This window comes from Hyperoodon ampullatus, assembly GCF_949752795.1.
Source record: "Hyperoodon ampullatus genome assembly, chromosome: 18".
NCBI lineage: Eukaryota > Metazoa > Chordata > Mammalia > Artiodactyla > Ziphiidae > Hyperoodon > Hyperoodon ampullatus.
The window spans coordinates 46,617,146-46,678,093 of NC_136931.1; the positions used below are offsets into that span (position 1 = coordinate 46,617,146).

At 51.7% G+C, this 60,948-nt stretch overlaps 2 protein-coding genes across 4 annotated transcripts; both read left to right on the plus strand.

Annotated features, from left to right (window-relative positions):
* Positions 1-22,726: 22,726 nt before the first annotated feature.
* On the plus strand, positions 22,727-45,943 carry GRAMD1A (GRAM domain containing 1A; the record flags this gene model as incomplete). Of its 3 annotated transcripts, XM_079723818.1 has the most annotated exons (20): positions 22,727-22,998; positions 31,483-31,693; positions 31,788-31,808; positions 32,286-32,370; positions 32,500-32,603; positions 32,685-32,780; positions 33,534-33,614; positions 36,924-37,036; positions 37,209-37,359; positions 37,889-38,087; positions 39,099-39,242; positions 40,814-40,932; positions 41,025-41,167; positions 41,730-41,833; positions 41,921-42,094; positions 42,198-42,285; positions 43,157-43,168; positions 43,499-43,606; positions 43,690-43,810; positions 45,487-45,943. In XM_079723818.1, the coding sequence occupies 20 exons, from the start codon at positions 22,727-22,729 to the stop codon at positions 45,577-45,579; spliced, it is 2,439 nt and encodes an 812-aa protein (XP_079579944.1). In that variant the 3' UTR covers positions 45,580-45,943. The 3 variants fall into 3 exon arrangements, with proteins under 3 accessions (XP_079579944.1, XP_079579942.1, XP_079579943.1); XM_079723816.1 differs by lacking the exon at positions 43,157-43,168 and having other exon boundaries at positions 39,069-39,242; XM_079723817.1 differs by lacking the exon at positions 43,157-43,168.
* Positions 45,944-49,293: 3,350 nt separating this feature from the next.
* On the plus strand, positions 49,294-59,015 carry SCN1B (sodium voltage-gated channel beta subunit 1). The gene is made up of 6 exons (XM_079724305.1): positions 49,294-49,393; positions 51,040-51,206; positions 51,869-52,109; positions 57,500-57,641; positions 58,220-58,291; positions 58,379-59,015. Exons 1-5 carry the CDS (start codon positions 49,354-49,356, stop codon positions 58,284-58,286), a joined length of 657 nt encoding a protein of 218 aa, XP_079580431.1. The 5' UTR covers positions 49,294-49,353; the 3' UTR covers positions 58,287-58,291; positions 58,379-59,015.
* Positions 59,016-60,948: the final 1,933 nt, after the last annotated feature.

The window sequence follows — 60,948 nt, forward strand, 5'->3', positions numbered from 1 at the left end:
GAATATAACCAGTTTCAAGAACAATTTGTTAACCCATTTACTACTGCTACCCAGTCAATACTCTCAGCCTCTCTTTTATATGACAACCCAAACCCCATCTAGTCACTGGTTCAATCTCAGTCTTAATATTTACGCTTCCAACCTAACCTAAGACCAGGAGATTATAAACAAAATAAGTTATCGTAATCTCTCATTCCCAGTACATAGCTGTGTATTCCCAATACATACATTCCTTCCCCTGAAGGAATTACTACTCTGGTGCTCCAAGGACAAGGGACGACCCTGCCTGAAAAAGTGTCAGCGTTACACCCCCTACCGGACTCTTACTCGCCCTCCCCACCATGTTGCGGTGGTTACGAAATTCCTGAGCCCACCTGGGCGACGCCCACCTGGGCAGCAGGACCTGTCCCAAATAAGGAAAGGCATCTGCCCTGTCCCACTCCCACCCTATAGAAGGAAGGTATAATGTGCCTCGGCCAATCAGCAAACAAAATTTTCACCTCAGACCATTCCTTTGTTTTCTGGCTATAAAAACTGATCAATAGCACGTGTTTGGGCTCGACTCTCCCAGACTATTAGGAAGTCGGCCTGTTGTTCTGGCAGCGACCCTTCCCTCTAATAAATTCTGTCTTCTTTACATTCTGCCTTATGTCTGGAAATTCTTTTCCAACCCGTGTTCAGACCACAACAACTACCAACCTAGATTTCTATGCAGAGTAAAAGCATCTTTCAAGAATTTTCCATTTTTATGAAATAAGATTATTTTAATCCAAAAAAAAAGGAAAATTAATCTGCAGAAAATGCAATTCTAAAGATTGTATTTAAGAACAACGAAAAGTGATTCCAGGTGAAAGCTCTGTATTTCTAGGAATGAGGATCTGAGAGAGGAGTGTATCTGATTAATACAACTATTCATTATCTGTATGAAACAGGAATAATATTTCCTTGTGGAGATAGAATGATGGGATTACCATGTGTCAGGGAGGAAGAAATTTATCTTTACTCTTTTAGGTTCTTCTGACTCATCTAAGAATTAAATTGACATGAGACGGATTAGCAGGAGAAAATCAAACAAGGCTTAATATCATGTATACGTGGGAGAGACCCAGAAAAATTGAGTAACTCACCAAAATGGCTGAAACCCTCACCTTAAATAACATCTTCAGCTAAAGACAAAAGAGGAGGGCTTCCCTGGTGGTGCAGAGGTTAAGAATCTGCCTGCCAATGCAGGGGACATGGGTTTGAGCCCTGGTCTAGGAAGATCCCACATGCTACGGAGCAACTAAGCCCGTGTGCCACAACTACTAAGCCTGCGCTCTAGAGCTTACGAGCCACAACTACTGAGCCCACGTGACACAACTACTAAAGCCCACATGCCTAAAGCCTGAGCTCCGCAACAAGAGAAGCCACTGCAATGAGAAGCCCGCCCACCACAACGAAGAGTAGCCCCCACTTTCTGCAGCTAGAGGAAGCCTGTGCACAGCAACAAAGACCAAATGCAGCCAAAAATAAATAAATTTAAGAAAAATCCCATAAAAAAAAAAAAAAGACCAAAGAGGATGTTGAGCGTAGGAAGAGTCAGTTATGGGAGGTTACCAGGAATAGCAAAGTAAACAAGGGTGATTGTGATACACATTTAAATCTCCACCCAATAAGAGTTTCTAGAGATTTGCTCATCCTTCTCTTCCAGGGAGACACAAATGGAGATTTCCCTTACAAATGGAAATGTTTGTTACACGAAGGCAACTCCTACTTTGTCTTCAGAGCCCTTCTCCTGTCTGTTTCTCAGAAAATAACCATCTTAAAACAATATGCTGGGACTTCCCTGGCGGTCCAGTGGCTAAGACTCCATGCTTCCACAGGTTTGATCCCTGGCAGGGGAACTAGAATCCTGAGTGAACTAGAATCGAACTAGCATGCTGGCCCAGCCCGGCTAAAAAAAAAGTGCCAAAGAGTCATAATTTAGGGTGGCAAATCCTGCTCCCCTACACATGCATACCAGAAAAGTCATAAAAATTGAAATGAGACAAAGTGATTAATATTCCAAGTCCCTTATATTGTCCAGGAGGAAGGTAAAGGTATTTATAACTGTAACAGGGAAGAGCCAAATCTGACTCCATGTTGGATCTGTTTCTTTTACTTTAACCTTTGCTTTCCACTGCTTTTGTTCACTAAAAGGATACTGTCTGTACATAATGGCCTGCCTCAGGGAGCCCTGCCCCTCTGCCTGAATGTTAAACCAAAGTGCCTTTGTTCAGGGAAACATCCGGACCTTGTCCACCTGTGGATGGCTGCAAGAAAGAAGAAATTAACACATCCCCTCCCTGAGGCTGGCCATTCCAGGTGATATTTGCAAAACTTATGGCCTTTTTACTTTACTTCCTCATCTCCTCCCCCTCTCTGTGCTATAAAAAAACCTGGCATCCAAACTCTGATAAGATGGTTATTTTGAAACGTTAGTCTGCCATCTTCTCAGTCTGCCGGCTTTCCGAATAAAGTCATACTCCTTGCCTCAGCACCTCGTCTCTGATTTATTGGCCTGTCATGCGGCAAGCTTAGCAAGCTTGGACTCTGTAATTTTAATAAAGTTCTATTTATCAATTTTTTTCTTTCACTGATTGTGCCTTTGGTGTTGTATATAAAAAGTCATAGCCAGGGCTTCCCTGGTGGCGCAGTGGTTGAGAGTCCGCCTGCCGATGCAGGGGACACGGGTTCGTGCCCCGGTCCGGGAAGATCCCACATGCCGCGGAGCAGCTAGATCCGTGAGCCATGGCCGCTGGGCCTGTGCATCCAGAGCCTGTGCTCCGCAACAGGAGAGACCACAACAGTGAGAGGCCCACGTACAGCAAAAAAAAAAAATAAAAAAAATAAAAAAAAAATAAAATAAAATAAAAAGTCATAGCCAAACATAAGGTCATTTAAATTTCCTATGCTATCTTCTAGGAATTTTTTAGTTTTGCATTTTTAATTTATATCTGGATCCATTTTGAGTAACTTCTGCGGATGGTGTGAAGACCTTACTTCTTTTTTTTTTTTGTATGTGGATGCCCAGTTGTTCAAGCACCCATTTGTTGAAAAGATTATCCTTGCTCTATTGAATTGTCTTTGCTCATTTGTCAAAGACAAGTTGACTAAATTTGTATGAGTCCATTTCTGAGCTCTCTATTCTGTTCCATGACCTATTTGTCTATTCTTTTGCCACACTGCCTTGATTACTGTAACTTTATAGTAAGTCTTGAAACCAAATAGTGTTAGTCTTCCAATTTATTTTTCTCCTTCAATATTAGGTTGGTTATTCTGGGTCTTTTGCCTCTCCATATAAATGTTAGAATCAGTTTGTTGATATTTACAAAATAACTTCCTGGGATTTTTAAAATTTTTTATTGGAATTGCCTTGAATCTGAAACAGGAGGGAAAGGAGCATGGTACAAACTCTAAAAGTATGACATAGCCCTTGAGGGTACGACATAAACTGGTTAGAACCCACCAGGTCCAAGATGGATGAAGATTCGACTTCTAGTGGACGTTGAGCCTAATTATATGCTCATTATAATACATTAACATGATAAATGACACACCCACCAGCACCTTGACAATTTCGAGGCTGACCATAAAAGGTCAAAAAGTGGGTGGTGGCCCAATTCCTGGAAATCCCTGCCCCTTCTCCCAGAGAATAATCCTCCCACTCATTAGCCTATGAAATTACCCAGCCCATAAAAACTAACCACCCCCATATTTCAGGGCCTCTCACCTAAGATGGCCCACCCTGTCTGTGGAGTATGTTCCTCCCAAAGCCATTCTCGCCTTTTGAGATGGACCATATTCTGTCTCTGGAATATATATCTCTCTAAATAAATCCACTTCTTACCTATCACTTTGTCTGTCACTGAATTCTTTCTGTGATGAGACATAAAGAACCTGAGCTTCATTAAGTCCTGAGACCAGGTGCAATCTCAATTAAAAGACAGTGGATTCAAGCCCCAATCTGAGTTGTGCAGTTTCAAATCTATATATCATGTTGGGAAGAATTGAAATCTTGACAAAATTGAGTCTTCCCATCCATGAACATGGAATATCTCTGCATTTGTTTATTTCTTCAATTTCTCTCATTAGAGTTTCATAATTTTCCTCATATAGATTTTGTACATATTTTGTTGATTTATATTTTAATATATTTCATTTTCTTGGTGCTAATGTAAATGGTATTGTATTTTAATTTCAAACTCCACTTGTTCATTTCTAGTATATAGGAAAGCAACTGATTTTTGTATATTTTGTGTATTAACCATGTGCCTTGCTATATTGCTTATTAGATCCAGGAGGTTTTTTGTTTGTTTGTTTTGAGAGGGTTTTGGGGTCAGTTCTTTAGGATTTCTACATAAACAAACATGTAATCTGCGAACAAAGTGTTATTTCTTCCCTCTTAATCTGTATACCTTTTATTTCCTTTTCATATCTTACTGCATTATCTAGGACATCCAGTATGATGTTAAATAGGCATGATGTGAGGGGACATCCTTGTCTTGTTCCTGTCTTAGTGGGAAAGAATCTAGTTTCTCACTATTAGTAAGATGTTAGCTATAGGTTTTTAAAATGTTATTTATCAAATTGAGGTAGTTCCCCTCTATTCCTAGATTGCTGAGATTTTTTATCATGAATGGATGTTAGATTTTTATCAAATGCATTTTTTTGCATCTATTGATATGATCATGTGATTTTTCTTCTTTAACCTGTCTATGAGATTGATTACCTTCATTAATCTTCCAGTGGTGAACCAGCAATGTATGACTCACTTGACCATAGTGTATAATTCTTTTTATATATTGTTACATTCCATTTAATAATGTTTTGTTGAGAAATTTTATATCTGTGTTCATAGTAAGTATTGGTCTATAACTGGTCTTGTAATGTCTTTGGTTTTGACATTAAGGTAATGCTAGCCTCTTAGAATGGGTTAGGAGATATTCCCTCTACCTCTGTCTAATGGAATAAATTTTAGAGAATTGGTATAATTTCTTCCTTAAATGTTTGGTAGAATTCACCAGTGAACCCATCTGGACCTGGTTTTTATTATTGTTGTTTTTTCTCTTTTGAAAAGTCATTAATTATTGATTCAATTTCTTTAATAGATATAGATCTAATTGAGTTATCTAATTTACATGTGTGAGTTTTGGAAGATTATGTCTTTCAAGAAATTGGCCCATTTCATCTAGGTTATCAAATTTATGATAGAGTTGTTCATCATATTCCTTTATTATTCTTTTAATGGCCATGAGATCAGTAGTGAATAGTCTCTCCTTTATTTCTGATACTAGTAATTTGTGTCTTTCTCTTTTTTAGTCTGTTAATTTTGATGGGCTGAATTGTGGCCCCTTGCACACAAAATTCATATGTTGAAGCTCTAGACCCCAAAGCGGCTGTATTGAGAGATAGGGCCCTTAGGAAGGTAATTAAGGTTAAATGAGGTAATAAGGGTGGAGCCCTAACCTGATAGGATCAGTGTTCTTATTAGAAGAGAAAGAGACACCAGAGATAACTTTCTTTCCACACGCACACGGAAGAAATACCATGTGAGAAAACAGCAAGATGGAAGCCATCTACAAGCCAGGAAGAGAGGTCTCACCAGAAATCAACTCTGATAGCACCTTGATCTTGGACTTCTAACCTCCAGAGCTGTGAGAAAATAAATTTCTGTTGTTTAGGTCACCTACTCTGTTCTTTTGGTATGGCAACATGAGCAGACTAATACAGTTTGCCTGGCTAGAATTTTATCAATTTTATTAATCTTTTTAAAGAGTAAGCTTTTAGTTTTGTTGATTTTGTCTACTAATTTTCTGTTTTCAGTTTTACTGATTTCTGCTCTAATTTTTTTTTCTTCTGCTTACTTTGATTTGATTTGTTCTTTTTTCCCCCTAAGGTGGAAGCTATACTGACTTTTAAATATTTCTTTTTGTCTAATGTATAAATTCAATGCTATAAATTTTTAACAACTGCTTTTAAGCACTGCTTTCAAGGCATCCCACAAATTTTGATAAGCTGTATTTTTGTTTTCATTTAGTTCAAAATATATTTTAGTTTCTCTTGAGATATCCTTGCCATCTACATGTTATGTAAAACTACATTGTTTAATCTCTAATTATTTGAGAATTTTCCAACTATGTTTCTGTTGTTGGCTTCTAGTTTAATTCTATTGTGGTCTGAGGGCATACATTGTATGATTTCTGTTCTTTTAAATTTTTAAGCTCTGTTTTATGGCCCAGGATGTGGTCTATCTTGGTTGTATGTGAGCTTGAAAAGAATGTGTATTCTAGTCATGATTTATTTTTTTAGGATTATCATGATTTGTTTCATTATCAGTCTTATAAGTTGCTGAGGTTGGGCAAAGCCAGGATAGTTGATAGTGTGTACCTCCAATTCTGATGTGTGTTTTCCAACACCACCAAGCAATTCACCAGTTCTCAGCAGACTCTGATTTGATGCCCTACAAATTTAACTCGATTCTGACACTATCTACCTGGAGATAGCATCAGATCCCACAGGTTAAGGGTTCAGACCCACAAGACTGCCCCCACTTCAGGCACCAGTGTGCATGTCCAAATTGTCCCCTGTGCTTCTGACCAACTGACTATAAATCAGAAGTTACTACAACCCCCTACTTGGATTTGATCCTCTGTTAGACTGGCTCACAGAGCTCAAGGAGACATTTACTTATGTGTACCAGTTTATTACAAAGGCTATTAGGATACGGATGAAAAGCCAGTTGAAGAGATACATAGGGTGAGGTTTGGAAGGTTACCAAGTGCAGGAGCTTCTGTCCCCATGCTATTCTGTCCCCATGGATGAGGTCACCAAATTCAACCTAGAATTTCATTATATCTTGTTGTTCAAGAGTTTTTATAGAGTTTAATCTGTACCCCCCCAACCACTACCACTTTCCCTTCCCAGAGGCTGATGGAGCTGAAAGTTCCAACCTTAAATCACTTGGTCTTTTTTGGTGATTGTTCCATCCTAAGCCTATCTAGGGACCTTACCCTAAGTCACCTCATTAACATAAACTCAGGTGTGTTCAAAAGGGTCTCTATGAATAACAAAGACATTTCTATTACTCAGGAAATACCAAGGGCTTTGGGAGATTTTTTCAGGAACCAGAGACAAAGACCAAATATATTTCTTGTTATACCATAGTACATTTGATATGATGTGGGGAAAATGACATTTTACCTCAATTCTCTTTTTCCCCAAATCCCATTAACCCAGTCTAATCATGAGAAAATCATGAGATAAATTCTCATAGAGGCACATCCTACAATATACTTGACCACTACTACTCAAAACTGTCAAGGTCATCAAAAACAAGGAAAGCGAGACACTGTCATGGCTAAGAAGAGCTTAGGGAGACATGACAACTAAATGTAATATGGCATCCTGGATGGGAGTCTGATACATAAGAAGTGCATTAGACTAAAAACTCAGGAGATCTGAGTAAACTATGAGCTTCAGTTAACAATAATGTATCAATATTGGCTCATTCATTGTAACAAACGTACCATATAATGTAAGATGTTATGTGTGTAGGCAAGAAGTATAGAGGAAACTTCTGTACTATCTGCTCATTTTTTTTTTTTCTGTAAATCTAAAATTATTCTAGGGACGTCCCTGGTGGCATAGTGGTTGAGACTCCATGCTACCAATGCAGGGGGCCTTGGTTTGATCCCTGGTCAGGGAACTAGATCCCACATCATGCTGCAACTAAGAGTTCACATGCCACAACTAAGGAGCCAGTGAGCTATAACTAAGGAGCCTGCCTGCTGCAAATAAGACCCGGCACAACCAAATAAATAAATGTTAAAAATAAAATAAAATAATTCTAAAAAACATAAAGCCTATTATTAATAAAAAATAAATCAGGGCTCTCTTAGAGTTTCCAAGAGTGCTGTGGACAGAGGATGTTCCAAGAAAAGTGTAGGAGTGGAGGATCTGATCCACAGTACTGTTGTTTGCGGCGGGGGAGGAGTTAGGAGTTGCAGATATGAACCCTTTCAATGAGGTTCAAGGTTAATCTTTGATAATGCCATTTCCAGAGAACCAAATCTCCAATTTCTATATGTGGAGTAGTTTCAATGGGAGGACAGGAGGAAAAACAACATTAATCTGGTGATAAGTATGGGTAAATTGATAAGTGATAAATATGGGTAAATTGATAAGTTAATGAGTTCATTTTAATAGTAGAGAATGTCTGAACAGACCAAACTGGAATCTTCTATAGCCCATGACATGTATGGAATTCTCATGGGTCTTCCAGTAATTATCTCATAGAGGAAGAGGTGATATGGCCTTGTTGGTGAAGATAGAGAATTATCGAAGCCAGGTAAAACCTTGGACCATGGAAGCCAGGTTCCTCTGAGAGTTTTGCAGCTTTAGATGTCTTTTTTCCAGTTAAAAATTTTTTTTCCTTAAAATATGCAATTTTAGATTTAATAGTCCACTTGCACACTCAACAGACAGGGCAAGAGGAATTCCCAGGTGGAGAAAAATCATTGTAACAGAAATTCATCAACAGTAGTAATGTTGGTCCTTTTACACGGGAAAGCTTTGATCCAATGAGAGACATGTGAATAATGATAAGGATATATTTATAACCATAAGATATAGGGAGTTAATAAAATCTAATTGCCAATGGAGAAAGAGTCCTGCCCAAGGTGGCTCTCTTCCTTGCCCACCTTTACCATCTGTTTTTGGCAGATGAAGCAAAAGGATACCATTTGTTCCACGGAAGGAGTAAAAATTGCTTACTGATGCAAATTGAGGAGCTGATCAATTTATTTTTTCTCTTTTTGTGAAAGCTATAGACTAAATTTCAGGCAAGGAATTGAGGAGAGACCAAACGGCCATCTGGGTGACTCCAAAGTTTATCTGGGTGAATAAAACATCCAGGTGTTTCCAATTAGCCTTTTAATCTTAGGAGCTTTGAACCGGGAGACTTTCTTTTTTTTCTTTTTTTAAAATTTATTTTATTGAAATATCATTGATTTACATTGTTTTGTTAATTTCTACTGTACTGGAAAGTGGTCCAGACATATATACATATACATATATATGTATTCTTTTTCATATTCTTTTCCATCATGGTTTATCACAAGATATTGAATATAGTTCCCTGTGCTATACAGTAAGACACTGTTGTTTATCCAGTCTATATATAATAGTTTGCATCTGCTAATCCCAAACTTCCAACCCTCCCCTGCCCCACCCCACCGTACCCCTTGGCAACCACAAGTCTGTTCTCTGTGTCTGAGAGTCTGTTTCTGTTTCATAAATAAGTTTATTTGTGTCGTATTTTAGATTTCACATGTAAGTGATATCATGGTATTTGTCTTTCTCTGTCTGATTTACTTCACTTAATCTGATAATCTCTAGGTCCATCCATGTTGCTGCAAATGGCATTATTTCATTCCTTTAAAAAATGTGAACATTAAAAATTTTTATGACATCATACATAGAGAGACCACTCCAAATCTGAGATTAATTTAAAAAAATACTCTTCCATACTTACAGTATTTCATGGCTTCTGTGCCTTATGGTTAGGTCTTTGCATCGTTTGGAATGGATCCTGATTTGCAATAATGGCTCTATATGTCTTATCTTCTTCCGCAGCATCACTTCCTAAGACAGTGCCTGCAACATAGTAGATACCCAATAAATTTTTGTTGAAATGGATCAAAAAATGAACACTCAGGTACACCAACACATCCTCCCCTGAAACCATTATTTTCTGTTGCCTGTGGTGTTTTATTGCATCTCAGGGACCTACGTACTGCATGCCCTCCCTTATTTCTCACGGGGAAACTCACTCAGAGTATTTCCTTGTAGCAACAAGCACTGACACTTCTCAGAGGATGAGGAAACTGCCAGCACTCTCTCTCTTCTGGCAGGAGCCTCTAGTAGAGAAGACCACCCTGGCTCTGATTGTAGCTGTCTGCAATATGGGTATCTGTGTGGTGCTTACCTAACCAGTCTTGCTGAATCCTTTTTCATAACGTGGAACGGTAACTAGGTGGTAACTACAGTATTCCTAGCTCCAGAATATAGAAAACATCCTCTTCTGTTTCTGGTCCTGAAAACCATTGTAGATGTAAACCCAAAAGTCCTGGGAAAATGCTCTTTCCTCTAGTATTTGAGAACCAAAGTAGATCGGCTTTTCTTTCTTGGTCTGCAGTGCTTGGTTCTGATTTACAGAATGTAAATTGAAAATGTAATGTGTGAAGACAAAAGGAAAGATTGGGGGTATGAAGGTAGGGAAAATAATTTATGTTGTCACATGATATAAGTAGCTAGATGTGGGACCAGAGTCTACGGAGAAATACCCAGGTGGCCCCAGCTTTCCCTGTTTTTCTTCAATTGTTCTTCTTCCAATAAAGCTCAGCCCAGAAATCCACCTCTGCTCCTCCTGCCCTCTGGCCCGCTCCAGTCAAGAATTCCTCAATCAGGGATTTCCCTGGCGGTCCAGTGGTTAAGACTCTGCGCTTTTCCACTGCAGGGGGCACGGGTTCTATCCCTGGTCAGGGAACTAAGATCTCTCATGCCGCATGGCCAAAAAAAATCCTCAATCTGGGGGAGGGATAAATTAGGAGGTTGTGATTAACATATACCCACTACTATATATAAGATAGATAATCAACAAGGACCTACTATATCACACAGAGAACTCTACTCAATATTCTGTAATAACCTATATGGGAAAAGAATCTGAAAAAGAATGGTTATATATACGTACATGTATAACTGAATCACTTTGCTGTACACCTGAAACTAACACAACATTGTAAATCAGCTATACTCCAATATAAAATAAAAATTAAATTAAAAAAAAAAGAATTCCTCAATCAGTTGTACGGGGTAAGGGCTTCCCTGATGGTGTAGTGGTTAAGAGTCCGCCTGCCAATGCAGGGGACACCGGTTCAAGCCCTGGTCCGGGAAGATCCCACATGCCACGGAGCAACTAAGCCTGCGCACCACAACTACTGAGCCTGAGCTCTAGAGCCCATGTGCCACAACTACTGAAGTCCGCGCGCCTAGAGCCCGTGCTCCACAACAAGAGAAGCCACCACAATGAGAAACCCACACACCCCAACAAAGAGTAGCCCCTGCTCGCTGCAACCAGAGAAAGCCCGCACGCAGCAATGAAGACCCAACGCAGCGAAAAATTTAAAAATAAAAATAATAAAAATAATAATTGTACTGGGTAAGACCTCTCCTCAGATTCCAACATTGGGAGGCAAAAAACGGCTTCTGGCCTGGGGATCCCAGTTCAGAACGGCCAGAGAACAAGAGGCAGGAACTCAAATGAGAGAAAGTTCATGACTTGGAGGAAATGGTTCTTCCCGCTACAGGAAGAGCCAGTATATCCTGAGGAAACCACAGGTTTTGCAGAGCCTGAGCTCAGCCTGGCCCAGAGGGAGAAGATGCGAATTTGCAGTATTCAGGGGGCGGAGCGTGTATCTGAGGCTTTACCTGATTCAGACAGAATCTGACCCAGGCTCCGGGGAGGAGATGTGTAGGGATGATGCATGGGGTCAAGAGTTCCAAGTTAGGCTCAGCAAACACAGGTACAGACAGCAGGAAAGCAGCCAGGGGCCAGTGCGGAACTAAAATACTGCCTTCACGTGGACACAGGCTGGCACCCCGGGGTGAGAACCCTGGTGTGTGGAGGGGGGCGGGAGGGGGGAGTATGGGCACACGTTCAACCTGTGCGTGACTGGGGATCCTGAGAAAGAAATGACACACGAGCAGCTATTCGTTTTCTGTTGCTGCATAACAAGTTATCCTTAAACTTAGCGGCTTAGAGCAACACACATTTATTATGTCCCAGTTTCTGTGGATCAGGCATCCAGGTACAGCTTAGCTGGGTCCCCTGCTCAGGGTCTCTCCCCAGGCTGCAATCAAGGTGTCAGCCAGGACTGCTGTCTCATCTCATGGCTCAAGTGGGAAGGAGACACTTCCAAGTTCATGTCTTCCCTCACAGGCTGTTGGACTGACAGCCTCAGTTCCTTACTGGCTCTTGGCCAGAGGCTGCCTTTGGGTCCTCCTCTTCCTCTCCCTGGCCTCCCTTCCCCCGGCAGCTTGCGTCATCAATGTGTGCAAGTCAAGGGGGCCACTGGGAAAGTCGGCTAGCAAGTCAGAAGTCACAATCTTTTGTAATCCAACCATTCCTTCACCTTTGCCATACTCTACTGGTAAGCAAGTCATGAAATCTGGCCCAAACTCAAAGAAGGAGATTACACAAGGTAACAAATAACAGGAGGTGAGGGTCACTGGAGGCCCTCGTAGAAGTCTGCTTCCCACAGGTGAGGAAGTACCTGCAGAAAAATACCTAAAACTATACTTCCCTCTGGGTCTAGACTGTTCTTGAGAAGTACTCAAGGAGACAGCCTTTTAAATGAATTAAATGGCAAAGAAGAAAAGTCATAAAAATGCCAACATTTCTAAAAAAAAAATAAGGGCTGATTTCCTAATAGTTTATAAGCACTGAACTTAATTTCTAATGAGACTACCTTTTAAATATAGTAACTAGGGGGGACTTCCCTGATAGCACAGTGGTTAAAAATCCACCTGCCAACGCAGGGGACATAAGTTCGGGCCTGGTCTGGGAAGATCCCACATGCCGCGGAGCAACTAAACCTGTGCACCACAACTACTGAGCCTTCGTTCTAGAGCCCACGAGCCACAACTACTGAGCCCTCATGCCACAACTACTGAAGCCCGCGCGCCTAGAGCCTGTGCTCTGCACTGAGAGAAGCCATCACAATGAGAAGCCCACACACTGCAATGAAGAGTAGCCCCCGCTCACCACAACTAGAGAAAGCCCGCGCACAGCAGCGAAGACGCAATGCAGCCAAATAAATAAATTTATAAATAGTAACTAATGGAAAATAGGTAACTCACCTGTAATTAATCAAAACCAGAGGTTCCTCATCCCCTACCTGACCCCCAGTCAGATTCAATGTATTGTCCTCAGGAGAGAGTCTGAGGGTGTTTCAGTCACCCATTGCCGAATAACAATAAGCTAAAGTTTAGTGGTTTAAAACAACATTTATTTTGCTCCCAGACCTGCAATTTGGACAGGGCTCAGTGGGAGCAGCTCATGTCTGGAGCAATTTGAAGACGGGGAGCTGGAATCTTCTGAAGGCTATCTTTTTTTTTTTTTTTTTGTGGTACGCGGGCCTCTCACTGCTGTGGCCTCTCCCGTTGCAGAGCACAGGCTCCGGATGCGCAGGCTCAGTGACCATAGCTCATGGGCCCAGGCGCTCTGCGGCATGTAGGATCTTCCCGGACCGGGGCACGAACCCGCGTCCCCTGCATCGGCAGACGGACTCTCAACCACTGAGCCACCAGGGAAGCCCTGAAGGCTATCTTACATGTCTGCAATAGATGCTGGCTCTCAGCTGGGGTGGTGGCCAGTACACCTACAGGGGGCCCTTCCAGGTGGCTGCTTGGGCTTCCTCACAGCATCTGCCTGGGTTCCAAGGATGAGCATACTGAGAGAACAAGCCAGGCAGGTATATCTCCTTTTATGACTTAGCCTCGAAATCCACCTAGTGTCACTCCCACTGTAGTCTCAGGCCTGCTAGATTCAAGGGGAGGGAACTTAGATCCCATATCTTGATGGAGGAACCTCAAGACCTTATCATAAGAAGGGCACATGGGATGGGAGTCATCTTTGGAAAAATGCAATCTGCCACAGAGAGCAAACTAGTCCCCTATCCCGTCCTTGAGATTTCATGAGTGTCAGTGACAACACACATCATAAGGTGAAAAGAAGTGTGCAGTCTGGAAGAAATAAGACAGCAGGTATAAGCTTGATAGATGAGAACTACAATCCTTTCTGCCTCTTCTGCCATTAAATTGGAGGCTAGGAACGGATCCGTCTGCCTGCACTAGAAAAGAAACATTGTGAAGAACTGCTGGGCCAACACTGTGAGTTTGGGATTTTCATTTGGCCTGTTATTGTAAAGCCTATAAAACTCTCTGTATTAGTTTTGTATTGCTGCTAACATATTACCACAAATTCAGCAGCTTAAACAATACACATTTATTACTTCACAGTTTTGTAAGTCAGGAGTCCAGGGTGAGTAGTGTAGGCAGGTTTGTATTCAAGTTACTAAAAGGCTGAAATGAAGATGTCAGTGGTCGGGCTCTGGGGAAGAATCTGAAAAACTCCAGAAATTGTATCTATTAGGCAGGTTTCCACCATCAGTTCTTCTCTGCTGGGTGCTGCTAGGGAGTTTCTGACCACCAGAGGGCGCTAGAACCACAATCCCTGTGGCAGGGGAGAGACTCCCGAGTTCCAGCTCCTTTCTGCCACCTTGATACAGTTACCAGTAGCATCTGCATCACCTGGGAACTTAGAAAAGCAGACTCTCAGGCCCCAAACTCAGACCACTGAATCAAAATCTTCATTCTGTCAGACCTCCAGGCAATTTGTGTTCACATTGACGTCTGAAGGGCACTCTAGCACAGTGCTTCTCAACCTTGGCTGTGTGTTAGAATCACCCAGGAGCTTTAAAAATCGCTTGATGCGAGGGGACCACTCCCCAGGAATTCTGATTATAACGGTCCTGAGGTCTGGACTGTTAAAAGCTCCCCTGAGGATTTTTTTTTTTTTTGTGGTACGCGGACCTCTCACTGTTGTGGCCTCTCCCGTTGAGGAGCACAGGCTCCGTACAGGCTCAGCGGCCATGGCTCACGGGCCCAGCCGCTCTGCGGCATGTGGGATCTTCCCGGACCAGGGCACGAACCCGTGTCCCCTGCATCGGCAGGTGGACTCTCAACCACTGCGCCACCAGGGAAGCCCGCTCCTGAGGATTTTAATGTGCAGCCAAGGTTGAGAATTGCTGTGAGTGTAGCTCATCCCACACTGTAAGAACCCTGTGCATAAGCTATAGTTCGTCCACCTGGGTGTAGACACCGAGAAGGACATAAAGCCCCACCCCTGGACATAAAGCCTCAGACCTCAGGGGCCTCCAAGTTCTAGTGAAGTCAGGGCAACATGAAAATGTGAAACACTGAGGCAGTGTTATCTTGTTTTCAAAGTGCTTCAAAGACCTAGGTCAAACACCGGCTCCTCAGACAGAAATTCTACCCCACCCCCCAACATGCTTGGCGATGATACTCCCTGATAGGTGCTCCCTGACCCGTGATGGTGCCTCCTGATCTCCACCGGGGACCCCTGGAGGGCAAGAAATGTGCTGATTCGTTCCTGCAGAGTGTTTGCTCAATGAAGCACCCTCCACAATTACTACAGTAACCTGGGCAGACTCCCCGGCTGGTGGTGGAACCCGTGGGCTGAACTTCAAGGAGGTAGGTACCTGGAGGATAGAGGAACTTGGCAGCGTTAGGACGGACTTTTAAAAATCCTTGTTCTTCCCTATGTATATAGCGCTTTACAATCCAATGCACTTTTATGTACATTCTTTCGTTTTCACAGTACCCATCTGTGTTAAGTTACAGTAGGTTAACCCTTCAGTAGTGGAAAACTGAGTGACAGAGAGGTGACCAGACATGATGAAATTTGCAGGATGAGTCAGGAAGAATTAGAACAAGAAATTGCTTTCCTAAATTTTCTGATTTTCTAAGTGCTATTTCCAGGATGTGGCAATATCCAACTTCTGACCTCTCTTTCCTCACTGTTTGGGAGCATTTCTGGAAACTTTGTTTTTCCTTCTTCATTCTCCTCCCCCAAGTGGAGGGTTTGTTTTGTCATTCTGGAATTTTTGGTTTATCTCCTACCTAATCTCCACGAAGTTATATGACTTCTCTTTTTCGATAGAAGATTCACCAGGTGTGGAGTAAATTCTCAGGATGTGCTAGCAATAATGATAATGATTTCATTGTATGATTCTTCAATGCAAAGAACTTATGTCTCATTGTGCCTCTAGCACTTTAACAAAATATTTGTGGAATGAGTGAATCACAAATGAAGTGAGAAGATTTGCGAAGTTAAATCTGAGAAACGAAGAAGAAGATGCAGAAGATAAATCCAGCCATGAGTCTGAGGTGGGGTGGTGGGGTGTGGTTCTAACCTCTGGACCAAGAGCTGTGAAGGATGATCTATGTAGAAATACTGCCGGCACCAAAGGAGGGAGCTGGTTTTATCTTCTCAAATAATGGCCAACTCTCTTATCAGTGCTCTCTATGGTACAGGAAAAAGATGTTAACGTCTGGACGTATTTCCCACTCAAATGAAATGCTGTAAATTTCTTTGAAGAATTCAATGAGCCTCCAGATACTGACCCTTTCAATAAAGGCCTTCCTGCTCCCCTTCCTTCTGCCAAGTGTCCTTTCTCCTCTGGGGTAGAAACACTTCTCCCTCCTGGGTCCCCAAACAACCCTCCTCCTGCAAACATTTGAAGTGTAGGAAGGATGTGAAAGGTTGTGCTCTGGCTTCATCCCGTGTTTCTGCCCCATCAGGATTCTCTGAGGCCCCACAGCCCAGGCCCACCCCTCCCTGATAAGCTACCCTCGACTTTCTCCCCTTGCTCTCCTTCCACCATCTCCCACTTTCTTCCTAGAGACCTGGCCATCCAAGGGCTGCAGTGTCTGTCCAGGGTGGTGCTGTGGCCAAGACATGGGTCCTGCTCAGCCCCACTCTGCCCTTGGCACCAAGAATCAGTGTTGGTGTCGTAGGCCTTCTGTTCACTCCTGGTCCCGTACTTAGGGGCTCATGAGGGCCAGGTGATGGTGGGAGAGAGGCTACTGCTGGTGGACACTCAGGACTGGCAGCTTCGCTGCTGCGCGTGCGCTTTCTCTAGCTATGGTGAGCGGGGGTTACTCTTCATTGCAATGTGCGGGCTTCCCATTGTGGTGGCTTCTCTTGTTGAGGAGCACGGGCTCTAGGCGTGCGGGCTTCAGTAGTTGTGGCACGCAGGCTCAGTAGTTGTGGCTCACGGGCTCTAGAGCGCAGGCTCAGTAGTTGTGGCGCAGGGGCTTAGTTGCTCCGTGGCATGTGGGATCTTCCCAGACCAGGGCTCGAACCCGTGTCCCCTGCATTGGCAGGCGGATTCTTAACCACTGTGCTACCAGGGAAGTCCCCAAACAGGGATCGAACCCGTGTCCCCTGCATTGGAAAGCGGATTTTTAACCACTGGACCACCAGGGAAGTCCCAGTAGGTCCTTGTCATTTATCTATTTTATATACAGTAGTGTGTATATGTTAATCCCAAATTCCTAATATATCCCTTCTTTCCCCTTTGGTAACCATTAGTTTGATTTCTATGTCCAAAACAGTTATTTTCTACAGAAAATCTTGTATTTGGTCCTGAGAAATCCTTGTAGAAATGAACCCAAATGGGGAAAAAATGCAGTTAGGTTTTAGAACAGGCCATCCTTTCTTAGACTATGTCTCGGGTCCCTCCTTCTAGTTTTTAGGGTGAGAATAAAGTTTATAAAATTAGAAGACAGAACAGAAAAATAGGTGCTAGGAAGGAAGCTGGGGAGATGAAAGAAACCCTTGGGAGACCCAGTCCTTAATGCTCTAGTTGACAAAATGTAAAAAATCTATCTTCATCCCTCCTTCCTTGTCCTTGTCAAGGTGCTGATTCCTTGGGAACTCAAGGTACACTACGCCTCCTCCCCAGATAGTCCCAAGTTTAAGGTCAGGAAATGGTCTTGGACTGGGTGCCTTTGCTCTGAGAGCAGCAGCAACAACAATTCAACCCGAGATGGTGAAGAGACAAAGCAGAAGTTCAAGAGAAACAGATGCCCCAATGATACGGTATGGGAGGTCAAGGCAGAGGGTGGCTGGGAGGCACTGTCCAGCTTGCCCCACAGACAGCCAGTTAGCACCTGTTTTGTAGAAATGGAGCTCAGTCTAGCCCAAAGGCAGAACTCTCAATATGCAAACAAAGAATTGAAGGGGAAGACACCAGGCAATTTGGGACTTTCCAGGGTGGAGGGTGTGGGAAGGGATTTGCTAAAATCAGACACACTTGGGGGAAGAAATCTTGCATCTACAGAGAGTGTGGGTGAGATTAGGTAAGAAGTCAAAACTTACCAGACCACGTGAATACACTCAGAGAAGAAGCCAGAAGGCACAGTTCATCGGAAACAGATAGATTAACAGTCGGGAAATCTTGAAGTATCTGGGGAGCGCAAATATCTCATTATTGCTTATTATTTGTCAGAAATACACAAGCCCACGCTCTCTTGAGCACCCACACAGGAAATGGAGGATGGAAGTAGCACTGACTCTCTCTGTGCATCAACTCTTCATGTGGAAGAATGCTTCAGAAATGGCACACAATCAGGACCCCCTCAACTCACCACCCTACCCCAGCTGGGAGGAGACTCCAGTGGGAGTTTCATGACCCTGCTCCTCTCCTGAATGAGGAAAAGGCAGAAATAATGGAATTAGAGGCAGGAGGTTTTCAACCCACAGAGCTTTTCCAGTGGGGGAACATGGGAACCTTCATGTGGGAGCCTCACGTGCGGTGTTCTTAGGTAGCCCTGCTCTGTTTGAGATTTCATTACCGCACACCAGCCCTTCCTGTGTTTCCAAGGACATTAAGTGCTAAAGAGTTTCCTTCTCTCCACAGTCCTGAGGCCAGCCATGAACTTCCCTCAGAGATCTGCCTGCAAAAGCCGAGATCAGAAAAGGTAAAGATGACACTGGCTGTAAGCCCAGGTCCCCCACATCACTCAGCCCCTAAGAGAGAATCTGAGTCAAGCTCGATGTTTCCGGAAGACAGTAATCTTGTGCAGGAAGAGAAGGGTGGGTTCTGGGAAAAGGTGTGCCAGGGGAGGGGAGGGACATCTTGACTCCAGGCATCTTGGGGGGTTGATCACACCAACATGCCGGGGACTCCCGGGGCCAGTCCTGACCTCTGTTTGCCAGCTGCCCACTGGACCTCTCCATCTGGAGCATGCACAGGCATCGCCAACAAGTTGTCCTAAATAGAACTCTTGAGGTTTTTCTGCAAAATATTTTCTCATTTCTGTCTTCCTTTGCCCCCTCAGTTGTTAAACCACAGGTTGGGCCCCACTTCTAAATATGGACCAAGGATCATGAACATTTGAGGAAAGGCTCTGACATGAAAAGCCAAGAGACTCCTAAAGAAGAGCAAAGTGGGAAGACTTTCCATCCCAGATATCAAGACTAGTTATGAAACTACACAAATATATATTATATTTATGTGTATATATGTATAAAATATATACCTGTTTATATCTGTGTTTATACATATGGTAATTAGGTATGTATAATTAGGATAGTGTGGTTTTTGCACAGGGATAGACAAATGAAGCTCTGAAACACCCAAGGATGGATGGATAGATGGGTAGATGGATGGATAGATAGATACTTGATGTGTGACAGAAGGAACACAAAGACACATGTAAAAGGATGTTCACGGTAGCACTATTTTCAACAGTCCAAACTGGGAAGCCCTCAAATATCCATCAACATAGTCAATAAGTACATAGTGGTATTTATCTACAATTTATTTCAGCAGTGGACGACTATACAACATTAAAAATGAAGAAGTTTCAGCCACACACAATAAAGTGGATGATTCACAAACAGAATGTTAAAGGGAAAAAGCCAAATACAAAAGACTTCAAAGTGTGTTACTCTATTTCTATGAAGTTAAGAAGCAGGCAAAACTAAACTGTGGTGTTGGGAAACATATGCTCAGGTAGTAAAACACTAAAGAAACGCAAAGGAAGGAATTAACATAGAAGTTGGAGTGTACTTGTCTTTGGAGGGGAGGAGGGTTTGGCTGGGAAGCGTCACTTGGTGGCATCTGGCGGAGGGTAGGGGGCGGGTTGGTCAGCAACATGCTTATTCTTGACTTGGGCGGTGGGTCTATGGGAGTTCCTTTTATGATTATATATTAAGCTATTTACTTTTTTTTTTTTTTTTTGAGATACGCGGGCCTCTCACTGTTGTGGCCTCTCCCGTTGAGGAGCACAGGCTCCGGACGCGCAGGCTCAGCGGCCATGGCTCACGGGCCCAGCCGCTCTGCGGCATGTGGGATCCTCCCGGACCAGGACACGAACACGTGTCCCCTGCATCAGCAGGCGGGCTCTGAACCACTGCGCCACCAGGGAAGCCCACTATTTACATTTTATGCCTTTTTTGGTGTGTATTATCTGTCACAAAAAGCTTTTTGAAAACATAAAATACCAAAGGGAAAACAAATCTAAGAAAAGGTATGAAAGAACTTGGTAAGAAACATTCTTTTTCAAAAGTAACTTAGCACATGGTGGTGGCGGCTGAGCAACAATGAATGAACTTAATGCTCCTGAACTGTACACTTAGAAATGTTGAGACAGTAACTTTTATGTTATGTGCATTTTGCCACGACTTTAAAAAAAAAACAAACCTAAACACTCAGAGAGGACATTAACACATACCTAAATACTGGAGTGTGACCCCATGTGGACATTTTGGAAAACTCAGTATTGTATAGATATCAATTGTTGGTTAGAGCATAACAATGAAACTCCCATTGCTGATTTTTCCCCCTTGGAACTTGACAAGCTGACGCTGGTAGAACAGGAACAACACAGAAAGACTTGCTTCACCAGATATCAAGACTTACTTTAAAGGTAAAGTAATTGAGGAAATATCTTATAGACTCAGAGTTAGGCAGATCCACAGAACCAGCCTGGGCACTTAGAGACAGAGCAGCACAGGTGAGGCACAGACGGCCGGTCAATCAGGGGGACGCTGGCTAACCCAGGAGTCACCCAAGAAGCACATCCAAGGAGCATTCAGGGCAGCTCCGCTGCTCATCAGAGCAGAGAGCCGGAAACAACCCAGTGTCTATGGGCAAGAAAAATGGATAAATAAATTGTGGTGTTAATTTCACAAAGGAATATTGTGCAGCAGCAAAAATAGATGAAGTGTAACTACCTGCTCCCCTAGGGATGAATCTTAGAAATAATGCTGAGTGAGAAAAGCCAGTCACAGAAGATGACACATGGAATGACTCCATTTTATAAAGCTCAAAAGCAAGTACAGCTAAAAATTATAATGGTTAGGAATGCATACCAATCTGATTTCAAAACAGCAATTAAAAGACGTGAAGGAATGATAACTGACAAATGAGGGGTGATGGAGGCTTTTGGAAGGGAGGCAGGGGTGGGATAAGGCAGTCACAGGGGGACTCACAGTGATGTGCTGGCTCTCAAATCGGGTGTGGGGGATTATGGGGTTCATTTTACTGTTAAACTTGGTAACTCACAAGTAGGATGCAGACGTCCTTTAGCATGTGTCAATTATTACATAATAAAATTGGAAAAGAGCTAAGCCACGGGGAATGCCAGCTTTTACAGATCAGGTGGAGAAGAGAGAGCTGTGCACAAAAGTGAGGTGGAGCTGTCAGTGGGATGCCCTTGAGGCCAAGAGAACCTACCAGAAAGAAGAGGGGTCTCCCAGGTTCCTGCCTCTAGGAGCAGGACTGGAAGATGAGAACTGGAAAGAGTCTCAGATTTGGCCACCTGGGGGTGATGTCTGGGGTTGGAGGAGCAGTCCTGGGGGAGAAGTGGGGACAGGAGGGACATCGTGCTGGCTGCCGCCAACAGGAGACATGGAGCAGTAGAGGCCTAGGGTGAGGACAGCCCCTTGCTCCACGGGCAGTCAAGAGGGAAGGGCCTCTTCTGAGATATGAATGCCCCCACCGGCACCCCGCCCTTCTCCCAGGAACAGCTGGCCAGAGGGGAACATGACTCCAGCTGGACACGCTATTCCGCCTGACAGGGTTGTGACTCTCTGGCCCAGCCAGGACTCCTGGGGGGCAGAAAAGGGCCTGGTCACCTGCCCTCACCCTGGAAGTCGGAGCAAACCCTGTGAGGAAGGAAGGAGGAGGAAGCCATAAGGTAGGGGCGTTGGGGTGCCTGGGAAGGACTCTGGGGTCCAGGCCTGGCCTGTGAAGGTCAGGGTCCTCCCAAACCTGGGGAAACCCTCTCTGGGTCCCATGGGTCCTCCTTCCCTCTATCCCCAGCAGCTGGGTGCCAAGAAGCCCTTGCCACGTACTGCTGTGAGGACAGACAGACACTAATCTCATCTCCCCAGACCCAGGAGGCCTCCAGGATCATAATCACAACCGCAGGAACTGGCCTGGTTCCCTCCCTTTGTGTGTCTTGGGAGGGGCAATTGCTGAGCAAACAGGGAAGGGAAATCCTGGATTCTGCCTCTCTTTTCCTCTTGATCAGCCGTTACTCAGGCCCAAGGGCCTCTAGGGCCCACTCAGGCCTGGCTCCTTCCTGGCCCTGTGTGTGGGGAAGGGTGCTGGGGTGGTGGGTATATATTCACCCAGGGCTTGGCCTTGGTGAATTCTCAGAAAAAATAAACCCCAGTCTAGGGGCATGAACAGAGTTCACTGACCGCTTGTTGTGGTCCGGGCCCTGGGCTGGGCCCTACACTTGTCAGAGCTCCCTGACACTGCCCGGACACCCTAGGATGTCGCTATCAGGATCTCCAGTTTCCAGAGAGGAACCTGAGATTCAGGGTCGAAAAGGAGGATGTTGGCAGAGGTGGGAATCCCACCCAGACCTCTCTGATCCCCACACTGTGCTCTGAAGCTCAAGCTCACCCCTCCTCTCGCAGGAGCAGCAGGGAGAGGGTGGGAGGGGCAGGGATTGCATGGGAACTCTCCCCTTCACCTCTTCACCTCTTCTTTCTCCCCCAGAGACTAAGACCCCCAACTGGGCAGGCAGAGCTCTCCCCATGGCTGAGTTCCTGCCCCTGCTGCCTTGCGCACCCCTGCTGACCCAGGACGGTGGTGCCCAGGACTCACCTCTCCCCCCAGCCGAGTGGCAGAGCCAGCAGCCACAGGGTGGCAGGGCCCAGGGCCTGGCCTCTAAGCCCTGGAGGCTCCCAGAGGTGCCCTCCATTCAGATAACGCCAGCCAGCGATGGGGAGTCACCCCCCTGCACCCCACCTCCCCAGCGCCTGCAGCTGCCGAGGACCCCAGACCTGGAGAGTTTGCCCCAGGACAGGTCAGACCTGGGTGGTGGGATGGGAAAGGGGTTCTCTCTCTCGGGACCCACAGAGTGGGTTCCCTGTGGCTGGCGCTCCCGGTGGGGAGCTGAAGGTCAGTTAGAATGTGGCCTTAGCCCCACAGGGGCCTGACTGGAAGCTGTGAAATAGATGCAGATAAAAATTGCAGCTGGGAATATGTGTTGAGATAACCAACTGAGCTCAGCTGAGCACTGCTTACTAAGACCAGAGGCAAACATTCTCTTTTGACCCGCCTGGTGTTTTTCAAACTGTGGGTCATGACCCATTTAAGGACTGCTGCAATTGCTACACAGCAATCAACACTTTTTCCCAAATAGAATCAGGAGAGAATCGAAAATAACAGTGTTAAAAAAAAAAAAAAAAAAAAAAAAGAAGAAGAAAATAACACACTGTATGAGGCAGTGAACAAGTGTGGCTTCCTACAAATTTTGTGACATTACATATACAGCTGTTCCCGGTATCCATGGGGGTATTCCAAGACCTCTGCAGATACCAAACTTTGCAGATGCTTAAATCTCTTATATAAAATGGTGTGGTATTTGCATATTACCTACTCACATTCTCCTGTATAATTTAAATTACGTCTTGATTACTTATAAAACCTAATGCAGTGTAAATGCTATGTAAATTGTTGTAAATACTATGTAAATAGTTGCCAGCCAGCAAATTCAAGTTTTGCTTCCTGGAAATTTTTTTTTTTTTATTGAAGTATAGTTGATTTACAATGTTGTGTTAGTTTTAGGTATACAGCAAAGTGATTCAGTTATACATACACATATATATCTATTCTTTTTCAGATTCTTTTCCATTACAGGTTATTACAAGATATTGAATATTGTTCCCTGTGGTATACAGTAGGTCCTTGCTGTTTATCTATTTTATATATAGTATTAATCCCAACTCCTAATTTATCCCTCCCCAGCCCCCCAATTTTTTTATACAAATATTAGATTATTATTTTGTACACCTGAAACTAATATATTATGTACCAATTTTAAAAAATTGAAGTGTAGTTAATTCACAATGTTGTGTTAGTTTCAAGTGTACCCCTCCTGCAATTAAAAAAAAATTTTTTTTCGACCCTTGATTGGTTGAATCCACAGATGTGGAATTTGCAGATACAGAGGGCTGACCGTATTTTTAAGTGTGTACTTGGAAACCAATGTAAAAGGTATTTCCTGCTGCAACTCTTGGGGAAAAAAAAAAGTTTAAACAAAACTTTTGCAAAGAAACACTACCTCTGGCACAAGGAGACAGGAACAGGGAGGTTCAAGGCTATAGGAGGAAAGAGGAAAGAACTACATTGGCCTTGAATAGAAAAGTCCATTGTGGTTTCTTCCAACAATGAACATTCGATAAGAGTTAAAGTTTATGAAGTAGGGCTCTGTGTATCAACGTGGAGAAGTCTCAGAAACAGTGATGGTTGCAAAATGATACAGTAGGAGCCTAATTGTGTATCTTTTTAGAAGACATTGAGTAATAGGATATACTGTTAGTGGATGCATATTGATGCAGAAAAAGGATAGAAAAATGTACAGAAAGAACACACACCAACTTCAGGGCAGGGGGTACCTTGGGGGGCAGGAACAGAAAAAAGAGGGATGGGGAGTTGGTAACTGTAACTGTAATCATCTATTTCTTTAAAAAAAAGAAAAAGGATCTGAAGCAAAAATGGCAAAATGTCCACATCTATTGATGTCCTATATGCTTCGTAGGGACCGAGATGACTCTTGTATTTTTCCTGTTTGAAATAAATATTCCCTAATTAAAAATTTTAAAGTATTTCAGAAGAAGAAACAGGCAAAGAGAAATACAAAGAAAGAGAACAGTGAGACAAAGGGAGGTGGTGGAGGGAAGGCCTGGCTGAGATCTGACCCTGAGATCTGACCGTGAGAGACAGTCATGGGAAGAAGGGGGGAAGAGCTTCCCTGCAGAGGCAAAGCAAGTGCAAAGGCCTGGGGTTAGGAATGTGTCTGCGGAGTTAGAGGAACAGCATGGAGGCTGGGTAGCTAGAGTCTGTGAGCAAGGGGGATCCAGAGGAGAAGTAAGAGTGGAGTCTTTCTTAGGCAGCAAGGGGAGGACTTTGCTTTCAGCGGGACTGAGAGGTGGGGCTCCGGGAGGGCTCCAAGCCCCGAGGGCCCTGACCTGACACCAGTTCACAGGCTCCCTCTGGCTGTGTGTGGGGAGCAGACTGTAGGGGCGGGATGGGAGCAGGGAGTCTAGGGAGGAGGCTGTGTGATGGTCCAGGAGGGAGGATGGAGGCTGGGCCAGGGTGGGGGCAGTGGAGGAGCAGAGTTTAGATTCTGGATAGACTTTGTGGGTGGAGCCCACAGGGTCTGCTGAGAGACTGGATGTGCGTGTGAGGGAAAGAGAGGGTCAAGAAAAACTGAAGTTTGGGGCCTGCCATCCACCAAAATGGAAAAGACCGTGGGTTTTTTTGGAGGGAGGGGGTGTAGGGTGGGAGAGCCATGGGAATGGAGTTTTTTTTTTTTTTTTTTTTTTTTTTGGTACGCGGGCCTCTCACTGTTGTGGCCTCTCCAGTTGCGGAGCACAGGCTCCGGACGCGCAGGCTCAGCGGCCATGGCTCACGGGCCCAGCCGCTCCGCGGCATGTGGGATCTTCGCTAACCGGGGCAGGAACCCGTGTCCCCTGCATCGGCAGGCGGACTCTCAACCACTGCGCCACCAGGGAAGCCCGGGAATGGAGTTTTTATCAACATCTAGGAACAGCCTGTCCTAGAGAGGAGCGGGGAGCAAGTCTCTGTGCTGGGGCGCCCGTGGCCAGGAGCTGCGAGGTGGGACTCCCATGTCTGTGTTCTCGGACAAGGGGTCCAGGACACCGATAGACTCAGGCAGCTGATAACTCAGGCAGCCGCTGCAGAGACAGGCGCAGGTTATGGCGTCACGGGAGGGTTGCGTCCAACAACAGTGACCTCGGCGAGTCACTTCCCATCTTTGAGGCCAGGCTTCCCCTTCTGTAAAAGGGCAGCCCCCCCCCCCCCACTGTCCTGTGGGAAAGTCCTGACCACAGAGTTAGTAGGATCCCCAGGACTAGGTGACTTGCTTATAGTCAGATAAGCGCCAGGGAGGCTGGATTCTAACTCGGGCTGGCTGACGCGGGCTGGGACCAAGAGGGGTCCCCAGAGAACAAGGAGCTGGGCCCTCCGGGGGCCGACAGCGGGGGCTCAGAGATGCGGAGAGGGAGGTGGCCTAGAGCCCCACCCGCTTCCCGCCAGCTGCGTACCCACAGCCGCAACCCCTCCGTTTCCCCGAATCTCCATCCCACCCCCAGCTCCACCCCACCTTTCAGGTTCCGCCCAGGGTGGGGGGGGGCGGAGAGCTCCCAGCCTGGGGCCTCACTGGAGCCGAGGACCCCTTTCCCGGTACCAGGGGAGCGGGTCGGGCCTGTGCCCAAGCCTCTAGCTGCCATGGCGGTGTCGTGTTTTAATCAAGTCTGTGTTTTTCTCCTGTCTTTCCCACTCCCCGGTCCACTTCTCTGTCTCTCTCCTTAGAGCCTCTGTCTGTTTCTCTTCCTCTCTCTTGCTCTCTCCGTGCTCTGGCGTCCCAGCCGCCCCTCTCCATCTCTGTCTCGCTCTTCCTGCCCCAGCGCCCCGTCCCTCCCTCTCTAATTCTCCCTCTCGCGTCCCTCTCCCTGTGGCCTCGCTCTGTCGCCGCCGTCCCTCCCTCGCCTTGGCCAGCCCCCTCTCGCTCTCACCTCCTGCTCTCCCGCCTCCCTGCGGCCCCTTTCTCCCTGCAGGTATCTGACTCTCTCCATCTAGGCCCCGCCGCCCCTCCCCGTCTCGGCCGGTCCCTCCCCTCCCCTCCCCCCCTCCCCTCCCCTCCCCCCCCCTCCCTTCCTCGGGCTGGGGGCGGTGCTGTGACGCGACGGGGCGGGGGCAGGAAGGGGGAGCTGACGCTGCGGCTGCCTCCCGCGGCCCCGGCCTTTTGTGCGGGCGGCGGGCTGCGGGCGGCGGGGTCGGGTGCGGGCGGCGGCCGAAGAAGGCGAGGGGCCTGCCCAGCGGGGACGCTCAGCCGGGCCCGGCCCTGCCCTGCGGCTGGGCGCGCCCGCCGCTCCGCATCCATGTTCGAGTGAGGACCGCGGCGGGGGCGGGGGAGGGTCGGGAGGAGGTCGGGGGGGAGGGGGCTCCTCGGGCTCGGCTGGGGGTGGCGCGGCAGCAGCCGAGGTCCGGGAGCTTGTGCACCGGGGGCCGGCCAGGGGGAGGGGAGGGAGGCGTTGGGGGCCCATGGGTGCACTCGGGGATGGGCCCTGGCGGCGAGGAGGCCCCCGGGGCCGGTTCGTTGGCTTGGCGGGGCTTTGGCTGGGGGACCCGGCCTCATCCCGGGGGGGGGGACCGCGGCCTTCCGGGAGCGCCCCGGGCCTCCTTCGCCTCTGTCTGGGAGGCGAGGGGTGTGCGCGAGGTTGACCCAGGTCTTCGGGCCTGCGGTCGAGGCAGGACGCAGACGAGCCCCCTCCGGCCGGGCCCCCAGGCCCCGGAGCCCGGGGCAAGCCCGGGAGCAAACTCTCCCGGTCTGGGCCCCCTCCCGCCGTTGTGATCTGTTGCTGGTCCCGGGGCTGCTCGGATGGGGGCTGCTGCGTGGCTGGCCGGCCGACCGCGTGTGTGAGATCCTCTGGGGTCGTGGGCACGGAATTGACCTACTCTCTGGGCCCAGAGTATTTTAGATTTTGCATTGTAGGTGTTTTGGAAGTGTGTATGCGTGTTTGTGTTCCTAGTGTGCAGGCAGCTGTGATCCTCTTTGGCTCCGTGTGTGTGTGATTTACCTCGAATTCCATCTGTGGCTCCATTTGTTGCTGTAAGCTCCCTGCGTGTGTCTGATTGTGACTGTAGTGTGGGTCTGGGGCTTTGTGTGCGTGGCTGTGACCTCCCGTGGTTGTGTGTGTGTAATGTATCTCATCCCGTCAGACCTATGCATGTCTGATTGTGACTTTGGAGTGTGTGTACATGTGTCTAAGTCTCCTAATGTGCAGACAGCTGTGATCCTCCTTGGCTGTGTGCATGTGTGTGAATTTATCTGGGATACCATCTGTGGTTCCAAGTGTCACTGTAAGTTGCCTGTGTGTTCAGTTGTGACTTTGTAGTGTGTGTGTGCATGTATCAGGGGCTCTTTGTTTGCTGCTATGACCCTTTGCGTCTGTGTGCTTATAATTTGCCTCTGAACCTGTTAGCTCTTTGTGCAAATGTAAGTCACCTGTGTGTGTCCATGTGTGACATTATTGTGTGTCTGGGGCTCGTTGAGTATGACTGAAACCCTCTGGGGTTGTACCTTTTATCTATTTCTGGTTCCATCTTTGTGTGAAAGTTCCTGTGTGTGTCCCTTCATGACATTGTACGTGCCTGGGCTTCCATGTGAGCAGCTGGGACCCTCTGGGGCTTTGTGTGAGTGAGAGAGAGACCCCTTGTGGCTCATAGTGAGCCTGGGACCCTCCCTCCTGAGACCTGGGGTGTACCCTTGACTCTCAGGAGCAATAATAGTAACTGATGTTGTTCCCCTGTTACAGTTTATAAAGCATGTCCCAATGCATGATTTCAGTACCTAGCCACTCTGTTATCGAGATGTGTCCACGACCTCCCGGGGCTGCGTATTTCCCAAGTCCTTCATGGCTGTGTGAGTGTCAGGGCTCTCTTGTCAGTCAGCAAACAGCAGCTGACATGTCCATCCCTTGCCACGTAAGAGCAGGTCTTTGCTCTGGCTTCCCCTCCAGATGGGGAATGCCATGAGAGCTGAGCTGACCCTAGACTTCATTTACCTGGGTTGTGCACATGTTAGCTGGGGTCCTCTGTGACTGTTCTTTCACTGTGTGGCTCTCTCTGTAACTGTGGGAATGTTACTTGCTTTCAAGTCTCCTCTGAGACTTTCTTGTGCCCGTATGTGTGAATGTACCTGGGACTTTGCATGGTTTTCTGTCTCTGTGACCCTCTGCAGCTGCGTGTGTGTTGTGCGTGCATGCACGCGCATGTGTGTGTAACTTCTGGGACTTTGTGTGTGGCTGTGGCGTCCTTGTGTGTGACTGTGCTGAGACTCTGTGGCTTTGTGTGTGACTGTAATATACCTGTGATACTACTGCAGGGTGTATGGGGGGTGAGGGGTAGGGGAGACTTCTTACAACTGTGGGGAACTGCAGTTTGCCTGTGACAGTGGCTGTGTGTGAGCCACATCGAGGTTCCCTTTTGTGTACACCTGTGTAGGCCTCTGCCCCTCTCTGACCAGAGGGAGTTGTTGGCCTCTTTAGGCCTGGGAAACCGGAGGTGAGGTGTCTGCAGTGACAAAACCCCATTCTCTTCCAAGTCCCTGAGCCATGTCACCGTGTCGGGCTCCTCCCTTCCCTCTGCTGCAGCCTGCCTGGTTGGGCAGCCTCCGGGCTGTCAGGCTCGAGCACTTCCTCTTTGTCCTGCCAAGGAGCAAGATCTGGGGGCGCAGGCTGGGCCCTGTCTGTGTGTGTCGGACTTGTCTGCAGGCGCCCTCCCGTAGACCTGAGGCTGTAGGAGAGTAGGATAGCTGGAGGAGGGGTCTGCATTTCGGGCTAGAGAGGCAGGAAGATGAAGCAAGAGAGGAGTGTGGTCACCCCGCCTTTAAACCCTTCCTGAGCTCACCAGGGCCGTCAGGGTGAAGCCTGAACACCTGCTCAGGGCCCAGAGGGCCTGCAGGTGGGCCTGTGGCCTCCTGTCCTCCTTCCCCAGCCCCACTGGCCACCTCGCTCCTCCTCAGACCTGCTAAACTCAGTCCTGTGCCGAACTCACTGTTCCTGCCCCTAAAACAGTCTTCCCCGGCCCTTTGCCAGATCTGCTCCTTGTCCTTTGGGCTCAGCTCAAGTGTGCCTTGCACACCAACCCACTGAGCCCTCCTTATCTCCGTGGTCCTCAAACTTGAACATGCATTAGAGTCTCCTGGGCCCCACCCACACTTCCTGATTCAGGAGGTGTGCGGTAGGTTCCAGACTCTGCATTTCTGACAGCTTCCAGGCACTGCTGCTGCTGCCCCTGTGAGCAGCGCTGCCTCACAGCACTGACCAGTGTCTGAGATCATCATCTTTATTTATATGATCTCTTACTGATCGTCTCTGTTCCCCCATCAGAATGTCAGGTCCCTGCGGGCAGGTGTTGCATCTGCCTTGCCCACTCCTGTGTCCCCAGTGCCTGGTGCAGGGCGGGTGCTCCATGTGCACTTAGGGGTGACTGACTGGGGTTGGTGTCCGTTTGGGCTCCAAATACCAGGCTGAGGTGTTTGTGCAGGGGTCAGCGTGGCACCTTGGCAGCAAGTGCTCTGGGGTGGCGGCAGGGCTGCGTGTTCCATCTTAGTCTGAGAGTCCCTAATCAACCAGAGCACCTTCCAGGTGGTGGGCTCCATGTATGTATGTCCTCCAGACAACCCTGGGAGGTGGATACTGCTGTTATCCCCATTATACTCAAGAAGAAACTGAGGCACAGAAAGGTTCAGACACTTGCCCAAGGTCACAGGGAAGTGGTCCAGCTGAGATCTGCAGTGGCCTCAGCCTGCGGAGGGTTGGGCCAGTGGTACACTTGGTGGAATCCAAGTTTGGAGGGTGGGGGGCACGGGGGGGGTCAATCACTCATTCAGTCCACAGGGGCACAAGCTTGCGGAGCACCTGCTGTGCGCCAGGCCTCATTCTAGGCAATGGGGTGCAGCTGGGAACAAAAACCCCTTCCCCTGTGAAGTGCACCTCCTGGTGGGGGAGGATTTGAAACGCGGGAGAAGTGCTGAGGAGAGAGATGAAGAGGGAGGGGGCTCGGGAGAGGGCATGTGGTTTACATGGAGGGGCGAGGGAAGGTATCGTGGAGAACTGGCCCCTGAGCAGAGGCGGTGAGGACCTTGCCTTCACCTGGAGTCGAATGCAGGGGGGGAGGACTCAGCCAGGAGGTCCCTGACCTGAGCAGGGAGGAGGCTACTGTGATGTCCAGGAGGGGGGAGCATGGAGGCTGGGCCAGGCCGCTGGAGCAGGGGGAGGTGGGCCAAATAGAAATAATAGAGATTTGAGAGCTGGACCATGTGGGACTTGCTAATAGAGGAAAAATGAGGGGTGAGGAGGAAAGAAGAAGACGCTTAGGTTTTTAGCTCAAGCCACTGAGTGGAAAGTGGTTGTTCAATAAATATTTACTGTATGAATGAATGAATAAGTTAATTTTAAGACCAGCAGGCATTACCGAGAGCTCACTATGTGCCAGGCTCTGTTAGAAGCCCTTTACATGTACTGATTTGTTTAACCCTCCAGACAACTAGAAGAGAGCATGCATTTCTCACCCTTGGATTACAGATGAACTGACCGAGGCCCGGGGAGCTAGGGGGCCTGCTCTGGGTCACATGGCTAGGAAGTGGAGCAGGGTGGGTAGGTGGGGATCAATGGGCTGATGGGTGGGCCCCCCACGCCGGCCTGTCCCCCCACCCCAGCCTGTTTTTCCCCACATGCCCCTCCTCCTGTTCCCGCAGCACCACCCCGCACTCTGGCCGGAGCACGCCAAGCAGCTCCCCGTCGCTCCGTAAGCGGCTTCAGCTCTTGCCGCCAAGCCGACCCCCACCTGAGCCGGAACCGGGTACCATGGTGGAGAAGGGGTCAGATAGCTCCTCAGAGAAGGGTGGGGTGCCCGGGACACCCAGCACCCAGAGCCTGGGCAGCCGGAACTTCATCCGCAACAGCAAGGTCGGTTGGTGCAAGCCCAGGTGCGGTGGGGGGGAGGGGTGGGAGGGCAGGGGCACCCCGGGGCTCATTCTGACTCCATTCCTTTCTCTTACAGAAGATGCAGAGCTGGTACAGTGTGAGTATCGGGGCCGGGGGCCTTGCTGGAGGGATGAGAGGGAGGGGGACAGGTGCTGGGCCAGGGGCCCCTGGCTGCAGTAGTCACGGAGTGGGTGCTGCTGTCAGCAGACCTGGGGGTCACATCCTATGCTGCTGCTTACATGCTCTGTGACCTTGAGTGAGTTGCTTAACCTCTCTGGGTTTCTGTCTCCTTGAGAAACAGTTCTGACCTTACTAGACTGAAGGGAACGTTCCCTGAGAGTCAGTGATACCGGTGGGTACGTGGCACAGGACCTGGCTTAGGTAGCAATCCGTAAATGGCTCTCGTTATGGTTACTCTTGTGTTACAGGCAGTAGGAGCCAGAGGTGAGCTAGACGCTGAAGCCTCAGAGAGACTCCTCCCAGGCTAGGAGACTGAGGGGTGCTGGGAGCTTTGGGGGACAGAATTAGGGGTGTGGCCCCCTGTCCCAGTTCTCACCTCCCAAACTTCCCCCAGATGCTGAGCCCCACGTACAAGCAGCGGAATGAGGACTTCCGTAAACTGTTCAGCAAGCTCCCTGAAGCTGAACGCCTCATTGTGGGTGAGTCCCTGCCAGCCAGACCCGGAGCTCCCAGCTCTGCCCTCCCGACCCTCCCGCATGTGCCGGCCCAGCGGCCAGGACAGCCGTGTGACTCGGGTGTCTGCCCGTCTTTCCCCTCGGCCGCCTCAGATTACTCCTGTGCCTTGCAGCGCGAGATCCTCCTCCAGGGCCGTCTCTATCTCTCCGAGAACTGGATCTGCTTCTACAGCAACATCTTCCGCTGGGAGACAACAGTGAGCTGACGGACCTGGGACGAGGAGGGGCCCCAGGGCGGGCAGGGCCCTGGCCCCTTCTGACCTGTCTTTTGTCCTCAGATTTCCATCCAGTTGAAGGAAGTGACGTGTCTGAAGAAGGAAAAGACGGCCAAGTTGATCCCCAACGCCATCCAGATCTGCACGGAGAATGAGAAGGTGAGCGAGAGGACCAGCAGACAGGGGCCCCGGGGTCCCCGATCTTCACCGGCTCCTCTCTCCTCCGCACCACCCAGAGCCCTGTTGACTCAGCACCCAGCTTCTCTCATCTTCCCTTTCTCTTTATTCTCCCGGCCCCAGCGTGGGCTCCTGCAGTCTCTGACCCAGACTCCTGCACCTGCTCCTGTCTCAGGCCCTGCAGTCTGTCCCCTGACAACAGCTGTTCAGGGATAGTATTAACAGAAAAATTCTATCAGCTCAGAGGCCGCCTCCACCTGGAAGCCTTCCCTGATGCTCCATGTATCATGATTGTTGCCTCAGGGTCCAAGGGGGCTGCCTCACACCAGTGGTCCAGACGGGACTGGAGAAGGAAATGGGGCGGGAAGACTTCAAGCAGACTTCCCTTTGTGTTTTCTTGGCCAAAAGGGGATCCGTTGGCCACCCACTGCGGGCATAGGAGACGGGGAATGTGCCTTGGGCTTCCCCCAAGCAGCCCAGCCAGTTTGGGCTGACCCTGTCTCCCGCCTTGGACTGTGAGCCCTGGGGCCAGGGCCCGGGGCCATCTCCTCATCGTGGTGACTCCAGGGTCATCCAGTGCTGGGCTGGGCACAGGACAGATATTCTGTGGAATGAGTGAAGGGATGAATGAATACATCAGCATGGAGAACCGGGAACAGGGTGCAGCGGGTGGAGCTTTCTCCTCCCTCCAGCCTTGTCTCTCCCCCAGGGCTCACACCCCTCTCTCTTCTGCAGCATTTCTTCACCTCCTTTGGGGCCCGAGATCGCTGCTTCCTCCTCATCTTCCGCCTCTGGCAGAACGCACTGCTTGAAAAGGTGGGCCTGGGCGAATCCTGGGCAGGGGAACTAGGGGGAGGGCTGGGGTGGGGGGGACCGTGGAGCCAGGGATGCCAGGACTCGGGGAACTGGAGGACCCCTCCAGCTCTTCTCCATGGGCACCAGACCCAATGTGCCTGCAGCTCTTCCATAGGCCCCCGCAGGGGGCCGCCACGGGCTCCGGTGCCACACCCTGCCCATGAGAAATGCGTACTCACAGCCCCTTAGTCACCACCTGCAAATCAGAAATGCTCCAAAGACGGGGAGGTTTTTGGTAAAGCAAAACCTGACTTGAGCTGACATGGTTTACAGTCCCTATCAGCAGTCTAACAGAGTTTTGTGCTGCGCTGTCGATATGGTAGCCACTGGCCACACGTGCCTGTTGGACTCTTGAAACGTGGCTAGTGCGACTGAGGATCTGCATTTTTAATTTAATTTCAGTTTTAATTAATTTAAACTTAAAACACCACGTGTGCTTCTTGTATAACACAGGTCTGTATTTATCTCAATTAATGGGACTTTTCATATGTTTCAGGACCAAAAAATAATAATGTGAATGACTGGGGTAAATCTTAAATATAGTTGTGCTTCAGTATAATATTATAGTATCCAGTACAGAATATACCAGTGATTCTCAAACTCTGTAGTTTCGGGAATCCTTTACACTCTTTAAAATAATTATAGACTCCAAAGAGCTTCTGTTTAAGTAGAGTATATCTATCAATATATACTGTATTAGAAATTGAAACTGGGAAAATTTTTTTTGAAGTGCTCAGAGTTTGAGAAAGGAACAGAAGCAGGGCAGGCTTGGGAGAGGTGGTGGTGCAGTGGGTCAGTGGGAAGGCCTCCCACAGAGAGTAAGTTTTTCAATGTGTCTTTTTTTTTTTCTTTAATTTTTTGGCCTCGCTGCATGGCATGTGGCATCTTAGTGCCCCAACCAGGGATCGAACCCGCGCCCCCCTGCAGTGGAAACACAGTCTTAACCACTGGACCACCAGGGAAGTCCCGAAACTGGGAAATTTTTAAACACAAGATACACAAACATGCATTACATTAGCCACCAGAACAATGATGACATCACATAGTCTCTGGAAAACTCCACTGTACACTCATGAGAGAATAAAAGTGAAAAAGGCAAGTGATATACTACTAGTAACACTTACCATACTTATGAAAATAATTTTGCCCTTATGGTTCCCTAAAAGCGTCTAGGGGATGCCCAGAAATCCTTGGACCATGCTTTGAGAACCTCTGGTATACACTGTACTTACTGGATCCTAAATATAATATCGATATTTTTAGTGCTGTATTATAGTATAGGCAGTGTATTATCTTTCTTAAATCCCCAAATTTCTTAATTTTGAATCGAGTCTTACACCAAAGATTTTTGAGTAAGGGATTTCAGACTTTTACTTTTTACATTCTGATAGTCTATTATGGGTCAGCCCTGAGTGGGCTCTCCTGGAATGCCCACTGTGGTTGCATGAGTTTATGTAGCATGCATTCAGCTGCAAGTAGCTGAAAACCCAACCAGACAATGGTTTAAACAAACAGATACTGAATTACTTCAGATGATCATAATAATAGCTAACACTTAACCAGAGCTATTGGGTGCAAGGAACTGTCCTGAGCTCTCCATGAATTAACTTATTTAATCATCACAGCCACCCTTCAAGGCAGTGTGGTTAGTATCTTTATTTCACCAGTGAAGCACAGAGGGAAAGCCTTGCCCATGGGCACATATGCTTTTCTGTGGCAGAGCTGGGATTCTGACCCATTACAGTCAGGCTCTGGAGTCCACTTAATCACACTGATGCCCATGTAACAGGAGGTCTGGAGGCAGGCAATCCAGGGTAGATTTGAGGGCTCCCTATGTCGTCAAGGACCCAAGCTCTTGTCCATTATTCCACACCATCGTCCTTCTGCATATTGATGCTTTGTCCACATGCTTGTTGCCTCATGGTTGCAGGTGGCTGCTACAGCTCCAGATGTCATGCCCTCAGTTAAGTGTCCCAAACATGAAAGAAGAAAGGGATGGATGGAAAGTGGGCATTCCTTTATCAGGAAGGGAAAGCCTCCTTTAGCAGACTTTTCCTTGTATTTCTTTGGCCAAAACTTGGTCACATGATCACCCTTGGTTGCACAGGAAGCTGGGTATGTGGCAAAGGAACAATGAGTTGATATAAGCCAGTTATAATTCCCTGGGGCTTGGGAAGATTTTCACCCCAAACAAATCAGGCTTCTGCTGGCAGGAAGGGAGGGTGGATAGATGTCAGGTAGGCATCACACAGTGTCTGCTACTGCTGGCTTGTAGCACCTCAGAAGGCCCCAACCCACTCCTCCAGCAGGGCTGCACTCACTTCCTGTCTTCAGGGGCGGCTCCAGCTATGGCCATCCTCAGGGGCGAGAGCACTGGAGCAGGAGCCCGAGGGAGGGACAGTGCAGTGTCAAAGTCTCCAAGGAGGGCAAGGGCAGCCAGACTGCTGGGGATGGAGTTCAGCCCCGTCACCGAGTGCGAGTCACTGAACCCCATTGGTCAGGTGGGGACTGTCCCTCCTTCACAGCGCCCAAGCTGGGCCTAGAATAAGAGCTTGGAAATGTCAGCTCGTGGGAGGCAGTGCAGTCCAGTGGTTAGCTCCAGGGCTAGACCAGCCCCCTGGGATCACATCTCAACACGGCCACTTCCTAATTGGATGACATTACCCACCTCTGTGCCTCAGCGTCATTATCTTAAAATGATGACAATATCAGCACCTACTTTACAGAATGGTTTTGAAGACCTGTTGAGTTAGCATGCATAAAGGGTTAGAAGAATGCCTGGCACATGGTAACAACTCAGTGGATGTCAGCTGCTGCTACTGCTACTGTTATTACTATTAGTATCTCATCAGCATCATCCAGCCACTCCAGCCATGGGTAGCTTCTGAGGACACCTGGGCAAGTAGTTGGGGGCAGGACAGCATGGCAGGTGGGAGCATTGGCTCTGGAATCTGGCTGGGTTTGAACCCCAGAGTTGACCTCAAGCATGAGTTCTCCACCCTGGGCCTCATATTCTCTGTAAAACTGGGAACTTTAGCCTGTAGCTGTGGAAGTTTTGTGAGGACCTAAGGGAGAATTCCTGAGCACACTGGCTCCTATGCCATGGGGTGCCGAGTGAGATTGGGAGAGGTCTGGGATGGGAGGTCATGCTCCCCCTTGTGGACACCAGGGGAACTGCTGAGGCTGAGGGCTGGTGGGCGCTGGTGGGCGCTGGTGGAAGGGCTCTGGCCCTGATAAGGTGGAGGCCAACCTAACGTCCTGCCTGCCCAGACGCTGAGTCCCCGAGAGCTCTGGCACCTGGTGCATCAGTGCTACGGCTCAGAGCTGGGCCTCACCAGCGAGGATGAAGACTATGTCTGCCCCTTGCAGCTGAATGGTCTAGGGTGAGTCGGTGGCTGGAGGCTGGTTCCGGGGGTCGGGAGGAGACAGCAGGGGCTGCGTGCAGAGCTCCTGGAGTCCTGGGTGGACTGAGGCGGGGGTGCAAAGTCTGGGAGACCAGGAGGGTGTGTGGGGTCTCAAAGATGCAGTGGTCTCACTCCCTCTCTTTCTCTGTAGGAGCCCCAAGGAAGTGGGAGATGTAATCGCCCTGAGCGACATCACCTCCTCAGGGGCAGCTGACCACAGCCAGGAGCCGAGCCCGGCAGGTTCGCGCCGTGGCCGCATCACCCCCAGCCTTTCCCGAGCCAGCAGTGACGCAGACCACGGGGTGAGCAGGCGCGTGGAGGAGTGAGGAGGGTGCTGGGTGGTGTCGGGGAGAGAGAGGGACAGACAGATTGAGGGGGACAGGGAGGGAATGGACAGAGAAGAGGTGGCTGGAGGGGTAAGTGAGGGGATGGATGGAGGGATGGAATGGAGCTGGGAAGATGGGCAAGGAGACTAGACACAGGTAGGGAAAGAGAGAGACAGGCAAAGGTGGGACAGGTAGATAGATGGGAAGCGGGAGAGACAAGAGCCGAGAGAGGGCTGGCTGGCTGGATGAGGTTGGATACAAACAGGTAAGGCATGGACAGGACAGGCATAAGAAAGCTCATGGCCCAGGCATCCAAGACAGGCCTGGCTGAGAGGCTGAGAGGAGTCTTCGTCTGGGTGGCCCCAGGGCCCCTCGTAGCTCAGCTAGGAGCTACACATGACCTCCCCGGCACTGGTTCTCCTACAGTCTCAAAGCCTTCTGATGGATGTGGGTACACAAGGGGCCCTTAGGCTGGGACAAGGCTGGATTAAGCTTTTCTCTGCAGGCAGAGGAGGACAAGGAGGGGCAGACAGACAGACAGCCAGACGCCTCCTCCAGCCAGACAGTGACCCCGGTGGCTGAACCCGCGAGCTCAGAGCCCGCCCCACCTGATGGGCCCGCCTCCCTGGGCCCCTTGGATCTGCTGCCCAGCGAGGAGCTGTTGACAGACACGAGTAACTCCTCCTCATCCACGGGGGAGGAAGGTGAGGCAGGTGGCCGATTCGTTTGCTTTGGGTACACGTGACAAACCTCACTCACACGGGCCGCACCAAGGGATTCGCTGGCTCATGGGACTGAAAAGTCCACAGAGTAGGCAGATAAGATAAGGCGTTTAAATGGTGCTGGTAGAAATCTGTCCGTATTTAGCTCTGCTTTGCAGGCAGCTTAGCAGGGTGGATAAGAGTATAGACTCTGAAGCCAGATTGCTGGGGCTCAAATCCCGGCCACACTGCTTCCTAGCTGTGTGACTTGGGCAAATTATTCAACCTCTCTGAGCCTCATTTTCCTCATCTAAAAATTTTCCTCACCTGGGGTTAGCAATAATACTACCCACTTCATAGTGTTGTCATTGAGAGAATTGAATGTCTTAGTACAGGTAAAGTGTTTGGGCCAGTTAGTAAGTGTCGGCTGTTATTATATCATCATCATCATCATCATTTCCATTTTCTCTGTGCCAACTTTATTCTCAGATAGCTTCTACTCTTGTGGCAGAAAGAGCCCCAGCCCTGCCCCAGACAAGCCTAGCAGAGAGAAAGCATGCTTTTCCCAGTGGCTGCACCAAAAGCTCTAGGGTTGGCTCTGACTGGAGAGCAAGCCCACCCCTGAGCCCATCACTGTGGCTGATGGCCTGGCTTGGGACACATATACACCCCCATCCACCCACCCCTGAACCAGTCACTGGGGCCGAAAGCTCAAGCTACTGAGCAGGCCCACCCCTGTCATCACTGGGACTGCAGGTGCGTGAGCCTAGATGTGTGTGCTCCGCCTTGAACCCATGGTGGTAGCTTTGATTGTCTGGGCTTGGGGCACACGCCCACCCTAAAGCCATCCTGTGGTGGAGGGGGCTGAGTAGCTCCGTGTCTGTGTCCGCTCTGGTCCAGGAGGACGGGGCTGCCCAGGCACCCCACAAGACCTGGGAGTGGGGAGGAGCGGTCACTCAGAGGGAAGCCGAGGAACGCAGGCAGCCTCATCCCCTGTCCTTCTCTGTCGCCCAGCCGACCTTGCGGCCCTCCTTCCCGACCTCTCCGGTCGTCTCCTCATCAACTCCGTCTTCCACGTGGGTGCTGAGCGGCTCCAGCAGATGCTGTTCTCAGACTCGCCCTTCCTGCAGGGCTTCCTGCAGCAGTGCAAGTTCACAGGTCAGGGGCCGAGGTGACCAAGGTACACGGGAGGGGGTGAGGAGGGGCCGGCCAGGAGACGGGCAGGCACCGCTGTGCAGATCAGGTGTGGCAGGCTGGGGAGTTAAAAGCAGCGTCCGTGAGGCCAGAGGGGCTCCGCCTCTTACCAGCTGAGTGGCCTTGGGCCAGGTGCGGACCCTCTCTGTGCCTCGGTTTCTTCTGTGTGATGCGGGTGTGATACTAGTTACCTGCCTTGTCAGGGTCTCATGAGAACTAAATGAGTTAATTCTAGAAAAGTGCCTAGAACAGTAGCAGATAGTAAGCATTTAATAAATACGGGTTAATGAGCACTCTGTCAGGCCCGTGCAGAGACCAGGACAGATGAATTCCAGAATCTAGTGAGAACAGCAGTAAACAGATACTCGGGCAGATAAGTGTGTATGTCAGAGAGGGAGGGGACTGTGTTCTGGGGGGTGTTAGGAAAGGCTGCTGGAAGGATGTGACATTGAAACTAAGGCCTGAAGGAGGAACTTTCATAGGGAAAGTGGAGGAGGTGGGAGAAGGAATCCAGGAGGCCAGCAGGGTACCTGCAAAGATCCTGAGGCTGGAGGCTGGCACTGGGAGAAGCCCCCTGCGGCTGGGCCCCTGTGGCCAGGTGTGGAGAGGGGAAGCCACAGCACCAGGGCAGGCAGAAGGGCTGACCAGGGGACTAGCAGGGAGCTCGGGAGGCTGCAAAAGAGATTCAAGTTGGGGAGGGCCTACTCAGATGGTAGTTTTCTCTGTTTCTTTTTTCTGTATTGATGAAAATGAACCACGTAGAATCCCCTGCAGAATGAGTAAGACTATGCCTTGTGTTGGGGGCACTCAAGTCCCCCCAAACTATGCTTATATCCTGGAGAGACTGGCACATCAGACTGAGGAGCTCAGACTTTGTCTGGCAGTCCTGGGGAGCCATGGAGTGTTGTAGACAGATAAGGGACAGGGTCAGGCTTGGCTTTGAGAAGCTACCGCTGGACCAGAGGTGGAGGCTGAGGCCAGGAGCTCAGGGGGAGGCTGAAGAGGGGCCCTGGACAGACAAGGATGGGCTGAACTGGGACAGTGCTCAGGCGATCAGTGAATAGACGGGGAGGGAGTGTCCAGGACGAGGCTCAGGGCTCTGCAGGAAGCCTGGAGGACAGTGGGGTGAGGAGGGATGTGTTTGAGGAGATGCGGAGGCCAGTGGGTGTGAGGGGCCCTGCGGACTTCCAGGGGAAGGTGTTCAAGAGGTCGCAGGACCCTAGGTCTGAGGCCCAGGGGAGAAGCCAGGACTGGTAAAGAGAGGAGACTGGGGCTGCAGGGGTAGAGGAGGTGGCCCAGGAGGGCTGAGAAGTGTAGGCAGGAGAGAGGTCCCAGCTCTGAGGATCATCAACATCTGAAGTTGTGGGCATCCAGAGGGAAGATGGGGCAGACACCGGGGTGGGGGGCAGGGAGGAGGCGCAGGTTTGGGGGCAAGTCCCCAGAGAACTGGAACCTTCCAGAAAAGCTGAGTCTCCTACAGCCTGTGGGCAAAGGACGGGAGAATGGTATCTTCATTCTGCCCCTCCATCCTCCAGACGTGACCTTGAGCCCCTGGAGCGGGGACAGCAAGTGCCACCAGCGCCGAGTGCTGACCTACACCATTCCCATCAACAACCCGCTGGGGCCCAAGAGCGCCTCTGTGGTGGAGACACAGGTGTGTCAGGCAGGGTGGCCAGCGGGTGGGGTGGCCGGGGGCCAGGGTGGGGGGCTTGGCGCTGACTCCCTGTTCCTCCCTTGGCCCCGCAGACGCTGTTCCGGCACGGCCCGCAGGCAGGCGGGTGTGTGGTGGACTCAGAGGTGCTGACGCAGGGCATCCCTTACCAAGACTACTTCTACACTGCCCACCGCTACTGCATCCTGGGCCTTGCCCGGAACAAGGCCCGCCTCCGGTGAGCGGCGGCCCGGCCCCTCCACCTGACCCCCTGATGGTCCCAGGGCCCCTGCCCCAGACTCCCCACCCCGAGTCAGCTGCAGAATGTTGGTTGCCACCGTGGCAGGCGAGCAGAAGTCAGGAACACCCCGAGGTGTTTGGCCTGAGCCACCAGAAGGATGGAGCCGCCATTGACTGGGGGGGAAGGTGGGGAGGGGCAGGTTTGGGGGAGGATCGGAGCTCAGCTTGGGACTTGCTGAGATGTCTCTCAGAAGCCCGTGTGGAGTTGGACGCAGCAGCAAGATGGAAGGGGTTCGAGGGTGAGGTGTAGGCTAGGATGGCAGTCTGGGTGGGCAGTGCTGGGACAGCGCCGAAGGCGGGAGACCTGCCAAGGTGGTGGGTGTGGACGGAGAAGGGGCTGCGGGCTGAGTGGGGATCACAGGGAACCCTTGGGGGGTGTCTGTTTTGTCTGTGGGTGACAAGGGGTCCTCTCTGAATCCGGGGAGGGAAGGCTGCCCCCGGGAATGGGACAGCAAGGCTGGAGCCAGACCCTGACCCCGTCACCCCTTCCCCGACCCCAGAGTGTCCTCCGAGATCCGCTATCGGAAGCAGCCCTGGAGCCTTGTGAAGTCTCTCATTGAGAAGAACTCGTGGAGCGGCATCGAAGATTACTTCCACCACCTGGGTAGGGGACAGGGGTCCGGCCAGGGCCACAGACGGGGTCGGGGCCTGGCCGGGCGCAGACATGCAGGGCCCTCTCTCGTGTCTGCAGAACGAGAGCTCGCCAAGGCCGAGAAGCTGTCTCTGGAGGAAGGCGGGAAGGATGCACGCGGGCTGCTGTCCGGCCTGCGCAGGCGGAAGCGGCCCCTGAGCTGGAGGGCCCACGGTGACGGGCCGCAGCACCCGGACCCTGACCCCTGCGCCCGGGCTGGCATGCACCCCTCAGGTGAGTTCTGTCAGGCCTGGGGGGGGGGTGCGGGGGAGGGGCTGGGGGTCTGGGTGGGGTGAGCGGGGATGAGTCTGTCTGACTCTGAGTTGCTCCCCCGCAGGCTCCCTCAGCTCCCGCTTCTTGGAACCGTCCGTGGACCAGGGCCCCGGGGCAGGCATCCCCAGCGCCCTGGTTCTCATCAGCATTGTGTGAGTAAGGGGGCCGGGCTTGGGGGTCAGACAGGCCTGGATCTGCACCCTGGCTGTGTGAGCTTGGGCAAGTGCTTGGCCTCTCTGGGTCTCTGCTCACGTGAGAGCACGGGCTTCCCACTCCATAGCGAGGATTGAAGGAGGTGACGTTTGAGATGCGCCCAGCAGGGCTCCTCACATGGTGTACTGCTCAGTCTGCCATGGCGAGGTCGTCCCTGCAGGGAGAGGGAAGCCTCGGGGCTCTGGGGGGGGCGGGGTCAGAGGGGCCTGACCTCGCCCCCGGGGCTGGAGGAGCAGGCCCCCAAGGGAGCCGGAATTAGGTGAACCAGGAGAGGTGTGCAAAAGGAGCAATGTCACTTACACTTCATTCAGGTTTTCTGCGCCCAGCCCTGAGCTGTGTGATGCGAGGGACACAGTAGCGACCAGCAGCCCTGGGGGGAGACCTGGCACCAGACCAGAGGGATGGGGTGGTGATGGAGGAAACGTGGGCGGAGGGGACAGGGAAGCCTTCGGAGGCCAGGGAAGGCTTCCTCCAGGCCGGACAGGTAGGCCGTCAGGGAAGGCTTCCCAGGAAAGCAGAGGCCTCTGAGCTGAGACCCCACGGGGATTAGGCGGGGAGACGGACGTGCACAGAGGCCGGGGCTAGGGGCACGGTGCTCTGAGGAAGTGGAAGTGAGATCCATGCTCCCCGCAGACCCTGGGCAGTGAGAGATCGGCCACACGTTCAGCCTCTCTGGGCCTCAGTTTGCCAATAGCAGCAGTCCAGTGAGGTGCTGTGCGGTGCGCTCAGCTCAGGGCTGCCGGGGTCGGGGGTGGCCAGGACCGGCTGGGCGGCTCTCATCTCTTTGTCTCCCCCTCTCTGCCTCCTCAGGATCTGTGTGAGGTAGGGTCCTGCGTCCTGCCCTCCCCTCACCTGTGTCTCACCCTCAGCTTCAGCCCCTTGTCCTCACTCCGTGCCCCCAGCTCCCCCAGCGAGGTGGACTGGAGCAGCAGTTGAGGGCTCGGGCATCAGACAGGCCTGGGTTTGAACCCTGACTTTGCTGCTTATGGACTGTGTGACCCTAGGCATGTCACTCACCCTGTCTGAGTCTTAGTTTCCTCCTCTGAAAAGAGGGCGAATCATGGCACCCCTTCAAGGTGTGGTCACGTGGGTGACCCCCCACTTGTGGGAACGTTGGTATCCTGAATCCTGACCTCTGACCTCCCCCCCCAGCCTCATCGTCCTCATTGCCCTCAACGTCCTCCTCTTTTACCGCCTCTGGTCCCTGGAGAGGACAGCCCACACTTTCGAGTCCTGGCACAGTCTGGCCCTGGCCAAGGGGTGAGTGGGTAGCCCCAGGGAGCTGGGAGCTTGGGCAGGTCGGGGGAGGCCCAGACCCCACTCAGGCCCTGTATCCCCCACAGCAAGTTCCCCCAGACGGCCACGGAGTGGGCGGAGATCCTGGCCCTGCAGAAGCAGTTCCACAGCGTCGAGGTGCACAAGTGGAGGCAGATCCTGCGGGCTTCTGTGGAGCTCCTGGACGAGGTGCGGCTCTGGGCTGCGGGATCCTGCATTCAAATCCCAAGATGCGGCATATGCATCTGGGCCTCACGTTCCTTCTCTGTTAAATGAGGAAGCCATTCATAGTCCCTACCTCCCAGGGTTGCTGGAAAAATCAGTGGGATGGAAGAAAGAATTTATTGGTTCTCATCCTGGGAAAAAAGTCCAGGAATGTCCGACTTCAGGCATGGCTGGATCCAGCCGCTCAATAGTAGTAAGAATCAGTCTCTCTTACCATCTCTGGACTCTGCCCACCCCCAGGGTTGCCTTTGTTTGGGGCATCCTAGGATGGCCAATATGGTACCTACAGTTCCAGGGTAACATCCAAAGGAAAGAGCTCATTCTTACTGGATACTGGGGTCACATTCCCATCCCTGAACCAGTCATAGTGGCCAGGGATAGATAAAGCTTGGTCACTGAACCCCTCCCCGCCTATGAGGTGACTAAGGGGTCACGTGAGGGTGGGAAAGAGGTTCTCCAAAGGTTATTGGGATCTCATCTCCAGAAGGGGTTGCCCCAGACAACCACTGTAATTCGCTGGCAGCATCTATTCAGACGGCCAGGTTCAAATTCTGACCTGTGACCTCGTGCAGGTGACTTCACCACTGGGGCCTTGGCTTCCTCCTCTGTAAATGGGATGATAATCTATGTTACCTCAAAGGCTGCTGTGAGAATTAAAGGAATTAGCATCTGAGTAGTGCCCAGCTCATGCAAACACCTCACCTGCATTCACTGTTGTTAGTGAGATCCCGCAAAGCAGGTGCTCAGTAAATGTGGTGGGGGGAGGTGTCAGCACAGACGCGCCAGGCGCTGGGGAGCATCTGGCATTGGCTGGGTGCCCAAGGGCATCAGAGCCCACGTTGCTGGGTGATGGTGAAAATCATTCCTGGTCACTATGGACCGTAATGCTGAGGCCCACCTTTAGGGGCCTCATTGCACCCTGAAATCATGCTCAGAGGGAGATGCTCATGCAGGAAAGGGCTGTGCAGGACAGGGGAGAGGGATCACTGAGACTGGGGTCCCGTCTCTCAGAGAGAGGGAGGTCAGGGCCTTCCCATCCTCAGTTCAATTCTGATTATTTTCCTCTCTCAAACTGCCAAGGGCATGGGATTGACTGCACAAATTAATGCTAACGGCAGACACCAATTGAGCCGGGCAGTTCTAAGAGCTAAAATGACCAACTGATTTGTTTCTCATGGCCAGCCTCCGAGGGGGGTGCTCTTGTTACCCCCCATCTAATAGACAGGAACGTTGAGGTAGAGGCATTCCCAAGGTCGCACGGCAGGGAATAAGAATAGCTAACGTGTACCCAGCACCTCCTGTGTGCCAGGTCCTAGGCGTTCACCCGTCAGATTCCTGAATTAATCCTGTGAAGCAGGTATGTTACTGACCCACGTTTCAGCTGAGGGACCTGGGACAGTTAAGGGACTTGCCCAAGGTTACCCAGTAAGTAGCAGAGCCAGGACTTGAACCCAGGCCACCTGGGCCCCTTCCACCTGCTGCCTATGAGAAGTAAAACTGGGTGCAGAATGGCTGGGGTGCAGAGGCACAGGCTGACCTTGGCCTCTCTGGACTTTCCCCAGCTCCTCAGCTGCAGCATGTTGGGGGATGCATCACTCCTCCCAGCACTCATCCCCCACCCTGCCCACCTCTTCCCCCAGATGAAGTTCTCGCTGGAGAAGCTGCATCAAGGCATCACCATCTCAGACCCTCCCTTCGACTCCCAGCCACGGTCCGACGACAGCTTCTCCTGAGGATATCTGGTCACTCGGCCATCCCCCCAAATGGACAGATGGACACAGAGGCTCGGTGGCCACTGCTGGCTCGGTGTGAGCGCCGGGAACCTCCCGCCCACCCCTCCCGGTGGCCCGGCCAGGGGCCACGCAGACATGGGGACCACAGAACCGAGATGCACTTTAGACCAGCGTGTGTGAGTCCAGCTGCCATCGCCTGCCCCGCCAGGGCACTGGCCCGGCCTTCGGCAGGCCCCCCACTAACTTATTGTGCTCGGCTGGGGTTATGGGGGGCACCTCCCGGGGTGCACGATTCCCTCAGCTCTGGGTTTAATGTATTATATTTATTTGGGGCTGACAGAGCCCCAATAAAGGGTTGGAAATGGCTGTGGCTGTGCCTGCGGGGCCCTGGGAGTGGGTGGGAGCCCCCCGTTGCACTCAGATCCCACTGTGGTAGGAGGGGCGTACCGTCCATTTTCTGGGGCCACAATCACTGACGCGACCTGGAATTCCTGAGCATCTTTCACAAGCTTTGCACCATCAGGGTCCAGTGTGGGGGCTGTGAGGACAGACTGGTGGCTGGTGGCTTGGTTCAGTCCTACCTCTGATACTTAGTGGGCATGTCACCTGGAGCAGGTCAACCTCTCTGAGCTTCGGCTTCTTCTGTACAATGAGCATAAGAATAGTACCTGTTGGGGACTTCCCTGGCGGCCCAGTGGTTAGGACTCTGAGCTTCCACTGCAGGGGGTGTGGGTTTGATCCCCGGTCAGGGAACTCAGATCCTGCATGCCGTGCTGCAAAAAAAAAAAAAAGAATAGCACCTGTCTCCCAGGGTTGTTAGAAGTGAGTCGTTCTTGAACTTTAGCTGCATCAGAATCTCCTGGAGGGCTCTTTAAAAAGCAGAATGCCGGACCCCACCCTCAGTTTCCCACTCAGCACGTCTGGGGTGAGTCTGCTGAGATCCTGCACTTCCAACAAGTTCCCAGGTGATGGTGATGCTGATTGTCCAGGGACCCCACTTTGAGAACCGCTTTATAAGGTTTCAAGGAGTTAATAAAGGTGGCTACTTATAACAGGGTCTGCACAGAGTAAGTAGTCAATAAATATTACTATTATGGCAGAAAACTTGAGGGGAGAAAAAAGTAAGTCATGTAGTGGGGACCAAGTATGTACCAGGCTCTGTGCCACGGTCTGATGTTCATTTAATTCTCACAGTTACTCCATGAGATGGAGATAAACGGTTACATGCCTGGTGCCACTCAGCAGGGAGGCAAGGCCTAGCCCCTGGTGTCTCCACATTTAGATACAGGGGCCCCCTTCAGGACCCCACACCAGCCCGTCCAGGTTGTCGCCATCTGGACCCCATCTTACCGTTGTGGAAATGGGCCTAGAGGCAAGGTCTCGGTCCAGGTAGAACCTAGGTTTGTCTCACTCAAACCCTGTTCTGGTTCCAGAGTGAGTGAGGAGGGGTAAAGAGAGACCTTTGACAAGTCACAGTCAGGCTGTAAGAATCTTAATTGATGGCTTGGGGCAGAGGACTGGAGGAGGGGCTGGATTGGGCAGGATGGACCACAGGTGACAAAGGGCAGAGCCAGCCTCCTCTAACCTCTAGCTATGTGATCATGGCAAGTTACCCATCCTGAGCCTCAGTTTCCCACACCTGTAAAATGGGCATAATGGTAAAACCCATCTTGTAGGAAGAATTAAATGAGTTAATATTAGTAAAGTGCTTAGAACAGCACCAAGCCCATAGTAGGTGCTCAGCCAACGTCAGTTTGTAGGGCTGTCACTAGGTGCCCCTGCCTGGTGCCTACGACCTGTCCTCACTGTGCTTCTGCCTGCCACCCCCGATCAGAGGGGAGGGATCAGAAGAGCAAGAGAGTTATTTTTTGCAGGGGAATTTCACAGCCTAGGAGGTGCTGGCACAAAGGCCCAGATCACAAAGGTATCTGGTGTCCCTGGCTTGGTGTCCCTGGCTTCCTCTCCCTCTGCCCCGGGCCAGCCCCACCCTTGGTTCCTCTCGCCTGGCAAGGCTGCAGTGGGGAGATTCTGGAACTTCACCCCACCCAGAACTGGAGGTTAGGACCTGAGGAGCAACCCTCAGCCAAAAGTCTCCCACCCTGGTCTTGACGGAGCCTCCCCCCTCATCCTCTCCATTTAGCAGACAAGCCCCCTGCCATTGCCTGGCAGGATTCCAGATCCACCTGAAACCAGCTGCATGACCCTAGGCAAGGGAGTGGCTCTCTCTCAGCCTCAGTTTCCCTGTCTGTAAAATGCGGATTAATAATAGAAGTGCAATAAATGTTTGGGGAGGTAGAAGTGAATCCAGCATACCAGAAGGGCTCTGTGCTTGGCGGTTATTTATTCATTTGATGAATATTTATTGAGCACTTACAATGTGACAGGCACAGTGGAAGGTGCTGGAGACACAGTGGTGCACAGGACAGTGTCCTCACCCTGGGGGAGCTTGTTTTCCAGGGTTGGAGGGACAAGCAGTGAATGGAGAAAAACTATATAAAGAAGAGTATAATGTCAGGTAGTGACAGCTGCTGTAGGAAAAAAAAAAAAAAAAAAAACTAGTAAAGGAGGTCAAGTAAGGGACTGCGGAGGCATTTTGTCCTGAGTGGACAGAGGACCTGATGAAGGTGACATTAGAGCCGAGAGCTGCCGGAGGAGAGGAAGTGAGCCCCTTGGTCACCTAAGGGAAGAGTGGCCCAAGCAGAGGTGAGCAAGGGTGAAGGCTCTGAGGTGGGAATGAGCTTGGTGTATTGGGAACAGCAGGGGCCTGGACAGCAGCGGGGAGTGGCTGGGAGAGGGGAGTAGAAGATGACGTCAGAGAGAAAGAGGGTCGCGGGGTCTTGAAGGGCCTTCCTCGTGAAACATGGCACCTTAAATCCCCAGAGCCGACTTTCTGGTTTGGATCCAGGGTGCCCATCCTGCTTGAGAGGGCTCTGGAGTATTATGGGTAGCCCTAGACTGACACCCCCCATGCCCACTTGGGTGCCCACACAGTGACCTCCAGGTCGGAGTGCCAGGGGTCTGAGGGGGAGGTCACCTGGAGGTCCCAGCCAAGTTCCCCTCGAGATCCCATGGGGATGACCTCCATAATTTGAAGTCCGAAGCTCTGCCCTCAACCGATCTCCAAACCCTCTTGTAACTCTGAGGGTGACCTCTCCCAGACTCCAACACTGGGGCTCCCCGGAGTCTGGAGGGGTCGGACAACCAGACCACGCGCCCCACGCCCGAAGCCGCGGTCCCTGCGCCACCGGGAGAGGCCGGTGCAGCGGGCGACTCCCGGGCCGCTGCGGCAAAGGCTGGGCAGCCGCGCCCTCCCCCCGCGGTGATTCATCCCGCCCCCTCCCTCTCCCTCTCCCTCCTCCCTTTCCCTTCTCCCTCTCTCTCTCCCTCCTCCCTCCCGGGGCCACCGCCGCCGCCGCTGCAGTGCGCAGGAGACCGCGGCCCGCGCCCAGGCGCGCCGGAGCTGGAGCGGGGCCGGGGTCCGCGCACCTGGCGAATGTGTTCGGCTGCGCGCGCCAGCGCAACAGCCCGAGCAGCGGCCGCCGCCCGCGCGGCGGCGGGGATGCCCGGACACCGGGCTCCGGGGCTGGGCCCCCGGCGGTAACCGGAGCGGGGGGGCCGAGCCCCCCCTCCTCCCCCCCTCGCCGGTCCCAGAGCCGCAGCTGCTGCGCCCGCGCGCTCCCGGGGACATTCTGACCGCCGCCGGGTCCCGCCACCTCTCGCCCCGCTGTTAATACCGGCGGCCCGGGAGGGGGGCGCAGCGTGCGCAGCGCAGCCATGGGGACGCTGCTGGCCTTCGTGGTCGGCGCGGCACTGGGTGAGTGCGCTGGGGGCGCGCGCGGCGGGGGGCACAGCTGGAGCACTGGCCGGGCGGCGGGATTCGCGCGCTGGACTCCTGGCCGCGGGCGGGGGCCGCCCTCACCCCATCCCCCGGCCCGGCTAAGTCCTCTTCAGAAGTTGTGCGCGCGGGCAGCGGGGTTCCGGAGGGCGCGGAGGTGCGGGTGGGCGCGAGCGGGCGGGGGCCCGGCTGGCACAGGTTGGTGGCTGCGGGCGCCCAGCCGGGGGCGAGGAAACGCGGAGTCAGCTGCTCCCGGAGCCCCGCAGGCTGCAATGTGACACCCACAGCCGCGGGAGGTGGGGGTTGGGGCGGGGGTGGAGGCGGCGCCCGGAGATTGGGACGGAGAGAAGGAGAGACTGGGAGAGATGGAGACGGAAGGAAGGGGCGAGAGACACAGAAGAACCCCTGAGCGCTCCGCTGGGAGACTGGAGAGATGGAAGTAAGGGGGGAGCCAAGAGAGAGGGATGCAGAGTGCGCCTGAGAGAGATTGAGGAGAGAGTTAAGAATCTGAGAGGTGGAGCGAGGAAAAACTTGAGCGAGGCAGAAAGAGATGGAGACACAGGTAGACACAGGAAGAGATGGAGTTTAAAAAGGACAGGGAGAGGTGGAGTGAGAGAGCGAGAGGCCGGGAGAGCGTGTCTGAGCCTGGGAAAAGGACACAAAGTGGTGGGACCTTTAGAGAGACCCCTAAGAGAGAGAAAGAGGGGGAGACAAAGACAGAGGCGTTCAGGGAGATGGAAAGAGACAGCAGAGGAGGAGGGCAGGAAACCCCAAGATTAACAGCGGAAAGAATCAGGGACAAAGGAAAAGCCCCGGGGCTGGAGAGACATAGCATTAGCTAGTGAGCAGGAAGGAGGTGGCAGGTAAGAATGTGGAGGAGGGACTCAAACGGACTGGAATCCGGTGAGGGTGCAAAGGCCCTGGGGCAGGAAAGCGCTCTGAGGGTTTTGAGAAGCTAATAGGAGGTGGGATTGGCTTCAGGAAGTGAGGAGCCTGAGAGCAGAGGGGGCTGAGGCAGAAGTTGGGGGGGCGGTGGACGACAGGAACTTATGGGACTGGGGAGCGGGGCTGGAGTGTGGGTTTGCCTTGGTTCCCGTGCCCACCTCCTTCTCAGGCCTTGCCTTCTCCCAACCCATTTCTCTGGGGCTGGCTGGTCTTACAGAGCAATAATGGTAGAACTGACACTGCCACCTTGAACTTCTAACACAGCTGGAAATCTGGTCCCACCACCTACACGCTGCAGTATTTTGGGCAAGTGGCCTTCTGAAGAAGGGGTACTTGGGTAGCAAAGACTCTGAGCTGCTACTGGCCACAGTAACAGCCCTGTTGATTGGCGGTGTCCTGTGTGGCAGGCCCCTTGCGACCTTACCTACCCTAAAGAACCTGCCCAGCAACCTCCAGAAGCAAAGACGATCGATTCCCTCACCATTCACAAAGGGAAACTGAAGATCAGAGATGAGGGACTTGCCAAGGGCACGTAGCAGGCGGCAGGGCCAGGCTCAGCATCTGGTTCTGGCCATTCCTGATCATTATTCCGAGGGGCCCGAGAACTAACAGCCAGCGAGCCTGGCGTTGCCAAGGGTGATGGGTGCCCCGGCTCAACCTGAGCCTGCTTGTCCCCGCAGTGTCCTCAGCCTGGGGAGGCTGTGTGGAGGTGGACTCAGAGACCGAGGCAGTGTATGGGATGACCTTCAAAATTCTGTGCATCTCCTGCAAGCGCCGCAGCGAGACCACTGCTGAGACCTTCACTGAGTGGACCTTCCGCCAGAAGGGCACAGAGGAGTTTGTCAAGGTGTGTGGGAGCCTGGCAGGGTTGTGGAGGGTGGGCGTCTGTGTGGGAGTTGGTGGGGGCAGGATTCCGGTAGGGGTTGGTTGGTTGTTTGCAACAATGTGCTATTACTGATGACCTGGATCCAAATTCCAGCTCCACCATGACCGACTGGTGACCTTGGGCAAGTCATTGAGCCTCTCTGAACCTCCGTTTCTGCCTCCGTAAAGATGGGGGGCAGGTGGTCTCCAGCTCTGAGGTTTACATGAGGATTGATTGAGTTCCTGCACCTGGCACATGGCACAAAATCAATGTCATTGCCATTATTTAGTACGAGCAAAAATGTCTCAGATGGTCATTATAGAAGGAAACCGAACTTTTTTGACCTCCTTTTTACTATGTGTATTTTGAATTACATATGAGGGGGCGCCATGAACTTTGAGGACCTGCTGGAGAATTGGGGTCTACAGCAGCCAGCATCAGGCTGCCTCTCTCCCCGCCTGGGGAGCATATCTGGGGGCCGGAGAAGAATGGTAGAGAATGAAGGCCAGGAATGCCGCGTGGGGGCTCGGGAGGATAACTGAGGAACGCATGTGTCAGCATGTGTGTGTGTCAGGGCTCGAGACAGAATAGAGGTCTTGGTGGGGGACGTGGCCCAGCGGTGACCCCGCCCCCACTGCCCCCAGATCCTGCGCTATGAGAACGAGGTGCTGCAGCTGGAGGAGGATGAGCGCTTTGAGGGCCGCGTGGTGTGGAATGGCAGCCGGGGCACCAAGGACCTGCAGGACCTGTCCATCTTCATCACCAACGTCACCTACAACCACTCGGGCGACTACGAGTGCCACGTGTATCGCCTGCTCTTCTTCGACAACTACGAGCACAACACCAGCGTCGTCAAAAAGATCCACCTTGAGGTGGTGAACAAAGGTGAGTGAGGCCCATGGGCAGCCAGATGGAGGGACAGATGGCGAGTAGGGGACGGGTTGGCTCCGCGCCTGGGCAGCGGGGGCGGGGAGCAGCACCTCCTTCCTGGAGTCCAGCTCCGGCCTCCATTTCCCTTCAGCCACGGGGAGGTCACAGCGGGCCTGTCCCGTGGAAGTGCTGGGTGCATAACTCAGCTCTGCCACCTGCGCTGTGTGACCTCCAGGCGGGTGCCTCCCTGTCTCTGAGCCGAAGGATCGTCCTGTAGCAAACAGGATGATAATAGTATCTGCCTCTCCTGGTGTTGTTGGAACTATTCTTATGTCACAGGGAGGTGGTGGGGATTGAGCGAGATGCTGGGTGTCAGTTGCTGGCGTGTCTGTCACAGCAGGGCCTCAGCACACGGGGGCAATGGTGATGGTGCATCTGATTGTCAAGTAGCCTCAGCCCTGCCTCCCTCTGTCACATGGGGCAGGAGATAGGAGAGTGTCTCCTAGAGCAGTGCTCCTCGTATTTTACTGTGTGCACGAACCACTTGGCAGTCTTGCTGATGTGTCAATCCTGACTTAGCAGATCTGGGTTGGGCCCAGGATTTCATCTCCAATAAGCTCTCAGGCGAGGCCAAGGCTGCAGGTCTGGGCCCACACCGAGCAGCAAAGATCTAAGGTGTCGTTGAACCATCTCATCATTTTGGCGTCAGCTGCCTTGAACCCTTTTCCTGAACTATCTTCTGACTGGGTGTAAATTGGAATTTTCCAGGGCCCTATGGCCCATTGGCTTAGAGAGTCAGGGAGGTATCCCAGACCTTGGGCCACCAAAGAGCAGGGCAAGTGAGTCCCGAGGGGCCTGCAGTGCACACACATCATCACGGGCAATGTGCATTGGCCCACCCTTCCCTGAGAGGGGTGCTGGCTTTAGCGCCTTACATGGAGTCCATCATTGAATCCTCCCACCCACACTGTGGGGTAGAGGCTCTTCCTATCCCCATTTTACAGATGGGGAAATCGAGGCTCAGGGAAGTAAGATTACATAGCCAAGGTCGCAGAGCTGGGACCTGGATTTGAACCCAGCCAAGCCCGTGTGACTGTTGTTTCTGTTCTTGGCATGATTCACTATACTCTGTCAGCCAGAGCCTGTGGGTTTCTTTTGATAATTAGCATTTTTAAGTGTATTATCAAAGTGATCCAGCAGAATTCAATTCAGGAGACAAGTCTGAGTGACTCTTTGGCATAGGTCACTATGCTGAGTGGGCAGTCGCCCATGGATGTAGATGATGGAGCCCTGCCCGTGTGAGTTGGGGGGACAGCTGTAACAGAGACACCCCAAATACTGTGGCTTAACAAAATCTCTGTCAGTCCTGTCTCTCAAATCTGTGTTGAGGTGAAGGGTCAGGTGGTGGGAAGGCTCCACAATGCCTGTCAGGCACCCAAGTTCTTTCCACCTTGTGGCTCAGCCCTTGCTCACAATGCCGTCCTCACCTGCATGGTGGAGGCTGGGCTCACACACACCCGTGACCTAGTAGAGTCTCTGCTTTTTAATGTTATCTACCACATTATAATGCCTCCCAGAGCCTGTGTTCTTTTTTTTTTTTTAATATTTATTTATTTATTTGGCTGGGTCTTAGTTGTGACACGTGGGATCTTCGTTGCTGTGTGCAGGATCTTCGTTGTGGCATGTGGGTTCTTTTTTTTTAGTTGCGGCATGCGGGCTCTTAGTTGTGGCATGAGGGATCTAGTTCCCTGACCAGGGATGGAACCCGGGCCCCCTGCATTGGGAGCACAGAGTCTTAACCACTGGACCACCAGGGAAGTCCCCCAGAGTCTGTGTTCTTATATTTACATTTACGTAATGTAGAACTCTTCCTGTTATCTTCCCAGAGCCTGTATTTTCTGCATCCTCCACCATACCCCAGTATTGTTTATCCACCACATTATGGTACTGCTTTTTTAACATTACTCACTGTAGTGTAGTATTTTATATTATACTATATGCTATACTGTTTCACAATACCAAACGTATAACTTTTTATCATAATCTATCATACCAGAGTATTTTTAATGTTATCAACCATATTATCACATTTTTATCATTAGCCACCATGCTATAGTATTCTAAAATATTATCAATCATATTGTAGTATTTAAAATTTTTACTTGGTATATATTCATCATCACCAATCATACTGTAGTATTTTTTTAAAGAAAATTTTATTTTATATATCACTAGCCATGAATTTGTCATTAGTTATTACGGCCGCCAAAAAATATGGAACACTTCATGAATTTGCGTGTCATCCTTGCACAGGGGCCATGCTAATCTTCTCTGTGTCATTCCAGTTTTAGTACATGTGCTGCCAAAGTGACAACATACTGTAGCATGGATATATTTTTTTAAGTTTATTTTATTTTATATATATATATATATATTTATTTATTTATTTTTGGCTGCGTTGGGTCTTCAGTGCTGTGCATGGGCTTCCTCTAGTTGTGGCGGGCAGGGGCTACTCTTCGTTGTGGTGCGTGGGCTTCTCATTGCGGTGGCTTCTCTTGCTGCAGAGCAGGGGCTCTAGGCGCGCAGGTTTCAGTAGTTGTGGCACGTGGGCTCAGTAGTTGTGGCTCGCAGGCTCTAGAGCGCAGGCTCAGTAGTTGTGGCGCATGGGCTTAGCTGCTCCGCAGCATGCGGGATCTTCTTGGACCAGGGCTCGAACCCGTGTCCCCTGCATTGGCAGGCGGATTCTTAACCACTGCGCCACCAGGAAAGTCCCAGCATTGCTATTTTTAACATTACATATCACTCTACAGTATTTTTTTCATTCCCCATGATATTATTGTATTGTTAGCATCACTGGCCGTGCTGTATTCTTTTTTATTGTAATCCACTGTCTTACTGCAGTTTCAACATTGCCCATCAGCCTGTATTGCCTCCTGGTAATGATCCCTCAGCAATGAACTGAGTCATTTCCAAATGAGGGGCAGTGGGCGCTGGTGGTGAGACCTTCACTGCCCTGGCAGGGGTGCAGAAGATGGTAGGAAGCACCTGGGGGTCCCCGACCAGGGATGGGGCTGGCAGCTGGGGACAAGCTGGCTAATTCTATTTGGACACACCCAGTATGACGGGAGCAGGTGTTGAAGTGAAGCAGTCGCTGAGGCTGGCGAGACATCTGGCCTGCAAAGGTGCAGGCTGGGCTTCAGATCTGGGGGCTGCCTGTGTGGGCAGGCAGGTGAAGCTCTCAGAAGATTTGGGGCTTTTGAAGAAATCAGAGGTCTCCCTAGAGAAGGTGCCTCTGCCCCTCAGTGTGACCCCTCTGCCTCAGTTTCTCATCTGTAAAGTGGAGGAGTCCCACCTCCTGAGATGTCTGTGTGGGTCTATGGAGACTGCACTGGACATATCCCAGACATTTCCAAGTTTCTCTTTGGCTGGGGAAGCTTTCCAGAGCAGATAAGAGCTTGGACCCTACAGTCGGTTACACTTAGGGTTGAATCCTGGCTCTGAGTGCAGTCCTGGCTGTGCATCCTTGCCCAGCACTTTGCCCTCTCTGGGCCTCAGTGACCTTGTCCTGCAAATGGGCTACAGAGCCATACCTGTCACTGTCCTAATCTGATTGGGAGAGCCAGAGATACCAGATTACCTAAATCCGTTTGGGCATTGAGTTCCAGGAGCAGGGGTGAGAATTCCGATGATTGAGCTTTATCCAACGTATATTCAACTCGTTGTGCTTCCGGAGGTCAGCTGACGTGGGAAGCCTGGACTGTCTCTATCCTTGGGGTTGTTTCAAAGAGTCAGAGAGATGCTCAGATAAAGAATTTAGCACAGAGCCTGGCTGAGAGCGTGCATTCACTGCATGGGACACATTCATGGTATATTTGGAGTGAAAGAACGAACAAACAGTTGAGGTGTGGAACCCTGTCCCCAGCTCCTCCTGCAGGGAAGCAGGGGAGAAGCATCCAGCCCTGCACCCCCCTTCCCTGTGGTCCAGAAAACATTGGTGCCATCTGCACCGGGTGTAGCAGCAGAAAGTGCCCACTCCCAGGGGAGGAAGACCACATGGGAACAGCGGGGAAAATGAGATCCTGACCATCCAGAAGGAGGGGGCCAGGGATGAGGAGTGGACACTTGCGAAATCCGGCCGAGGACGCCACAGTGGCCTTCCGCTCTGGTCCCCTGGCTGAACGCGCTCCCTTTACAGTTTAAATTTAGGCTCAACGAAAGGAAGCTGGTGTTGGCAAGAGCCAGGGCTGCAGAAACGATAGAGCGTTTCCAGAAAATGTCAGCGAATAGCCAACACTTACGCGGTGCTGACCGTGGGCACATCCACGCATGTTACAGATGTTAACTCATTTTCTTTTCCCAGCAACCCTGTGAGAAGGCATGAGTATTATCATCCTTATTTTACAGAAGGAGAATAGAGGCCCAGAGAGGTGTAGTCATTTGCCTGAGGTCACACAGCTAGTAAGAGGCAGAGATAAGATTTGAACCCTGACAGTCTGGTCTCAGAGCCCCTGCTCTTAACTACTGTGCTGTACTGCCCCAATAATAACAGTAATAATATTAATAATAGTAAACATGTATCAAATGCTATGTATATGTCAAGTACTATTCTAAGGATTTTTAGAGCTTAATTCTCACAACACTCCCATGAAAGAGATATGTGATTATCAACTTTTTTAAAATCATTTTTTGTTGTTGTTATTTTTATTTGGGGATTTTATTTTATTTTTTTATTTTTGGCTGCGTGGGGTCTTCGTTGCTGCACTCAGGCTTTCTCTAGTTGCAGCGAGTGGGGGCTACTCTTCGTTGCGGTGCTTGGGCTTCTCATTGCAGTGGCTTCTCACATTGTGGAGCACAGGCTCTAGGTGCGTGGGCTTCAGTATTTGTAGCTCGTGGGCTCTGGATTGCAGACTCAGTAGTTGTGGCACGTGGGCTTAGTTGCTCCGCGTCATGTGGGATCTTCCTGCACCAGGGATCGAACCCGTGTCCCCTGTATTGGCAGGTGGATTCTTAACGACTGCACCACCAGGGAAGCCCTCCACTTTTTATAGATGGGGAAACTGAGACCCAGAGAGGTTGAGTCACTTGCCCAAGGTCACACAGCTGGCAAGTGGTAGAGCCAGGATTTGAACCCGAGTCTTCTCCGTGTAGAGCTACAGCTCTTGGGCACCTACAACCACCTGAATGACACAGAGGACCCTCGAGTCACACAGGGAGGCAGGTTGAGGGTGATCCCGAAGCCCGTCCAAGGCTGGTTATTGAGAATCACAGTAACAACGATGACTCTAGGGAAGCAGCCTGGCCTTATTTGCAGACCAGGACCAGGGAGGTCAAGCCACTTGCCCAAGCTTGCACAGCAAGCTCAAGGCACACTCAGGCTGCCACCTGACCCTGCCTGGCCCCTGCAGCCAACAGAGACATGGCGTCCATCGTGTCTGAGATCATGATGTACTTGCTCATCGTGGTGTTGACCATATGGTTCGTGGCAGAGATGGTTTACTGCTACAAGAAGATCGCCGCTGCCACGGAGGCTGCTGCACAAGAGAACGCGTGAGTGGGGTCGCTGAGGAGGGGGAGAGGCAGCCCAGGACAGCCAGTGCCTCCCAGAGGGGAGCGTGAGCTGAGTGGGGAGGTGGGCAGGGGAGCAGCCCAGGATGCCATCTGCCAGTCCTCCCCAGAGGGGACCATTTGGTGTCAGAGATGGGATGAGGTCCCAGCCCCTCCCCCCTCAGACTCTCAGCCCCCACTTCTGTTAGGACCCAGGGTTCGGGCCCAGCATCCTCTGCCCCAAAGATACAGGACTCCAGGCCCTAGCCCTTTTCCCCCCCAGGACCCAGGGATCTGAACCCCCCAGTCCCTGCTCCCTCAGACTCAGACTCCAGGCCCTCAACCCCTTTCCCCGCTAGAACCCAGGAGTCTAACCCCCCAGATACCTCCTCCCTCACATTCAGGACTCCAAGCCGCAGCCTGGGCTTCTTTTGGATCCCTGGGATCCAGCCAGCCAGCCCCCTCTTCTCTCTGACTGGAGCCCTGTGCACCTGGGACAGAGCCCTCAACCCTCCTTGGCCTCTGGGGGGTGGGCCAGACCGACGGTGGGGTTGCTGTACCCCTCACCTTTGCCCCCACAGCTCGGAATACCTGGCCATCACCTCAGAAAGCAAAGAGAACTGTACGGGCGTCCAGGTGGCCGAATAGCCCCGGTAAGGTGGCTGGGCAGGCAGGGGCTGGAGGGCCTGGGAGGTGTCAGCCATTAGGTGCCTGATGCCCTGTCTCTCCCTCACCTTTAGGCCCTGGGCTCCGCCTCAAGGAAGAGCCAGCCCTAACGGGGAACATCCGGGTACAGCCTGCCCCCAGTGGGGGTTGGCCATTCCTGGGCCTCCACAAGCCTCAAAGTCCTGCCAACGGAGCCTCCAGGGTGGGAGGGGGCAGGGGGCTTGGCTCTCACCCCTAATCCAGCCTTCTTCCTCCTGCCCCATCACCCGCCCGCGCCGTGCATGATGGGTAAAGCAATACTGCCGCTGCCCCCATGCCTGCTTCTGCTGCCTGTTTGGGAGGGGGCGGTGAGGTGGGGGCAGCGGCTCCGCACCCCTCTTTCTTGCTGATTTGCACACATTGGCCGCTTTGGACACGCACTACTGGGGCCCAGCCCCTCCCTGCCCCCTCCCCGCCCGGTGAGGGTTATGATGGGCTGGAACAGCTTGGGACGGGGGGTTCTGGGACCCACTCCGACCCCCAGCGACACTTCCTCTCCTGCCTCCTCTGGCTGGACCTGGGGTCTCCTCTCCCTGTGATGCACTCTCGCCCCAGCACAACCCGCCGTCTCTCACCAGCCTTGGATTGTGGCCACTTCGAAAGGGGCCCATTCAGCCTCGACTCTCTTTACACAAGTAGTTTTGTTCATGAAATAAAGATTCTTGGACTTGCTTCATAGTCTCTCTCCTGAGCCCAGTCATCTTCTATACCCCCTCCAGATCCAGGAGCCTCAATTTTTCTGGGGACCCGCCCTCCAGGGCAGGCAGCAGGGCCTCTCCACACACATTCGGGGATAGGATGGTGGCAGTGTCTCAGGCTCAGCGCCTGCCTGAAGGCTCAGTGGGTGCAGCCACTTGATACTTGAGTAATGTGTTGGGGTCTGGGGAGTCATTAGCTCAGCGGGGACCAAGAGTTTCGAGGGAGCCAGCAGGAGCCAAGGAAGCAGACTGGTAGCCGGTGTCGGGGGTGGGTGATGAGGGAAGGAGAGAGAGGGCCATGGATGGAGAGAGACGAGGAGAGGCTAGGGGCTGGGCAGTGCCAAGGCTGCACCAGTGTGACCCCCTGTGGGAAGCTCTGAGTGCAGGGGGTGCGAGGGGCGAGCGGGTGGGTCCGACTGTACAGGGACGGCCCATCTGGGGTGAGCAGCTGTGGCCTGACTGTGTTTGAGGGCATGGCTGTCCACAGGCAGGTGTCTGCTGGTGATCCTTGTGTGTCTGGGTGTTTATTTGGCCCTGGGGTCTGACGTGGATGACTCTTGGCTGCTGGCCAAGAGTGTCTGATGCGGGACAGTGTGTATCTGCCTCTGGACACTTCCGGCCACTTGGCCTGGGCCTCAGCACTCAGTGCTGCCTTTTCCGGGCCAGGTCCCCATCCCCCACCCCCGTCTAGGACTTCCCAGCTCCAGAGGTCATTGCTGCTGGCGGCAGAGAGGCTGCCAAAGCAAACCAGCCCCCGTGACTTGTAGGAAAGCAGCGGGGGGAGGGAGGGAGGGCGGGCACGGGCGGGGGTGGGGTGGGGAGGGAGAGCAAGGGCGGGGGCAGGCGTCGGGACTGGGGCTGGGCTGGGGACACTGGAGGGGCAGAGGCTGGTGCAGGAGTTGGGGTGCGGGAGGGGCCTGGGGCACGGGCTGGGCTGAGGCCGGCCTGGAGCTGGGACCGCCTTGTTCAGGAGTTGGACAACAGGTGCAGGAAATGGCAGGGGCGGTGGTGGGCCTGGGGCTGGGCAGAGGGTGCTGGAAGGGGCAGGGGTGGACAGGGACGGGGTTCAGCCTGAGCTGGGTTAGGGCGGGGGCTGGGCCGGAGGCAGGCGAAGAGGCCGGGGCAGGGTGGGCTTGGGGCAGCTGGTGCCCTCCCTCTGGGTCCCTCCAATTCCTAGTTCCTTCCGTTGGTCCTTGTAAGCACCCCCAGCCTGCCCTGTCTCCCCAGACCCCCGGCCCTCACGCCAAGCCAGTCCCAGCTCCTCGTCCCCTCAGACCGGCACACCTGAGCCCCCTCCAGGCCGGAGGCAGGTTGCTGGGCCGGCCTGGTCCAGCCCCTGCAAACCCTGTCCCACCAGCCAGGTGGCCTCCAGCGCTGCCAATCCCTTTGCCCGGCCCCTCCCCGCCCCTTCCCCCGCCTCTCGCCCAGCCCCCTCCTCCTCAGGTGAGGCAGCCAGGCCTAGCAGGCCCCGCGCCACCGCCGCTGCCTCTGGGGCCGCCGCTGCTGAGGGGCCACCATGCTCCTGCCCAGGCCTGGAGACTGACCCTAAACCGGCACCATCTCTCAGCTCCGCCCCCACCTGCCGGACCCCAGGGTAAGGACCAGCGTCCTCAGTTCCGGTCCCCAGGACGTGGGCCCCTTCACCCAAACCCGCCCTAATGCTCAGCTCCCAGTAGAAGGGCTCCCAGCGACCCGGAGAGTGGGCTGTCAGGCTTCTCCCCAAGGAACTCAGAGTTCTAGCCCCCTGTTCTTCAGGCTCCAAGATCGTCCCCAGTCTCCTCCCTCAGACCCCGGAGTCCAGGCCCCTGTGCCCCTCCTCCGAAAGAGGGCTGGCCCCCAAACCTCTCTTTCCCCAGGACCCAGGAGTTGAGGCCCCAGCTCTCCTCCTTCAGACCCAGGAGTTCAGC

What these genes read in the sequence shown, in the direction of transcription:
- SCN1B (XM_079724305.1), top strand. Translation starts at nt 49,354, where the DNA reads ATGGGGACGCTGCTGGCCTTCGTGGTCGGCGCGGCACTGG. An exon ending in CCTTGAGGTGGTGAACAAAG is followed by an intron (nt 52,110 to 57,499) that starts GTGAGTGAGGCC and finishes TGGCCCCTGCAG; the next exon opens with CCAACAGAGACATGGCGTCC. An exon ending in GCTGCTGCACAAGAGAACGC is followed by an intron (nt 57,642 to 58,219) that starts GTGAGTGGGGTC and finishes TTGCCCCCACAG; the next exon opens with CTCGGAATACCTGGCCATCA.